Source organism: Salvelinus namaycush, chromosome 3 (assembly GCF_016432855.1).
Source record: "Salvelinus namaycush isolate Seneca chromosome 3, SaNama_1.0, whole genome shotgun sequence".
Classification (NCBI taxonomy): domain Eukaryota; kingdom Metazoa; phylum Chordata; class Actinopteri; order Salmoniformes; family Salmonidae; genus Salvelinus; species Salvelinus namaycush.
Genome location: NC_052309.1, coordinates 77432510 through 77501201, shown reverse-complemented (window position 1 = coordinate 77501201; position 68692 = coordinate 77432510). Strand labels below are relative to the sequence as shown.

Below are 68692 nucleotides of genomic sequence, written 5' to 3'. Positions count from 1 at the left end.
ATGTGGCAGGGCTTGTAAACTATCACAGATTACAAAGGGAAACCCAGCTGCGAGCTGTCCATTGACACGAGCCTACCGGACGAGCTAAATATCTTCTATGCTCGCTTTGAGGCAAGCAACACTGAAACATGCATGAGACCACCAGCTGTTCCGGATGACTGTGGGATCACGCTCTCCGTAGCCGATGTGAGTAAGACCTTTAAACAGGTTAAAATTCACAGGGCCAGACGGATTACAAGGATGCGTACTCAGAGCATGTGCTGACCAGGTGGCAAGTGTCTTCACTGACATTTTCAACCTCTCCCTAACCCAGTCTGTAATACCTACATGTTTCAAGCAGACCACCGTAGTCCCTGTGCCCAAGAACGCCAAGATAACCTGTTTAAATTACTATCGCCACGTAGCACTCACAACTGTAGCCATGAAATGCTTTGGAAGGCTGGTCATAGCTCACATCAACACTATCCTCCCAGAAACCGTGCACCCACTGCATTTCGCATACTGCCCCAACAGATCCATAGATGATGCAATTCTATTGCACTCCACACTGCCCTTTCCCACTTGGACAAAAGGAACACCAATGTGAGAATGCTGTTTATTGACTACAGCTCAGCGTTCAACACCATAGAGCCCTTGAAGCTCATCACTAAGCTAACGTCCCTGGGACTGAACACCTCCCTCTGCAACTGAATCCTGGACTTCCTGACAGGCCGTCCCCAGATGGTGAGGGTAGGCAACAACACATCCGCCACGCTGACCCTCAACACGGGGGCCCCTCAGGGGTGCATGCTTAGTCCCTTCCTGTACTCCCTGTTCATCCATGACTGCAGATGACACGACGGTGGTAGGCCTGATCACCGACGATGATGATAGGGAGCCTATAGGGAGGAGGTCAGGGACCTGGCAGGACAAGAACCTCTCCCTCAACGTCAGTAAGAAAAAGGAGATGATCGTGGACTACAAGAAACGGAGGGCCGAGCACGCCCCCATTCACATCGATGGGGCTGTAGTGGAGCGGATTGAGAGCTTCAAGTTCCTCGGTGTCCAGAACACTAAAGATCTATCATGGTCCAAATACACCAACACAGTCATGAAGAGGGCAAGACAACACCTCTTCCCTTTCAGGAGGCTGAAAATATTTTGCATGGGCCCTCAGATCTTTAAAAAGTTTGACAGCTGCACCATCGAGATCATCTTGACTGGCTGCATCAACGCTTGGTATGACAATTGCTTGGCATCCGACCGCAAGGCTTCACAGAAGGTAGTGCGTACAGCCTAGTACATCACTGGGGCTGAGAGCTTCCTGTCATATGAGGCCGTGTCAGATGAAGGCACCAAAAATGTTCAAACTCTCCAGCCACCCAAGCTGACAAGCAGTACCAATGCACCAAGTCTGGAACCAACAGGACCATGAACAGCTTCTACCCCAAGCCATAAGACTTCTAAGCAACTGCTAAATATCTAATCAAATGGTTACCTTGACTACCTGCATTGATCCTTTTTTGCACTAACTCTCTTGCACAGACTTTACACACACACTCACACTGACACCCCAACACACAGACACTACATACGCACACACACACACACAACATGCACACACATGCTGGAGGAAACAGGTACAAAAGTATCTATATCCACAGTAAAATGAGTCCTATATCGACATAACCTGAAAGGCTGCTAAGCAAGGAAGAAGCCACTGCTCCAAAACCGCTATAAAAAAGCCAGACTATGGTTTACAACTGCATATGGGGACAAAGATTGCACTTTTTGAAGAAATGTCCTCTGGTCTGATGAAACAAAAATAGAACTGTTTGGCCATAATGACCATCGTTATGTTTGGAGGAATAAGGGGGAGGCTTGCAAGCGGAAGAACACCATCCCAACCGTGAAGCACGGCGGTGGCAGCATCATGTTGTGGGGGTGCTTTGCTGCAGGAGGGCCTGGTGCACTTCACAAAATCGATGGCATCATGAGGTAGGAAAATTATGTGGATATATTGAAGCAACACCTCAAGACATTAGTCAGGAAGTTAAAGCTTGGTCGCAAATGGGTCTTCCAAATGGACATTGACCCCAAGCATACTTCCAAAGTTGTGGCAAAATGGCTTAAGGACAACAAAGTCAAGGTATTGGAGTCGCCATCACAAAGCCCTGACCTCAATCCCATAGAAAATGTGTGGGCAGAGCTGAAAAAGCTGCGTGAGCAAGGAGGCCTACAAACCTGACTCAGTTATACCAGCTCTGTCAGGAGGAATGGGCCAAAAATCGCCCAACTTATTGTGGAAAGCTTGTGGAAGGCTACCTGAAACATTTGTTTCAGGTAGCCAAATACTAATTGATGTATGCTAACTTCTGACCCACTGGGAATGTGATGAAAGAAATAAAAGCTGAAATAAATCCTTATCTCTACTATTATTCTGACATTTCACATTCTTAAAATAAAGTGGTGATCTTAACTGACCCAAGACAGGGAATTTTTACTAGGATTAAATGTCAGGAATTGTGAAAAAGTGAGTTTAAATGTATTTGGCTAACACGGAACCCAAACCGGCTGCGCGCGTGCACCATCGTACGCTATCGCGCAAAATGTATGTTGTCCCCCTACACCAAACTCGATCACTACACGCAGGTTAAAATATCAAAACAAACGCTGAACCAATGACATTAATTTGGGGACAGGTCGAAAAGCATTAAACATGTATGGCAGTTTAGCTAGTTAGCTTGCACTTGCTAGCTAATTTGTCCTATTTAGCTAGCTTGCTGTTGCTAGCTAATTTGTCCTGGGATATAAACATTGAGTTGTTATTTTGCCTGAAATGCATCAAGTTCCTCTACTCCGACAATTAATCCACACATAAAACGGCCAACCGAATCGTTTCTAGTCATCTCTCCTCCTTCCAGGCTTTTTAATCTTTTAACTTATCTGATGATTGGCATCTAAACTTTCATAGTATTACCACGACAACTGGCAGAACATTTCGTCTTTCAATCACCCACGTGGGTATAACCAATGAGGAGATGGCACGTGGGTACCTGCTTCTATAAACCAACGAGGAGATGGGAGAGGCAGAACTTGCAGCGAGATCTGTGTCAGAAATAGGAATGACTTCTATTTTAGCCCTTGGCAACGCAAACGCTCGTTGGCGTGCGCAAGCAGTGTGGGTGCAATAATTGAATAACATGGATTTCTAAATTTATTTTGCGACGCTCGCGCACGCGACGTGTCCGGTCTGGTCAGCATGTAAGGTGTATGTAAACATCCGACTTCAACTGTAGCTACCTCATACCCTGACACATCTACTAGGTACTGGTACTCCATTTCAGTGTTGCCAACTCCTTAGTAAGGAAAGTAGCTATTGGCTAAAAGTCGCTAAATTATGTTATCGCCTAATTTGCATATTTGGCCATGTGCATGTAATTGTGATGGATGCTGTAGGAGAGAGGAATAAAGTCGTGGGAGAGACAAAAAGTGAGTAAAAAACACTCTAAATATTGTAGCGACCCGCACAGACAGCTGTGTGTTATGTGTTAGGCTAGTAGGTGGTTGTGTTGTACTGACCAGTACCCAGTGTTCGCGGGGTCCGACATGCCAATCAACCTGCTATCTGCCAATCACGGGAATGCCTGGAATGTTCTGATGCCGGGCATCCTGGCGGTTGGCGGAGTGGCGTGGAGGGGGGTTGGGCAGGGGGATGGAGCATTGGAAGTTAAGACCAGGTTTAGCCTTTGTTCTCCCTTTTTACGTCTGGGCTTCACAAGAGAAGGTCACGATTGGCTTGTGGGTTATCTGTCATTTATTTGGCGTGTGCTACGGCCCAAACAGTAGCCTGTGTAAAGTTGGTTTAATAAACCGTCAACTCGCAAACTCAAGCCTCTGTCTGGACAATTGTTCATTTATGATCTTGTCAGGTCATTACATTGGTGTCAGAAGTAAAAACGTTGATAAAAGTTAGCCAGCTAGCTAGCTGACTTCTGTGGCTAGCTACCGTAGGTGAGAACCGGGGTTGAAAATGCTTCGAGGGAATCCGAAAGTGAAGGTGGAGGTAGGGGACGATTATGGCCAAGGAGGTGCGTGTGCATGGACGTCGGAGGTTCTGGCTGAGGAGATCGCCAGGGCGTCGGAGCGCAGAGGCCGCTTGAGGGAGGACGTTAGAGTGATGGCGGCTGAAGCGGGCATGAGCGCCTCGTCGACTGTGTTTCGCGCGGATTCTGGTGGGCGGACCGAAGTGGTGACGTCGATGCGGCGGGACGAGGACTCTGGGGCTCAGGATGTAAACAAACATGGCGACGCCCAGTTCCCGGCTGCGTCCGTATCTGTTAAGACCCTGAAGTATTCCGGTAAGGCGGATTGGGAAGCTTTTCATGCTCAGTTTGAACTGTTAGCTCATTTTAGGGGGTGGTCGGATGAAGAAAGGGCACTGCAGTTGGCATTATGCCTCACGGATGAAGCTCTGGCCTGTTTGATATTGATTAGCCCCGAGGACAGACATGATTATGGTGCTTTAGTGGGAGCACTGAGGAGGCGCTATGGACAGTGTGTACAGCCCGGGCTACTGCGCTCCGAACTGAGTAATAGACGCAGGCAGCCTGGAGAGCCTCTACGGGTGCTAGCTAATGACATTGAGAGCCTCTCTCGGCGGGCATATGCTCACATGCCCCCCTCCGTGCAGAGCGAGCTAGCACGGGACCAGTTCATACAGGGGCTCTCTCCTACGGAGCTGCGCATACAGACCCAGCTGGCTCATCCTGAGTCATTGCAGATAGCCTTGGAGAGGGAGCTGGTGTGGGCTGGGGCTTCAGCTGGGGCTTTGGTGGGGGTGCAGGGAGACACACCCTCTGTGCGAGCTGGGGGGCAGAGCAGCCCGGAGCCGGAAAAGCCTGCATGGGTGGCTGAAATGACAGAACTCATTCGTGCTGTGTCGCTACAGGCGGCACGAAACACACGCCCTGGTCCCAGGGTCTGCTGGGGTTGTGGCCAGCCAGGCCATCTGCGCCGAAATTGCCCCATGTCCCCCAGAGCTCAGGGAAACGGCTCGGGGTCCGCATAGACCGGGTAGTGCGGACCCCTGGCTTTCTATCCCAACCACCATCTTCTTCAGGAGGAGCCCACCGGCACAGACGGGGAAGCAAGGCTCCACTTCCCCCAGAAGCAGACGAGAGCAAGCGGATGGAGCCTGTTGTTGTGGTGGGCCGGACCTGTGTTGGGGACTTCTGTCATGTCCCTGTCACTGTGGAGGGGGTGCCCTGCTCCGCCCTGGTGGACACTGGGTCCACAGTAACCCTGGTGAGGCCAGATATTGTGCCAGGTTGGACTCAGTGTGAGCCTACAACTGTGCAGCTCCGCACAGTCACAGGTGAGCTGGCACCCATGAAAGGGAAGGGAATAATGACTCTGACAGTAGGGGGCAGGACTGTGCGTCATCCTGTGTGGGTGGCGGCTGTGCAGGACCCTTGTATCCTGGGGTTGGACTTTCTTAGGAGCACAGGCTGCCAGTTAGACCTAAATAGGGGCACACTGAGCTTCCAGGGAGGGCCGGAAGTCACCATGGCCCCCCCTAATGTCACATTCACTCAACCCAACAAACCCTTTACTCCAACAGTTAAAGCATCAGAGACTCATGGCTGCCCCCCCTCCCCCACAGCTGTGTGTGACTTTTCCCCAGCCCCCCTGTCACCTACGGCGGTGTGTTACATTCCCCCAGCTACCTCCATGACACAGCCCTCTGTGAGCCCGGGCCGCGCCCCCCCAGCCCAGCTACCCCAGATGGGAGAGGAGGGGACACTGTCTGCAGTGAGGGAGATATGGGGGAGGAACTGTGTTGGTCTTGACCCCGAGCAGCAGGAACGGTTGTGGCAGTTGCTGTTTGAATTCAGAGACAGCTTTGCGCTGAGTGAGGAAGAGGTGGGTCAGACTCATCTGGTGCAGCATGAGATCGACACAGGTGATGCTCGACCCATCAAGATGCGTCCCCGCCGTATCCCGCTGGCACGCCAGGAGGCGGCAGACAAGGCTGTGTTGGAGATGCAGCGGGCAGACTTCATTGAGCCCTCAGACAGCCCCTGGGCGGCGCCAGTCGTCATGGTTCCGAAGAAGGGGGGCAAGCTGAGGTTCTGTGCGGACTACAGGCGGCTGAATGAGGTAACTAGGAAGGACTCATACCCCATACCACGTATCGATGAGTCGCTGGACCTGGTTAGGGGGTCCTCCTGGTTCTCCTCACTAGACCTCCGCAGTGGCTACTGGCAGGTGCCCCTCTCCCCAGAGGCCAGAGCCAAAACTGCGTTCTCCACTAACAGAGGACACTGGCAGTTCAAGGTCCTGTGCTTTGGCCTGTGCAACGCTCCAGCTACTTTTGAGCGTTTGATGGACAGGGTGCTGGATGGCATCCCCCGACAGCAGTGTCTGGTATACCTCGATGACATCCTGGCCCATGGCAGCTCCTTCCAGTCAGCCCTGGGGGCGCTACGGCGTGTGCTGGAGAGGGTGGCTGCCGCAGGTCTGAAGCTCCACCCCGAGAAGTGCCACTTCATGAGGAGAGAGGTGTCCTTCTTGGGCCACCGAGTGGGGAAGGAGGGGATCAGCACCATGGAGGACAAGGTAGGGGCTGTCAGAGACTGGCCCACCCCTACCGACCAGCGTCAGCTGAAGAGCTTCCTGGGCCTGGCCTCGTACTACAGGAGGTTTGTACGGGGCTTCTCAAGCGTTGCTGCTCCACTGAACCGCCTGCTGCCGAAGGACAAGGCTTTCACTTGGACAGTGGAGTGTGAGGAGGCGTTCAACACCCTCAAACGTGCACTGATCGAGGCCCCCGTGCTCGCCCCCCCTGACCTCACCTTGCCCTTTATCCTGGACACAGACGCGAGCAATGTGGGCATGGGTGGGGTGCTGGCCCAGGTGGGGCCAGAGGGGGAGAGAGTGGTGGCGTACTTCAGCAAAACATTTGACAAACATGAGCGCCGCTACTGTGTCACCCGGCGGGAGCTCTTGGCTGTTGTGGCTTCCGTCAAACACTTCAAGTACTACCTGGGTGGTCTGCCCTTTACTGTAAGGACTGACCACTCTGCTCTCCAGTGGCTCATGTCTTTCAGAGAGCCAGAGGGGCAGGTGGCACGCTGGTTGGAGGAGCTTCAGCCGTATGACTTCACGGTGGTGCACAGGGCAGGGGCACGCCACTCCAACGCCGACGCCATGTCCCGTCGGCCCTGTACTGCAGACGGCTGCCGCCACTGTGAACGGAGAGAGGGACGGGAGAGAGAGCTGTGTGCAGAGGAGGGGGTCTGTGCCACAGTGTGTCGGGCGAGCGGGCCTGTCTGCTGTGAGCTGCAGACTGTCGACGTGGCTGAATGGCGGCAGCAGCAGGGACGGGACTCAGACCTACAGCCAGTGCTACAGTGGGTAGAGGCGCAGGTGAGGCCACCATTGGAAGAGGTGACAGCGCTCTCACTCGCGACCAAAGGGTTGTGGTCAAAGTTTGAGAGACTGCGGCTGGCTGATGGCGTGCTACAGCGGGCATGGAAGGAGTCAGCTACGGGAGAGGAGAGGTGACAGGTGGTGGTCCCAAAAGCATTGCGGGAGGCTGTGCTCCAGAGTACTCATGGGGGGGTGGGGACTGGACACTTTGGGGTCACAAAAACACTGCGCCGTCTCCGTCAGGGCTTCTACTGGGGGCAGCACAAGAGGGATGTGGAGGACTTTTGTCGCCGCTGTGACAACTGCACAGCGAGAAAGGGCCCCCCAGGCCGCTCTCATGCTCAGCTCCAACAGTTCCCAGTGGGGGCTCCCATGGAGAGGGTGGGAGTGGATGTAGTTGGGCCGTTCCCCACCACAGACAGTGGAAACCGCTGGGTGCTCACGGCCATGGACTATTTCACAAAATGGCCCGAGGCCTATGCTCTGCCTGACCAGGAGGCAGAGACCATCGTCGACGCCCTGACAGCGGGGATGTTCAGCAGGTTTGGAGCGGCAGAGTCCATCCACAGCGACCAGGGCAGAAACTTTGAGTCCCGTGTGTTCGCCACCATGTGTGAGAGGCTGGGTATGCACAAGACCCGCACTACTCCTCTCCATCCTCAAAGTGATGGCCTTGTGGAGCGCTTCAACAAAACGCTTGGACAGCAGCTGGCCATCGTCTCTTCCAAACACCAGCGTGACTGGGACAAGCACCTGCCTATGGTCCTCATGGCATGCCGCTCCGCTGTCCAAGACTCCACCTCCTGCACGCCTGCCCTCCTCATGCTGGGGAGAGAGATCCGCACCCCTGCGGAGATGGCGTTTGGTCGGCCCCTGGATAGCCCTCATGTTCCCCCGGGGCCGGAGTATGCCCGGAGACTCCAGGACCGCCTGGAGACAGCCCACACCTTCGCCAGAGAGCAGCTGGTGAATGCAGGTGTGAGGCAGAAGAGGAACTATGACGTGCACACCCGGGGAAGGCACTTTGTGGCTGGGGAGCTGGTCTGGGTCTACAGCCCGCAAAGGAAAAAAGGCAGATGCCCCAAGTTGGACAGTCACTGGGTGGGACCCTGCAGTGTCCTGGAGAGGGTAGGGGAGGTTGTTTACCGGGTGCAGCTTCCTCCCAGGGGGAGAAAGGTGGCACTGCACCGGGACAGGTTAGCCCCATACAGAGGGGCCTCTTCTCCCCAAACCCCAGGAACCCCCACAATTCCCCTCTCTGGCAATGACATTCTCCAGGCACCCACCCCCAGGTGCCGCAGACAAGGCTCCAGACAGCCCACTCCCCCTGTCTCCCCCCCTGTGTCACCGCGTGGTTCCCCAGAGCCACGGACTGTATTACCCGTTCCCGCTTCCTTGTCCCCCATATCCCTGCCTTCATCCCCTGGTTCCCAGAGGGGCACTCTGCGACCATCACGGCCACGCAGGCAAAGGAGACCTCCGGGTCGCTTCAGAGACTTTGTTTGTTCCCTCGGGGACGAGGGACTTTGTGGTGGGGGGGCTGTGTAGCGACCCGCACAGACAGCTGTGTGTTATGTGTTAGGCTAGTAGGTGGTTGTGTTGTACTGACCAGTACCCAGTGTTCGCGGGGTCCGACATGCCAATCAACCTGCTATCTGCCAATCACGGGAATGCCTGGAATGTTCTGATGCCGGGCATCCTGGCGGTTGGCGGAGTGGCGTGGAGGGGGGTTGGGCAGGGGGATGGAGCATTGGAAGTTAAGACCAGGTTTAGCCTTTGTTATTTTACGTCTGGGCTTCACAAGAGGTCACGATTGGCTTGTGGGTTATCTGTCATTTATTTGGCGTGTGCTACAGCCCAAACAGTAGCCTGTGTAAAGTTGGTTTAATAAACCGTCAACTCGCAAACTCAAGCCTCTGTCTGGACAATTGTTCATTTATGATCTTGTCAGGTCATTACAATATGTTTAGAACTACAAATGAACTTTATTCTGTCGGTTCTTGTTTTTTTTATGTCACAATTCCAACCCTCCTTCTTTATCTGGGCTTGGGACTCGCAAAAGTGAACCAAAAGAGACACTCTGGCGGATTTACTTCCTTTTTTATTTTTTATTTTATTTTGTTACATTTACATCCTGCCCTGAATGTAAGCCAGGGCGGGATCAGCCAGCGACGGCTTCCCGCATGCGCGATTCATTTGCAGTCTGGACGCAGAGGGGTGAACAGCTCCTGCTCTGACTGCAGCTGGGAGGGTCTGCTGCGCGAGGACTGGGCCGCCTGTGAGTGCATTGGGCCGCCTGTGAGTGCTTTGGGACGGGGTGGGACCCACGGCAGCACCCGCTGCTCGTTGAGCAGAGTAAGAACGATACGTGCTTTCACGTCAGAGTCTTCAATAACACCAGAAAAAGTATCTAGATTTGTCGCTAGTCGCTTTTTTGAAAATGTGTCGCTAGAGGGGTCTGAATACTCGCTACATATAGCAACACTGATTAGAAGCCCCACAGTGGAGGTGTCATAATACCCATAATACCTAGCGGTCAAACAGGGAAATGGTGTGGGGCTCTATATAGCCATGCTATTTTTTTTACCTGTTATCGTTAACTCTTCATTGTTGGAAAAGGACACATAAGTAAGCATTTCACTGTTAGTCAACGAAGCATGTGACAAATAATATTTGATTTGAGTAGTAGGCCACTACAGGGGTAATATAGGGTTACATGGCGGTTTCCTTTTATTGTCAACAAATGTGCAATGCACTTTCCAAACTGTGAAAGGCAGCAATACGCAACAAAGTGTCTTCTAGTCTGCCGGAAAACTACACGAAGAAGAAGAAAGCAACACCTTTCTCAATCAATTAGAATATATTTTAAACAGACAAGATGGTGGTGTACACACTGTTTGTATTTAATTTAATATTGGAGCAATTTCTAAATTCAAACGAACCCCCCCAGCAACTAGACATGGACATTTAGAAGAAATGCGTTCTTCCAAGTCGGGAACTGAGGAAGCATCGTCAAGTTGGTTGAAAATGATCTGTGCTACACTTAACATTACCTACCTAATAACGCCTATAAGCCAGCTGGAACAGTAATGGTCTGACTAGGGCTTGGTGATATTTTTAATAACTAGGGTGCATTATGATGATGATTTTTAATTCGCAGGGTGCATTTTGTTAGGGCCTATAAACTCAGGTAAAGGTATTTTTAGCCAATGCTTTTTCTAACTTCTTCGCAAGCTGGTCCATGGTCTGTTTTATTTAAACAAGTACCAAAAAGACCCGGGCAGAGAGGGTAAATGTTGGGGAGAGGGCATTCATAGAAGCATTCTTTTGGGATTTTAACATTATTTTCAACCAACAAACCTATTAAGTTTTGTTGACTTCCGTTTTAAATTACCTGCCCAGAAATGATTGGTTGGCATTGGCAACCGTTTTAGCCGACGGGAGGCCTACTCGCTAACGCTAGTTACATCTTGTTGGCTGACTAAAGAAAGCGAAAGGAAGCCGGATCTAAAGACAGGTTTGTAAACATAGTTTACATCTTGGTAATTTTCGGATTATTTCAAGATGGCTATAGCGTTATTAATTAATATGCCACTGCTGTTGGAAACATTTAATTTGTACTATTGTCTGGATATATTCAGCTAGATAAAGTTAAATGGCTTAACTAATAATATTAGATGTTGATATCGTGTAGCAAACATTCGCTAGATAGCTTATTCGGTACCATAACGTTCGCTAACGTTAGCTTGTTAGTTAGCTAACTTCAACCGCAAGTTAATTTCTAACCAACAAAAATGTCAATATAAAATATACGATATTGGGTAACGTTAGTTAGCAAGCTAGGTGCTTTATATTTTACGAGTCGCTGGTCAATATGAGTTGTCTAGTATAATTTCTTGTTAGCTGTCTTAGCTAACGTTAGCTAGCTCGCTTGTGTAACGTTAAGTGTCAGATACAAACATGTAAACATTGAAGCATAACTAACATCAATAAGCAAGCTAATGCCGATAGTGTTGCATCCAATGTAGCTTTCTGGCTGTATAGTTTTGTAACTGTATTTTGCAGTCTGTTTTAGCTAGCTAGCTTTCAAATGTCAACATTCCTCTATTGTTTGGGATTGGTGTCTTTATTTAGAATTAATCATGTCACGCCTTGTTTCCACCACTAGCTATCCAACAGAGGATAAAGAAGATTAATATTCTCTCAACCCCCGAACTATTCATTAGAAAGGAGCAAGAGACAGACTGCACACAGAATGAGGTTGGAAGAGATTTGTTTACCTGTTATGGTTGTTGTGTGCTAACTGTATATCAAGCTGTGTCTTGTAGAATCAGGTATACTGCATAATTGCCAGAAAAACGTATGTTCTGTTTTCCAGCCTGTCTGTTCTGTTTTCATTCTTTTTTGCTGTTTGTTTTTTATTTGTATCTTTGCTGCTTTATAGCTCATCTGCTCCCAGGATGGTGAACAACTACAAGCGGACTTCCAGTCCTCGGTCTCCTACGAACAGTGGGGAGCTCTTCACTCCAGCGCATGAGGAGAATGTGCGCTTCATCCATGACAGTGAGTCTGCCTCAGAAGACCGATATCTTACTAAGACTAGCCCTTACTGTCTCTCACCTGAGTAGGCTTATATGTTGGCAATCAACATCATCCACTGTAAAAAGCTCCTTACAGAGCCCCTGTACCACTGGGCTCAGATGAGCCATTTGGATGGAATGTGGTATGTAAGGAGATGGTTGAAAGCTGGCATGTGTATGCTTCTTTACAGCCTGGCAGTGTGTGCTCAGAGACATCCGGTCACCACAGAGCAGTGAACGCAAAGACCGTGGACCACAGGAGTATGTGGAAAAGAACCCAAATCCCAACTTAAATTGTAAGTGACTTGATGGATCTGAGTATGTTTGTCATTTAAACAGGCTATTTACTAGATTTGTCAAAGACAGTAACGTTATTTTTATCCTTTCTTGCAGCTTTCACACCAGTTGACCTGAGTGACCTCAAGAAACGCAACACACAGGACTCCAAGAAGTCCTAGTCTTTCTCTTTATAGTCAAAAGCTTTTTTTCTGCACCAATTATCCTTGAGAACTTTCTCCTCCTCTGTCAGCCAGCAAGTCAACCTTTTGGCCATTCCTGCCCAGAATGCCGGTCCTCTTTCTGCCCACCTGGACTAACAGCCTGCCCATTCAACAGCAGTGGGCTGATGTCCTAACAACCACAATATTTTTGGAGTTCCTTATCCACCCCAGTCCCCCCCTCTCTTTCTCTGTCCAGGCTGGATATTTTCTTACCCTACCTCTCATCTGGTTGATGTGGAATGCAAGAAAGCTGGCATTTGATTTCCAGGGATTCTCTCTTCCGGTTCTTGGTTTTACAGCCATGAATTTTTCATTTTCACTCTTTTTATGTGAATGGGACTGATGCAGAGTTTCAATGAAATATGCTGACATCCTAATGCCGAAGTACAGACTGTGTACAAATTCTTCATGGGACACTTTAAAGGACTGCAGTCTTAAATATAAACTGTTTTCTTTTCAATCTACAAAGGATAATGCTGAAGGGCTGGCATTCTTTTTTTGGAAGATAGTTGAATTGTAGATATATTGGAATGGAATCCGATTGTACGGGCGAGTTTTGGAAACCAAAAATTGTTTAGGATAAATGCCAACATTTTTCATATAAATTCATGCCCCTAAAATGGACTTCAAGTAGACATCTCCACATTGACTTCCCAGCCTTGGAAAAAAATATTGAATAAAATACTTTTACAATATTTCACTCTCAATGCATTGGTCATAGATGTTCTGACCTAAATTTTCTTTTTGGATGTGTTACCTATATACTCACCAATGATGTATGTATGGTAAATTGTTGTCTCATGCTCTTTGTTTTGTTTGTGCATTGTTACTGAAAACAGTGTAATGGGCTACTGAACAAAAATATAATTGCAACAATTTCAAAGATTTTACTGAATGCAGTTCATATAAGGAAATCAGTCAATTTAAATAAGTTAGGCCCTAATCTATGGATTTCACATGACTGGGCAGGAATGCAACCATGGGTGGGCCGAGTTTTTACCCACAAAAGGGCTATTATTACAGACAAATACTCCTCAGCAACCCCTCCACACCCCCCTCATACGATCCTGTGGGTGAAGAAGCCGGATGTTGAGGTCCTGGGCTGGCGTGGTTACACGTGGTCTGCGGTTGTGAGGCCGGTTGGACGTACTGCCGCATTCTCTAAAACAATGTTCGAGGCACCTTGTGGTAGAGAAATTAACATAAAATTATCTGGCAACAGCTCTGGTGGATATATCTGCAGTCAGCATGACTATTGCACGCTCCCTCAAAACGTGAGGCGTTGTGTAACAAATTAGTGGCCTTTTATTGTCCCTAGCACAAGGCGCACCTGTGTAATGACCATGCTGTTTAATGTGTATCTTGATATGCCACACCTGTCAGGTGGATAGATTATCTTGGCAAAGGAGAAATGCTCACTAACAGGGATGTAAACAAATGTGTGCACAAAATTTGAGAGAAATAAGCTTTTTGTGCATATGGAAAACATGGGACCAACACTTTCCATGTTGCGTTTATTTTCATTGTATGTATAGTCAGCCATATTTCTTTCTCTGATCTAGTTCCTTCATATCACAGAGGGAATCATGAAGTGCTCGGTAATGGTCTGAAAGTAGTTCTAACAACAGGGCTCAGCCAGTATTCACAAAAGTTAGCAAAGAGAGAATTACTCCATAATGGTAAACCTATTAGTAGTGCATGATATACACTGCTCCAAAAAATAAAGGGAACACTTAAACAACACAATGTAACTCCAAGTCAATCACACTTCTGTGAAATCAAACTGTCCACTTAGGAAGCAACACTGATTGACAATACATTTCACATGCTGTTGTGCAAATGGAATAGACAAAAGGTGGAAATTATAGGCTATTAGCAAGACACCCCCAATAAAGGAGTGGTTCTGCAGGTGGTGACCACAGACCACTTCTCAGTTCCTATGCTTCCTGGCTGATGTTTTGGTCACTTTTGAATGCTGGCGGTGCTTTCACTCTAGTGGTAGCATGAGACGGAGTCTACAACCCACACAAGTGGCTCAGGTAGTACAGCTCATCCAGGATGGCACATCAATGCGAGCTGTGGCAAGAAGGTTTGCTGTGTCTGTCAGCGTAGTGTCCAGAGCATGGAGGCGCTACCAGGAGACAGGCCAGTACATCAGGAGACGTGGAGGAGGCCGTAGGAGGGCAACAACCCAGTAGCAGGACCGCTACCTCTGCCTTTGTGCAAGGAGGAGCAGGTGGAGCACTGCCAGAGCCCTGCAAAATGACCTCCAGCAGGCCACAAATGTGCATGTGTCTGCTCAAATGGTCAGAAACAGACTCCATGAGGGTGGTATGAGGGCCCGACGTCCACAGGTGGGGGTTGTGCTTACAGCCCAACACGTGCAGGACGTTTGGCATTTGCCAGAGAACACCAAGATTGGCAAATTCGCCACTGGCGCCCTGTGCTCTTCACAGATGAAAGCAGGTTCACACTGAGCACATGTGACAGACGTGACAGAGTCTGGAGACACCGTGGAGAACGTTCTGCTGCCTGCAACATCCTCCAGCATGACCGGTTTGGCGGTGGGTCAGTCATGGTGTGGGGTGGCATTTCTTTGGGGGGCCGCACAGCCCTCCATGTGCTCACCAGAGGTAGCCTGACTGCCATTAGGTACCGAGATGAGATCCTCAGACCCCTTGTGAGACCATATGCTGGTGCGGTTGGCCCTGGGTTCCTCCTAATGCAAGACAATGCTAGACCTCATGTGGCTGGAGTGTGTCAGCAGTTCCTGCAAGAGGAAGGCATTGATGCTATGGACTGGCCCGCCCGTTCCCCAGACCTGAATCCAATTGAGCACATCTGGGACATCATGTCTCGCTCCATCCACCAACGCCACGTTGCACCACAGACTGTCCAGGAGTTGGCGGATGCTTTAGTCCAGGTCTGGGAGGAGATTCCTCAGGAGACCATCCGCCACCTCATCAGGAGCATGCCCAGACGTTGTAGGGAGGTCATACAGGCACGTGGAGGCCACACACACTACTGAGCCTCATTTTGACTTGTTTTAAGGACATTACATCAAAGTTGGATCAGCCTGTAGTGTGGTTTTCCACTTTAATTTTGAGTGTGACTCCAAATCCAGACCTCCATGGGTTGATAAATTTGATTTCCATTGATCATTTTTGTGTGATTTTGTTGTCAGCACATTCAACTATGTAAAGAAAAAAGTATTTAATAAGAATATTTCATTCATTCAGATCTAGGATGTGTTATTTTAGTGTTCCCTTTATTTTTTTGAGCAGTGTATTTTAACGATATTGTGGGCTATGTGAATCTGCACTCAAATATAGGTGTTGATGCATCTGTGTTGACAAAGTTCACATGTGGATACAGTTGGTGTAGGCCATGGTATTAACACAACACATTTATTTACACCTTTGTCTCAGGAATCTTATATCAAATAAAATGTTATTGGTCGCGTACACATTTTGCAGATGTTATCGCATGCTGGTAAAGTAAAGGTTAAATAAATAAAATAATAAGTGCAGCTAAATGCTTATGTTTCTAGTTTCAACATTGCAGTATACCTAACAATACACACCAATCCTAAAAATAATGAAATTAAGAAATATTACAACGAGCAATGTCAGAGTCTAGGATATATATATTTATATATACATATATTTATAAACTGGGATGTTCGAGCCCTGAATACTGATTGGCTGACAGCCGTGGTATATCAGACCTTATATACCACGGGTATGACAAAACATGTATTTTTACTGCTCTAATTATGTTGGTAATCAGTTTATAATGGCAATTATAAACTGGGTGGTTTGAGCCCTGAATGCCGATTGGCTGACAGCCATGGTATATCAGACCTTATATACCATAGGTATGACAAAACATTTACTTTTACTACTCCAATTAAGTTGGCAACCAGTTTATAATAGCAATAAGGTACCTCAGAGGTTTGTGGCACACCCCCGTGCCTTATTGTGTAATATAATGGTGTGTATAGACAGTATGGCTAGTATACTGTATGAACAGGAACAGTGTGTACAGCGGTAGTTATAGGATGATTCTGGACTAGAATACAGTATATACATATGAAGTGGGTAAACGTTATTAAAGTGGCCAGTGTTCAATGACAATGTACATAGGGCAGCAGTCTCTAAGGTAGCTGGCTAGTAAAAGTGCCCTAAGTTCAGGGCAGTGTACTGGGGGGAAGCCGGCTAGGGGTTGACTATTAAACAGTCTGATGGATTGGAGCTGTTTTAAAGTCTCTCGGTCCCGGCTTTGATGCACCTGTACTGTCTCGGCTTTCTAGATGGTAGAGGGGTGACCAGGCCGTGTCTCGGATGGCTGAGGGGCCAAGCCGAATTGCACCAACTATCAAGGAATATGTCAGATCTATCTATTTTTGTATAACCAGCACTACAGTAAATTCTAGACCATTGCGCTGCTGCACTGATAATAGCAGCACAGGTCTTTGTAGTGATATGACTCAAGGGATCAATTTCAAATGGTCCCTTCTTGATTTGACAGCATAACCTGAGTAAAACTGTGGAAGGGGCGGCGCACAACAAGCGGACACAGACAGCGTCATCCGTCCTCACGTAACGAGGGCTCGTGGCTATAAAGACAGCTTGCGCTCCATTTTAGCGTTTTTTTTTCTCACGCAGCTGAATAGTACCGCAGGGATATAACCAAGGTTTTTACTTAAGGCAGGGATCAGTCAGGCTAGTTTTTAGTTCGCTAACAGTTCTTCTTAGCGTAATTGAAACTTCATAATGGCCGATAAGATGGATATGTCTCTAGACGACATCATCAAGCAGAACAGGCAGCAGAGAGGGGGCGCAGGAGGCCGTGGTGGTGGAAGAGGCCGTGGCCGGGGAGGCTCTGGCGGGGGCCGAGGTGGTGGTGTTGGCCGTGGAGCAGTTGGTGGAGGCTTTGGGGGCCGAGGTGGAGGATCGGGCCCCATGAGGAACCGACCGAACCTGAGCCGTGGCAGAGCAAGACCTACGCCATACAGCAGGGTATGACAAATTTAAAGGAATGGGCTGAGAAAAAGGAAAACGTCTCGTAACCTGAAAATGCCTGCGCGACGTCCTCTAATCTTCAGGCTTGCTAGCTGCTCCCAATGCAATCAATGGCTAGCTTGCTAGTCGAGAGGCACTTAACTAGCTAATCGAATTTCTTTCGAATTAACGAAGGGAAACCCTTTAAATTGCGGTTGATATGGAAATAATGCACGTAACGTGTCCTTGTCCACCCAAACCCATGTCTGTTACCACTTTTTGAGAATAAGCTTTTGGAGCAGGTTAGCTAGTTGCTAACTCTGGAATAGCTGCTAACCTACAAGGCCCAGACGGCGCCATTTTGAATTCAGCATCTTCAATCAATGAAATATTTATTTCATGGTCCGTCGCAGTAGCTTTCGTCCCAGAAAGTCACTTGTTGGACCACCGAACGGCACTGCATCGAAGAATATCGTTGCATTTGGATGATTTTTGTAGCAGAGGCGACTTTTGGAGAGTTTCATCCTGCACTCCTATCCTTTTGTTTGGGAGTGGCTGGCGGGTTAACACAATCCCCTTTGAGCAGCACCATATCAACACAGAATGGTGTCATTTATGGATGGAGCAGTGGACTTTTCCCCTCTTATTACATACATATTTTTATCTCTACATTTCTAGTAATGTTACAACTCAATCAAAATGGCGTGGTTTCAAAATGGACGCTCAGATGGTTGCCATCCAGGTTCAGGCCAGGTAGTTGGCCTACTTTATTTTGCTAGTTGTCTCTTTCAGAAAATGGACACTTAACTCATCAAAGCTAACTCATGGCTTTTAAAGAACAATTTAAGCAAATAACCACACAACTGGAGTCGACACTGATGCAGCGCCATACGGATGGATGACTTTCTTCAGCATACTACTCTCGCTGGGGATGGCCGCCTGGAGAGCCTTTGGTGGAGGAGCAGATGGCAAGAGAACAGTGGGCGACATTGTTAGCCTAGTTAGCCAACAAGGGGGTGGGAGCGGAGTGCAGATGGTAGCGAGTAAATGTGTACTGTTATTAATGACTTGTTTACTGCTAAATGTTGATCAAAATAGCCTCAACACGTCAATGCATACATTTCTTCATTCTATTATGGGAAATGTTTAATTTTTTACTATTATGGCCCATCAGTTTTAGCTAAATGCTTTATGGCCAGTTAACTTGGTCTAGTGTCTAGAATGTATATGTTCCCATGTGTCCTGTTTTTGCACTGGTTTACTTGCTTGTAGTAATGGGTTGGGCACTGGGCGGGGAATGCTGGTAATCTCCATGGGGTAGCAGTGTGCCAACCACCTGGCCCTGTTGGCTGTGTAGTCCCTGGTCTCCCCAGCACCTACCCTGTGTGGACTGGACTCTGTGATTGGCAGAGACAGGGGAGCCTGAAGTCAGCAGGTTCGTTCTCTTTCATCTGTTGCAGCCCAAGCAGCTTCCTGATAAATGGCAACACGACATGTACGGCAATCATGGCTTCAATGCCAGTGTTGGGGGCGGCGGGGGTGGAGCTGGTGTGGAAACCGGAGGGAAGCTTCTTGTCTCCAATCTCGACTTTGGCGTTTCAGACGCAGATATTCAGGTACATCTTATTTTCTTTTTGACTTGGTTGACTCTTTAGAAATTGCGTATTTACCTTGGCTTAGCATTTCCAAAATGGCACTTGACATCACTTACAATCACAATACATGGTTTCTCTCACTGCAGGAGCTCTTTGCAGAGTTTGGTACACTGAAGAAGGCAGCTGTTCACTATGACCGGTCGGGCAGGAGCTTAGGCACTGCAGACGTCCACTTTGAGAGGAAGGCAGATGCTCTAAAAGCTATGAAACAGTACAACGGTGTACCACTTGATGGTAGGTTTCTCAAGTGGCTTTGACAGTTGCGACAAATATTATCATGTCAATTGTACCTTGCTGAAACATTTAATTGTTTAGTGCTGCTGAGGTGTCTTTCACCATGCTGACACTGTATATTCATCCAACTTTCAAGTTGCTGAATGTTGAAACTTTCAAAATGGGTGCTCAGGTGGTTGCCATCCATGTACAGGCCAGGTAGTTAGCCTGTTTTGCTAGTTCTCTTTCAGAAAATGGACGTTTAACTCATCAAAGCCAACTCATGGCTTTTAAAGAACAATTTAAACAAATAACCACACCGCTGGAGTCAACACTGATGCAAAGAACTACAGTGCCATACGGATGTTTTTCTTTCTTCAGCACGCTACTCTTGCTGGTGATAACCTGAATACTTTCTCTTGCAGGGCGTCCCATGAACATACAACTCGTCACATCACAGATCGACACACAAAGACGGCCACCCATGCAGGGGTAAGTGTTAAGATTGAACTGTTTTCCAAAACAACCTGAGCCAATGATAAGTATCATGAATGGAAAGTGCTAATGTTCAGATGTTCTACAGTATGAACCGAGGTGGTGGTGGCATGAACAGGGGTCGTGGCGGTGGGTTTAGAGGGATGCAGAGAGGACGTGGAGCAGGTCGTGGAGGAGGCAGGGGCCGAGGTGGCCGCGGGGGAAGCACTAAGCCACTTTCTGCTGAAGAGCTGGATGCCCAGCTAGATGCCTACAATGCCAGGGTGAGTCTCGGTTTGAAAATGAGAAAGGGGTTATGAAGTGTCATAGGGAGTAAAAAAATAAATAATAATAACATTTGTCTGCCTACATGTATATAGCGTTGGAAATTAATGATGGGACAGGCCTACTATGGTAGCATGCCTCTTATCTGATGCCTTTCTTCCACCCACCCCAGATGGAAACAAGCTAAGAGCCTAGGTGAATCCTCCAGGCTGCATTATTCTCCAGGCTGAACATGAGGACAGTCTGTTCTTACAGCGTTGAAGATGCAGGACATTTTACACTTGGATGTCTTCTGATGTGATTTCAATTTGTGTATCAATCCTTTTAAATGCTCCGATGTGTTTTTTACCAGTTTATGTTTTTTGGAAAAAAATATTGGTTTTGACTGTAGGTTTAAGGGGGTGGGTGGGGCTTTCCCTGTTGCTCTGATTCCTTTCCCGTTGCTCTGATTCCTTTCCCCGTAGACCATTGTAATAAACCCTGCAGTACATATGAACCATAATCTGACTGCTTTGTTTTTATTGTCAAGTGCACAAGTACAGAGAAATCCCTTGCATTGTTGGGAGGGCCTGCAAGTAAGGGTTTCACAGTCTACTCCTGTTTACAAAGCATGTGACAATTGGAATGTGATTTGATTGCTCATTCCCAACAATGCCGTGATCAATATCAGTACTATAAAGTACAACAAACACATAACACAAAGGTAAGCGTTCTACAGGGTTGGTGCCAATACCATATTTACAATGTGCAGGGAATGGGATATTAGTGGTAGGGGTAGATATGTAGAGTTAAGGTGATTAGGTGTCAGGGTATATGAAAAACAGCAGAAGTGTGTTGGGTCAGTGAGCAAGTAGTGTGCATGGAGCAAAAAATAAGTGGCAATGAAGATGGTCAGTGTCGTCATCTTAGCTATTTTGCGTTCTTATGGCTTTGAGGGCTCGAAGCCAAATAGTTTTGCAGTGCCAAATGTCTTCCTGGTTCCAAACATTGTAACACAGCCGGACACAAAGTACTGAGGTTGTCATGCACGTCTTAGCTGAAGTGCACTGCATCCAACGGTGCACTAAAACATGGGAAACTGTCTAAAGATTTGTCGTTTGGCGACGTAAAATATCCTGTCGTTTTACTAGAATTCGGCCAACTGACGCAACTGCGACCCATTTGATTTGCAAGCTGCTGCATGTCGCCCAGATCCAAATTATGTATAAATGACTGGATTACCTAGGCTAAACCACTAGATGGCCGCATAGTCCATTGAGTGTAAACATTGCTTTGAGGCTACTTTGTCAATTTTACAGTCTGTCCATTACTGATGTTTAAAAATATGGTCTGTTCTTACTCCGTGTACTTGATAAGGTAATTCCTGTCCCGTCTGGGCTCTCAGATGACGTGATTGGCTGCGAATTTTCATACTGTATTAGGGTAATTGCGCTAATTTACTATACGTGTATTCTAGTCTACAAATACATTTGCGAGTTTATAGTAACGAGCAGTTACCTGACTAGTGCACTTTACACCAGGCTTGTTGCTGAGCGCCCGCCTACGTTCGGACAGCCTTTGTGGTGTGAGTCAATATTCCCGGAAGCGTGTTGTGCGTTTGATTTGAGCTGCTCCCTCCTCGCCATTCAGTGACGCGTACTCCAGCGCAGCAGCAGTATAACGGTAAAGTCCGAGAAAATATTTAATCAACTTTTCAAACATTTGTCTATACATTTAAGTTAGAACGCGGTTAGCTCATTTGTACGTCCATTTTTGGTAGTACAAAGTCGCAAGTTCTGGTTATTCGTGCAACTTGTTACATGCTAACTAGCAACTTCATGATGTCTAGCTTAATTCGACTAGTGTAGATTACTAATTTTAATTGTGACGGAGAACAGGAACTGTTGTCACTGATGTTTGCTCTGTGGTTGCTGCCAGTTTAATTAATTATAGTGATAAGTAATATCTTTCCATGGAGGTACGCTATCCTTGTGAATATCCACTAAATTGATCTGTGATTAGATCCTGTTGACTAAGCAAGTCTTTAAATTAATTTCAGAACAACACTATTCAAGAGAAAAAAAGTTACTTGTTTGATCAGACCCAATGAATGGGTATGTATAGGCTAACTTTTCATCTCATGAAAGTTGCTCACGTTCTGTCAGCAGTCGACACTTCCTGGAATGCAAGTTAATTTCCCGCGGTGATTCATCATTGAACATGTTTTTCTGAAACTTGATTGAAGGGAATGAGCGAATCCTGTAAATTGCTACAAATATTATTTATATACCCTCTCTGAAAGTGAGTTTGATACAGATGTGTATTTAAAATAGGCCTAGTGAAGTTCGGATTTGACTGACGGATTCAGGAGGACTCACCAACTGACTGGCACACTTAAAATAATGCGACTTTTAAACCCAGTCAGCCTATCTGTTAGGACGTGTTTTTATGGCATACAAACGTGTGCATCTTTTCTGAGAATCATTAGGCCCAGTAACCCGATAAACTGGCGGTGACATGCTTGCAAAACTACGAGGGCTGCTTTTCCCGAACGTGAAGCCTCCCTTTCCTTCCTGTTTCAGACGAATGGCGCGGTAGAGTTCTAGTTTCTTCTGTTGGAGAGTAGGCCAGGGCGAGTCTTAGGTCTTCACCAAACTTAACCCTTTCCTCTTAGTATTATCCATTTACGGGTAGTTCACTCACTGTAAGTAAAACGATTTATAGTATCTGTAAGGTAAAGCAAACATACTAAAATTTCAACAGCCAGGCTGCTCCAATTGTTGCTCTTCTCGACCTACATAAGAACACTATAGCATCTGCTGGATGTTCAGCAGCTCAAAAGTCCCCTAGCCTTGTTATTGTTAACTCATCAAGCTTACAATGTTCTATGCAACAGGAATAAAAACATTAACTCTACATATTAATATTTCTTTCCAGAGGTCCAGGGACATGTAATGTTGACTTAATTGATGTACACTTCAAGCCAAATAGCATCTTCATATTTTCAGCCTTAGGGCTTCACTAGTCTGTTATTCAGTTCATGTGACATCTTGTATTTCCCTGTCAGTTTGTGGCAATGGAGAGAGGGGAGGGGAGGGGAGGGGGGGGGGGTATTGATCCATAGGGATACTTTGGGCATCTGTCCCCTTTACCACTATCCAATCAATGGCAGCTCACCACTGCAACTACCATTGCTTTCTCATCCGGAATGCTGTTTTTCTACAGACTTTTTTTGTTTTGAGTAGGACTAGAGATTTGAAATCTCTGATGTGATGTTTTTCAGTACACGCCTTTCAACAATAATTGGTTTCATGTTTTCTATGCTGTTATTTAATAGGACTTTTTAGAGAATTTTCCAGCCTCTGGATTGATGTAAGTTAACTTCTCATTCGACAACCACATGCCTTGGACTATACTCCACATGATTCCAGGAACCAATCTTAACCTTATTTTTGATAAAGATACACAGCTATTTTTCTTCTTAAAAGTGAGCAAGCTTCCATCTCTCTCCTAGCTGATTTCTAACCTCCATTACAGGATAGGCTACATGGCTGTGGGTAATCACTACGCTTCTCTCTCCTTGTCTCTACTTCCCTGTCACTCTGCATTAAGGGAGGGGATCTGGCTGGGGAAATTGTAGCAAACCAAAGGAGATTAAATTCAGGGCTGAGCACAGCACCATCTGATGGCCTACAATATGTAGCACACAGTGTACATAAAGACAACTCGCCACTATGGAGGCATTTAATGACGCCTCCCACACATTCCACCCCCTCCTATAGCCTGTCATGACAAGAACCAGGCCTGATGGTGACCCCTTTTCTCTCAGAGCCAGTTGGCTATCTGTCCTCTTTCTGCCTTTAAGTGGCACGTCAGTCCCTTCCGTTTTTGCTGTAACTCGCAAGGGACTAGAAACGAGGACACTGGCCAGCATCTCCACACATACAGCAGTGTATGTGCATACAGCAGATTAGCTCTTCTCTTCTGCTGTTCCTCCTCATTGTACTGTGGCTTAGACTGAACAACAGACCACACAACCCCCAAATGTCCCCCAGGGGATATCAGCCTTCACATACACCTCATTCAAAAGGAAATGGCTTCCCTTCATGCTGGATATGTGCTTATTTAGTCATTGCTATCATCCACCAGAGGGCAAACATTACACTGTGCATACTATTTCGTTTCTTGTTGCAGATGTTGAGATGTTCCTCAAACCACATGAATAGTGCCATCAAGTTTACCACCCATCATCAGGTCATTGCTCTGTCAATGACACCACATTAAAAAGCCCAACTGAATGGAGCCACCATACAACAGTAGGCTTACTACTGTCCATAGTGGATGCTGTTGCCTTGTTGTTACCAAGGGAGGCAGGCATAATCTGGGCATGTGTCGCTACTCGCTAAGCCCCCCCCCCCCCCCCCCCCACTGTGCAGGGAGAGAGCCCTGACCTTTCAGCTGGCACCTTGGCACTCCCGTTCACGCTCAGCTTCCTGCTGTGTCTATACAGAGTGATTTCTCAGACAGGCTATTTTTAATGCTCAGACCGGATTTGTTCTAGTTTTCCCCCTTGAGGTAGAATATATTTTTCTCTTTTTGTCTGACACTTCCTCAATTTTGACTCCTCTCTGCTCTGTTTATTCATGTCTCACTCTGTGGAAATGAGTGCCTCCTGCATTGCATCAGCTCTGCCAGGCACAATCCTCCTTCCTGAAGGCACTGTTCTGCATTTAGTGCTGCATCCTCTGCTTTGTGCAGCAGCCCAGCGTGTGTCTGTTGACATTACATCAAGCCAACGTTGCTTACCTGAATACCTGCTAACAAATCAAGACTGCAATGGGGTTTACGTCAGGTGGAGAAAGGCAAGGAAGTCAAGGGGATCATTTAGAAGCCTTTTGCATTACTATGTGTGTTTAAGTGCAGTCCAACATGATGTGGTTAAACACAGTTCTCTTCTCTAACTGGCGGATGTGAGTCATGTTGTCGGCAGAACATGAAGGAAACATACAATCACAGTTGACAAAAGTGCTGCAGAGCACAAGGAAGTCAAGCACTCTGGTGAATGGCACATAAGTCTAGAAGGGCGTCACAAAGCTACATCACAAGGACACATGAAACGGGGCGTCCTGTGGGGAGGAAAGGGAGAAATGCTGAAGTTCACTCTCAAAGCTAGGTCTATGACAGGGAGGGAGACAGAACAGAGAGGATCAAACTAGCCATAGATGTTTTGTGTGTGACATTAGGAGTCAGAGTAAAAAGAGTATCCGGGCTGCTTGCCAAATCTGAAGTTGGTACTAGAGGTCGACCGACTAATCGGAATGGCCGATTTAATTAGGGCCGATTTCAAGTTTTCATAACAATCGGAAATCGGTATTTTTGGACACCGATTTGTAAAAATTATTATATATTTTTTTTACACCTTTTTATTTAATCTTTATTTAACTAGGCAAGTCAGTTAAGAACACATTCTTATTTTCAATGATGGCCTAGGAACGGTGGGTTAACTGCCTCATTCAGGGGCAGAACGACAGATTTTTACCTTGTCAGCTTGGGGGATTCAATCTTGCAACCTTAGTTAACTAGTCCAACGCTCTAACCACCTGATTTACATTGCACTCCACAAGGAGCCTGCCTGTTACGCGAATGCAGTAAGCCAAGGTAAGTTGCTAGCTAGCATTAAACTTATAAAAAACAATCAATCAATCATAATCACTAGTTAACTACACATGGTTGATGATATTACTCGTTTATCTAGCGTGTCCTGCGTTGCAAATAATTGATGCGGTGCGTATCGTTGCTCCAATGTGTACCTAAGCATAAACATCAATGCCTTTCTTAAAATCAATACACAGAAGTATATATTTTTAAACCTGCATATTTAGCTAAAAGAAAACCAGGTTAGCAGGCAATATTAACCAGGTGAAATTGTGTCACTTCTCTTGCGTTCATTGCACGCAGAGTCAGTGTATATGCAACATTTTGGGCCGCCTAATTTGCCAGAATTTTACATAATTATGAAATAACATTGAAGGTTGTGCAATGTAACAGGAATATTTAGACTTATGGATGCCACCCGTTAGATAAAATACGGAACGATTCCGTATTTCACTGAAAGAATAAACGTCTTGTTTTCGAGATGATAGTTTCCGGATTCGACCATATTAATGACCTAAGGCTCGTATTTCTGTGTGTTATTATGTTATAACTAAGTCTATGATTTGATAGAGCAGTCTGACTGAGCGGTAGTAGGCAGTAGCAGGCTCGTAAGCATTCATTCAAACAGCACTTTTGTGCGTTTTGCCAGCAGCTCTTCGTTGTGCTTCAAGCATTGCGCTGTTTATGACTTCGAGCCTATCAACTCCCGAGATTAGGCTGGTGTAACCGATGTGAAATGGCTAGCTAGTTAGCGGGGTGCGCTCTAATAGCGTTTCAAACGTCACTCGCTCTGAGACTTGGAGTGGTTGTTCCCCTTGCTCTGCATGGGTAACGCTGCTTCGAGGGTGGCTGTTGTCGATGTGTTCCTGGTTCGAGCCCAGGTAGGAGCGAGGAGAGGGACGGAAGCTATACTGTTACACTGGCAATACTAAAGTGCCTATAAGATCATCCAATAGTCAAAGGTTAATGAAATACAAATGGTATAGAGAGAAATAGTCCTATAATTCCTATAATAACTACAACCTAAAACTTCTTACCTGGGAATATTGAAGACTCATGTTAAAAGGAACCACCAGCTTTCATATGTTCATGTTCTGAGCAAGGAACTTAAACGTCAGGTTTCTTACATGGCACATATTGCACTTTTACTTTCTTCTCCAACACTTTGTTTTTGCATTATTTAAACCAAATTGAACATGTTTCATTATTTATTTGAGGCTAAATAGATTTTATTGATGTATTATATTAAGTTAAAATAAGTGTTCATTCAGTATTGTTGTAATTGTCATTATTATTTAAAAAAATAGTCAGATTAATCGGTATCGGCTTTTTTGGGTCCTCCAATAATCGGTATCGGGGTTGAAAAATCATAATCGGTCGACCTCTAGTTGGTACAGCACAACGTTCCTGGAGGCGGTTGACAGTGATTAGGTAGGTTTATCAGAGACCTGCCTGGAGCTGGAGTTCAGCCCAATGAATGATTACGTAATCCCTGATTTCTCAATCTCTTCTTCTCTTGTCCTGACTGCCATTTCTCCTCCCCCTCTGTGGTTTAAAGCTAATTGTAGCTTTTGGGCAATGCCAGCTGTTCTCTATTGCAGAATACACTTGGGCGATCACTTTTTTTATTTTATTTTTTACCCTGCCTTAGAACTGGGACATGGCTGAGACTAGATTGCAGTAAATGCTTCTATTTTAGCATTTGTAATGTATCGTGTCATCTATTAAAATTCCATTCAATTTGCTGTCAGCCTTGTGCTGTCCTTTTCCTGTACTCTTCCCTGTGAAATGTCAAAGGTGAAGTCCTATGAGAGTACACAGTGAATGGGTTAGTTGAACAAATAAAAAGACCGCTATGTGACCTTTACTACAGAAGAATGATTTATGAGCTGGACATTTCTTGATGAACCCTTTCTTGTTTGCCTATTTTTGGGGATTAAGATCTGGTTTCTGACCAAGAAATCTTCTGACTTTAAGATTAAACTGAACTAACTTTGAAGGAAAAGAGGAACTTAAGGCTTTGTCTTTGAGTTCCTGTCACTTTCGCCTCCAACTCTGACCTGTGCTGAAATTCTTTATGTTTGTGTCCTGCTTACAGAAAGCCTTCTCCATCAACCACAATGTCTTTAGCCATTTTCATCAACTCAGGAGGCGTGTCTCACCCTTGGTCTTCATTACCAAATTGAACCTTGAATCTCTATAGGAAACCAAAAAGGTTTGTCAGTGGAATCCTCTTGATGTGTCACCACTGACACCCCCAAACATTTCCCCAATGCCTTATTAGCAGTAATCTCTGTCCCAGTAATCTCACTGCTCTAATTGTTGCTAAGGAACAGCCCTAATCTGGGTGTCAGCTACTCTAGAAACCAGAGTGCTTGGATGACTATTCCTGAACCTGATCAAATGGGGATAATCCTCCAATTAAAGCTATTGGTATTTATTTAGCTGCCAATGGTAAGAACCAGTGTGAGGGGTTCAATGTTGACACATAAACCGATCACTACCTGTATTTATACCTCAGTTACACCAAAACATGTCACTTAGCAGTGACGAGTGAACAAGGCCTATTTATTTCCGTAGTCAGTCACTATGTGTGCCATGTCAGCTGGTGGAAAAATGTGTATTGGGACTTATGTTATTGTTGAAACTAGGCCTAATCTATTTCATTGAGCTCAGTGGACATATAATTGACCCAATCATCCATTTCGTGCTTAGTGAAGATCGCATATGAATCATTATCTTGACATGGTAGGTCAAGCCAGAATCTGAATGTGCTCCAATAACTTATTCTATGCAAGCCAAACTGTGTTGGGAATTAGATGGCTGCCAACTATTGAACAGTGTTTATAGTCTACTTGTTTGCCTATGGGCATTAGTCAGTCATGCCAAGCAATGGCCACACAGATAAACGTGTGAGACTGAAGTGGGTCACTGCTCGGATGGTGCCTCACATCCGTTGTAACTTTCTACTAAAATATGTATTTCTTTAAGGTTGTCATGATAATTGTTGCATTGTACAATTTTTTTAAAACTCTAGCCACCCTGACTCCCATCCTAGTACTCTCAACATTATGCTTTTTGTTTTTCACCCTCTTGTTTGTCACTATTTCCTGATGTCCCCCACCCCACCCCCTCTTTTTATTGATCCACTTATTCTGAAGCACACATCCCCTCCAGCTGTAGCCGCTTGACCCAACAGCAGGCCAGTCATGAGAGGCTGTGTTGTGGTGTGCGTTAGCAGCAGAGAAATATAGCACTCCTAAAGTATGTCCCTCTCATTTATCACCACACCAATCCTGGGGGACAGCTCGGTATGTAGCGGCAGTCCACCAAGGCTCAGGTCTGGATCTAGGCTAGCACATGAGGAGGAGCGACTGCCAAATGAATAGAGATGACGTGAGAAAGATGACACAATATCCCTGAATCTGGTCCCGTCCTCCCACTCCTAGCAACAAGTCCTTCTCACTATTTCGCCAACTTCACACACATTTGCACAGCTGAGCTACCAAAACACACTACTGCTAACAGAACAGGAATTTCTGCTTTAATGTGGAGAGGCCCTGTTTGGGGAAAAATGGTGCAATGTGCTCCCTGTTCCTGCTTGGCGCAGGTCCATCTGTGTGTCAGGCGCTATGCAAAACAGAGAGGGGCAGAGGGAGGGAGGATTACAGAGCGAGGAGGGGGGTGGAACTGGTTAGTGTGGTGAGGTTTGAGAGCCAGACAGGAGCCCTTGTTTGCGGTGGTGTGATTTTAATGTACTATTGCTGGGATTGCGTGTTGAGCTGTGATTTTATGGTGCGTTATGTCACCAAGGTAATACCGGCGTCTGTTCATCTGGAGCCTTGCTCATGGCACAGCATCAATGTTGTGTGTAGCCCAATAATAACATCTTTCACACATCCCCCGAGGCGTTCTACGTGGCTTTTTAGAGCACAAGCCTGTTTTGTTATTTTTTTCTACTATTGTTATGGGCCTAAGGTTTCTCTCGTTATATTGGAATGTGTGAGCTACTACGGTCCTTGAACAAGTGTGTTTCAAACTCGACTGCTGCATGAGCATGACAGTGTGTGATATATAGCATAGCCTAGGCTTCCTGTCTCATTGTTGGTTAGGTGGTTTCCTGTGAACTGACTGACATCCACAAACATACTGGCATTGTTCTGTGTTGTGTCAGTGGAGGTCTGCCAGTGCCCTTTGTCAAAGTAGTATTCTTGCTCTTGCCATTTTCTGTTTTACAATTCGTCAGAGATACTCAATGTTGCTCAGTTAATTGATTGTATTGGTCTGTGGTAAAGTGAACCTTTTAAAGTATTAGATGCAGTAAATCACTAATGCATCAGTAGAAAATGCAGCATGGCATTGGCGCCATCACGCTGAACTGCTACCACTGAAGACTACGCTGCTGACTGTCTGTGGTGTGTACACGGATACAGAGAGGCGCTCTGTGCCAATCACTCACAATACCACAAGGAGGCCAGTCTTCATGAAGGAAGACAGAAAGCACAGAGCAGCAGTGTTATGAAATCACCTCGGTGTAGCAGAGGTATTACACCAGCTAGACGAAGGCTAGATGTAGGCCTCTATATTACTACAGTACTTAATCGGCAGGTTTTTCTCTGAATTTTTCACCCTGACAAACTATTCAGGGAGTACGCTCAGGTGTGCTGTCTTTAATCTTGTCCTCCTGCGATGTAACTTAATAAAGGCTTTTACATTTTTTGGTAAGACAGTGCCTTGGAGGGGTTTTTCAAGTGTTTTGTGCTCACTATGCAACAACAGTGTTTTACAGTGTTTTCCCTTACAGTTTGTTGATCTATTTTCAACGTATTGGACCAAACCTCCTGACCTGTGTCTCTCTCACTCTCAGTAGACTATGGCAGAGCAGGATCCCACCCCGGAACAGCTGGCGGCCATCGCAGCGGCCAACGAGGAAGCGGAGGGCGGGGTCAACTACAAGCCCCCCGCTCAGAAGAGTCTGCAGGAGATCCAGGAGCTGGACAAGGACGACGAGAGCCTGCGCAAGTACAAGGAGGCCCTGCTGGGGAACGCCGCCGCGGCTGCAGGTTTGTGTTGCTGCGCCAACTACACATGTTGTAGAGACACACACACACTCTGCAGACGCACTCATGCAATTTGGACACACCAGCCCTGCAGACTGTTTCTCTTTCTCCCTCTTGACCTGATTAGAAAACAAACCCACATCCACAATGCACATCTCATGCAATCATCTCTTTGTTTATTTTCTTTTAATTCCCTCCTACTTTCAAGTCCTTCAGCAGGCTTTCTTTTTAGGGATTTAATTGAATGAGTTTGCAAATACCATAAGAGAGGGTGGGAGAGGGCAACAGGTTAGCAGTCTTGGTGCTCAGTGGGTACAGCAGTGACAGAGTTACCCCCCCCCCAGACAGGTCAGTAGTCTGTGAACTGGATACAGGCTGGCAAGATACAGGCTGCTGACTGGAAAGGAGGTCAAGCCGCCTGGGCTTTAGTTAGAGCTGCGGTATCAAAGACTGCGATGAACCACTGATCGCTGATAGAAATATTTTCACATTGTTTTATGTCTGATACTCACTTTCATCTGTTGCAAATGTCATTATTCACAGTTGAACTGTTCTTCATGAACTGTTGTAGTTTGACTTAACCCCCTTGAGTTGATTGACGCACCGGTGCATAACAAAAAATCCCCATCAAAATCATTCAATTTAAGCTAGAGAAGTTTTTTTGCATTTGGATGCATCTCAATCCACCACATCCTCCGATGTCGTACTTCCGCATCTGAAAGTTGGCACAGCTAGAACAGTGTTTGTCAGACCATTAGACATCCTGAAAAGTGGTCTTCTCACGTTAAATGTCTGTAGCGTCGGAACAGTTTGACCTAGAAATTATTATGACCACTCTTTTTTTTTAACGAGGCAAGTCAGTTAAGAACAAATTCTTATTTACAATGACTGCCTACCCCGGCCAAACCCTAACCCAGATGACGCTGGGCCAATTGTGTACCGCCCTATGGGACTCCCAATCACGGCCAGTTATAATACAGCCTGGAATCGAACCAAGGTCTGTAGTGACGTCTCTAGCACTGAGATGCAGTGCCTTAGACCACTGCGCCACTCGGGAGCCATTGAAAGGGGAGATTCTCCATTTTGTGTCACAAGTGTCACCGGTTTTAAAAACAAATGGAAGTATGAAGGTAGTTTTGTGCCTACCCATAAAAATTGTTGAATATATAAATATATATATATATATATATATATTTCCATAGTTTAAAAATATATATATATCTCCTAGATCTAGGACTGATACTTTAAAACCTTATTTCTTATGATTTTGTTTTTGACTGACCTTTTTCCATTCATGAATGTGTTATTCAATGCGTTTCTATGGGCTTTAGTATTAAAGGCCGAAATCAAATTTTTATTTAAAAAAAAATATTAAACATGCACTGCTTATAATAGTCAATGTTTTTTGTGTTTACCATGAATTATTTTTAAATTTTTGTACTTTGCTTTGTTTTTTTCCCTTTCTCCCAGTAGACCCCAACGCTCCCAATGTCCAGGTGACACGCTTGACCCTGATGTGTGAGACGGCGCCGCTGCCCCTGACCCTTGACCTACAGGGTGAGTAGAGCAGCACAGTGGTTGTACTGGTATTTAGAGGGCGCGTGAGAGAGGTGCACTTTTTGAGAAAAGGCTCCATATTGAAAGACTTGTAATGTGTTTTAGTGTGAAAAGAAGCCTTTGTAGTGAGCACATGTAATATTTTCCATATGAATGTGTGAGGGTGGAACTAAAGACATCATAGCAGCCACAATTGTGCATAGTAGCCGCAACACCTGGCCACCCATGGTTTAGAAACATACGTTTTCCAGTAGACATATCAGGCATATTCCATGGGCCATTCCTAATGTATTGGTTTTATTATTTGAGTTAATGAGGCATTTCTTCTGCTGGTTTGAGACTCTTCTACCCTCATATGGCCTGTAGAGCCACCTACAGGGAAGAAACCAGGGCCATAGAGCTGAACTCACATACAGGGAAACGCCATCTAGTGGACACTATAATAGCAGGCTACAACCCTGTTGGAACACTTAGAAAATCCTGCCTTTGTGCTCACATTTTTAAAGATGCTGAATCACTGATCTGACACCTTTCACCTATCCAGTCTAACACGATTACTTCCAGGGGAGAACTTTGTGCATTGCGTATATTGGAACAAAATGATAGACTCCTCCTGCATTCACTCTGCCTGAGGGTCTCTGACGTTCTCTTTCTGTGGTCTGGCCGCCTCAGGAGACCTGGAGTCCTTTAAGAAACAGTCCTTTGTCCTGAAGGAAGGCGTGGAGTACAAGATAAAGATCAGCTTTAAGGTGAATGAGTCTGGCCTTTTTCAACAACGTGTTATGTCTGTTTATCCAATCCAACTAGCATGACCAGTGTCAGCTTGGCCACTATCAAGCTATTTTGGACATTGAAATTCAATTGTAAGCTGAATGTCCTATCATGTCCTATCATGAAAGGGCTGCTGTCTTATCCGAAGGGTGGATGTGGAAAGAGGATGTGACCTCATCACTGACTGTTGTCTCTGTCTGCAGGTCAACAAGGAGATTGTGTCGGGACTGAAGTATGCCCAGCAGACCTACAGGAAAGGAGTCAAGGGTACGTTCTGCTGTTTCGTTTCCTTGCTCTGTCTACTGTGAGGATTTGAGAAGGCCGGATAAGGTTAAGCAATATAGTGTACCTTCTGTCTAGAGGACAACATGGGGATATGACCATATTGCTTATACTTATCCAATTATCTCAGATATCCACAAGTGCATCGGAGACAGGGGTTAGGGATGTATCTGGGATTGGATGTTGGGAGTGGCTTGGTCAACTCAGGTGACTGTATTCGCCTGTGCACAGTAATTCGGTCAAGTTAGTAGATGAGGTATTTACATTGGCATTCCTAGACGGTCATTAAATGACTTGTTAATAGTTCCGGAGTGGCCATAGTATTTGTATTTGGTGACGCAGAGAAGTTTTTGTCAAGAGGAAACTTTGGAAAATAAATCTAAGCCCCTCTCTGTGTAGTTGACAAGTCAGACTACATGGTGGGGAGCTACGGGCCGCGGCCGGCAGAGTACGAGTTCCTGACCCCTCTGGAGGAGGCCCCTAAAGGCATGCTGGCCCGCGGCACCTACAACATCAAGTCCAAGTTCACTGATGACGATAAGCACGACCACCTCTCCTGGGAGTGGAACCTTAACATCAAGAAAGAGTGGAAAGACTGAGTCCCCGTCAACTTAATTCTTCCCCATTCCCCTCTTCTTATTCCCCCTCCATTATTTTGAATTCATAATTATGTGATAAGTAATTTAGGCAAATTGCTCTCTCGTCCACCCCAATCCCTGCAGTAGTTTCATTGCAATCACGTTGTCATGCCATTCACTCCCCCACACACTCCTTGTGATGCTGAGTATTGAATATGTGGAGAAAGCAAATCATGTGCACAATCATGAATTTATTTTGGTTAGTTTGTATATAAACTTTTTTTTAAATGAAAGATTGATTTGTTAATGCTCTTGATATGGATGTTATAATCAACTGTGTGAATTCCATCCTTTCCCCTTCATCCCCTCTTGTCTTTCTGTCATTCCTTTTCACCCCCCTTCCTGCTGATTGTTTTATACAACCAGGATCTGCCTTGTAAAGGTGTTGCTGTGTGTTAAAGGCTGTGGTAGATCCACACTCTGTACTCTTTGTTGGGGATGTTGCCCTCTGTCAGTGGAAAGCCTTTGAGCAGATTATATGTACCAGAGTCCACACAATTAGTTTATTCTGGAACTAGTGTGAATTCCTAACCGTTAAGAGGCGGCATGATCAGCACTTACCAGCAGTCCACCAGAGGCACTGTGACCACCTGCTGAAGGTGCAAGTGTGCCTCTTCCTGATCAGGGTTTTCACCTCCCTACCTAGTTCATTCAGCAGCCAAGTGGCCTTAAAGAGGATTCCTGTAGAACTAACGATGAAGGAAATGATTACAAAGAGCCATTTGCCTTTAGAACAGAACTGTCAGATTGTCACGAGAGCCTCCTACAGGGTTTTAGGCACGAACAGATGATCAGACAGACCATTGAGATGCTTGTACCTTCTTTCCAGATTAGCCAGTAGAAGTAGACCATGAAAGTGAACAGCAGCCATCTCTGCTCCCTCGTCACCACATCAGGCGGTCTCAATGTGGACCACCTTTAGTGCAGTTTGCTGATATAAAGAACCTGGTTTTGTTGACAATTAAGAAATGAGCTCCTTGTCAAATGCCCTCTAAGCAGACCGTGGCCTTCTTCCAGTCACTAACTCCATTACTGTAGCGTCTCATATGGGGCCTTGCTGGTGGCCCTTGTGAACAGAGAGGAATGTCACAAGGGTTGTTAATCTGCTCACCTCGAGTATGAATCAACTCCAGGATTACCAAAACTGGCTGTGCCTCTAGCCTTTACAACCACCAGCTGCTCTCGTCGGTTTACTTCCAGAATGGGAGCTCAACATCAAATAGTTATTTTAGGTCAGGTCTAACTTGTGCACAGACCGAGTTTCAAGTAGAACGAGAACAGCCAAGACCTCTTACTACTACATAACCGTGTTATATTTTTCTACACTCCATTTTTCACCGTCATAACTTGTGATGTAGGGCTCGGGCTTTGTTTGGTTTCATTGGATGATTGTTTCAGTATGGTTTTGATTCTGTGTAACTCTTGTGCCACCTGGAGAATACTGTTCACCTGTCACATTAAAGTCTTCAGACTGGAGGTCACGCTGTCTTTTTAATCAATAAAGTCATGTTACTTTTTACACTTCTGTTATTGATCCAGCTCTAAAGTACAACGTTCTGTAAACCATCTTTACCCGTCTATCATGCATGCTCCATCTAACACACCAGCAACCTCTCTCATTGACCAGAACACAATGTTTGACATTTAGATGGTCGTCTACAAATGCATGGAAGACCATATCACATGAAGTTTGTACACAATGAAGAGCAGAAGAGAACAAGGAAAATATTAAAATGAAAAACCAAAGTACTGATAAGAGGGCAGCTAGAGCCCCTTGTGTACTTGAAATAAGCAGTCCAGAAAACAAGGAGTCGGTGCTTAGAGCACAGTTACAGTAGCTTAGTCAAGTGTGGTTGAGAGTTCCAGTTCTACGCAGTGCATCATCAGGAGCTCCTCAGTTCTCTAGCTTGGACAATCTAACTCCATTTTGGCAACATTATCATATCCATCTTGAGAATCCTTTTACAAAAGGTAAATTCACCACTACACTGAGTTTTACAGTTTACATACAGTATTTAATTTAGAACAAGTTACTACATCCTTGAGTACCATGGACTCCCTCAATTGAAGTCTACTGGCTTCACCTACTGATTTCAAAACCAATGTATATGTTGGATTGATGCATACGTGAAGCCTAATATGTTAAGGCAACAGTGTTATTAATTGAGATTAGGAATATTTAACTAGATTGTTTATGAACAGCTCTGCACATGTTATTCATTGTCAGTCATCAAAAACATTAAATAGCAATTATTTATACATTTTAAATAGAATTAATGCAGTCTCAGTATACACGCTCAGTCATTTAAACATTGTACTGGATTGTCTTGACCAAAGACAGGGTGCACGACTACGTTGTCAAGAATCAAGGCATTTCATCTACCCAGATGATGAATGTCATCAGATGTACAATTCATTCATATTGGGATGGGTGAAATGTGGCTGTATCCAGAGAGATGGATAAAACGTGGCAGTATCTAGAGAGGGATAAAACAGCAGAGGGGATCATCCACAGTAGATTGTATAATTTCCCCAGTGCAGAAGTACAGGTAACCTGTCATTAAGACATCAAGTGACCACTTTGAACAAACACGGTCAAACAAAGAGAAACAAATTCTGGAAAAAAAATGTGGCTTTTGTACCCATTGTTTTCAGTGCATGTTTAGTAGTATCAGGAGAGGTCATGTTCAGTAGTATCACGAAAGCAGCTCATTTGTCTTTGGACTTTCTCCCCTTAGGACTTCCTACCCTTGGGGACTTTCTACCCTTTGGGACTCCCTTGGTGGAGTTCACTTCACTCTTGGTCTTCTGCAGGCGGGAGAAGATCTCTTTGAACAGGGCCTTGTACTCTGGGGTGTTCTGGCCCAGCCTCTTGTCCACCTGGTCTACCTGCCGGCTGATGCCCTCCAGGGCCTCTGGGGTGGAGGGGGTCTGGGGCGGGGTGGGGGGTGCAGCAGCCATGGCTGAGGGGCCGGGGGTGGCCATGCCGTAGTCCTTCATGGAGGGGTCTCTGGAGACAGGGCGTGACGTCTGCACCCCCGCGTGGCATATGCTCTCCTCGTGGCGCCGGCACTTCCCCAGCAGCTCCTCGTATTTCTCCAGCAGGGCGTGGTACTGCTCGTCCACTTCCCTCAGGATGGACATACCCCGCTTGCGCACGCCGTTGGCGTGGATTGCGTAGCTGCCCTGTCGCCTGCCAGAGGCGTCGCAGGCCGAGATGGCGTTGAGCGCCGTGTCGCTGCAGCTCTTCCTCACGGGGCCTCCCTGCTGCCCCCCTCCTGTCCCCTCCCCTCCCTCCTTTTGCCCCGGTCCCTCCTCGGGTGTGTCGGTCTCGGGGGCATTGTTGAGCAGGGTCTGCTCCAGACCCTCATCCAACAGACAGACCCGGGACCTCCTCAGCTGCTGCATCTCCTGTAGCTCCGCCTCCAGCTCCTGCACTCGCAGCTGGCAGCCCTCAGCCCCCAGGAGGCGTTGTTCCATAAGCTCAAACTCCTGCAGCACAGCTGTGCACTCCCTCTCTGCCCCCTCCCTCCGGCCCCGTTCTGCCACCATGGCGGACCTCAGGGAGGAGACCACACCCTTTAGACGCTCGTTCTCCTCGTCCAGCGGCCGGCGCTCACGCTCAGACACCAGGTCCACACTGCCGGGGTTGGCCACCAGAAAGCCATCCTCATACCTGTAGAGTGATACACCACACAGAGGAGCACAAGGATACAGCAGGGAGATTGCATTCTTATGTAATCTGAACACCATACATTCAGGTCATTTGGCAAATGTACTCAGCATATTAGCATATTTTCACATAGAGTACTTTGGACTTTTGAGAGAGACTACATAGAGCATTGCTCTTTACTGTACTTTGGTGCAGCGCAGAGTTCTTTAAGGCAGGGGAAGGAGTGGACAGTCTTGCGTCGCTCCCGCTTCTCTCTGTGGACCCTCAGCTCCTCTAGTGTACGTAGTTCCTCCACACGAGCTGTCATGGTATCCACCTGAGCCTGCAGTGTCTCCATGGTACCCGTCAACCTGTAAGCACGCACACATACACGAAAGTGGATTAAATCTTATTTACATCACAACATAATGTACAATACTGTACCGTGACTATACTGAGCCTGTGTTACAAAAACAACAGTGAGACTTATTTATTTACTATGAACAGTAGGAACCATTCAAGAACTAAGCTTGTTAACGCTTAAACCAAATATTTCTTAGAAATAAACACCATGAAGAAAGAGGTCATGGTACAGTCTTACATAGAGTGAATGCTCATAATAGCAGCTAGAACAACTCAGGAGAGTATTAACCCTCACCTGTCTATCTTCTGCTGCGAGGCCTTGCTCTCTATAACCAGTTTCTCATTGGTGATCTCCAGCTCTCTGGCTGTCACGTCTAGCTGCTCGTAGACCTTGGCATGCTGCTCGTTCATCTCCCTCAGCATCTCCAGCTGCTTGGACAGGTACTGCAGGGGGAATAGACATGTGAATGAAGACATGGACCTTACAGGGAGACAATCTAAAGAGTCTAAAATGGATATAAAATAACTGGACATCTATACGTTACATCAGTGCAGATGGAGAGGAGGAGAGGAAGCCGTTTTAGACTATTGAGAAACACTCAATGCCAGACACTGCTGTAAATGTGTATTTAAAAAAATCACAGATATGACAGTATTCCATGATGGTTAAGCAAAATATCATCAGTTTCCTAATTCCTGTCTACACAAACAAGTGTGGATCAACTTTATTCTTCTTCTCCAGCAGATTAAAGTGTGTGATTGGTTGAGTCGGCCATCAGCAGGCAGCTTTGTTGTTGCCTAATAAGGAGGCCAGTCTTTGTTGTCTAATGAGGTGACTCTGGCTCAGAGTCAGAGGGTTCCCCTCTCCCACACAGCCACACACTAAGTAAACACACACTATCTCGCTCTCCCTCTCTCATGCAGCTGCACTCTACTCCTCTCCTATCAGAGCTCTGCAGGGTTTAATTGGCTTGATGGCGCATCAAGGTGAATGTAATTGTGCCAGCCTAGAGAGAAGAGCCACTTTGCAGCATCATCAAGTGCACCGTCAGTAGTTTAAAACCCACACACTCCAGCTAACACACCAGTCCGGTGCCATGCTTGACAATATGGCCTCTCAGCAATTCAACATTTAATTGTATTTTTACATTTTAGTCATTTAGCAGACACTCTTATCCAGAGCAACTTACAGTTAGTACATTCATCTTCAGATAGCTAGGTGGGACAACCACATAAAGGCATAGAAAGTACATTTTACTCAATAAAGTAGCTATAGGTAGAGTCAGAGCTAGAAAGGGGGGAGGGGTCAAGTGCTGGTTCAGTTTTTTTTTGGGGGGGGGGGGGGGTCAAGGTGATGAGGAGGATTATTTAAGATACGGTTTGAAGAGGTAGGGTTTGAGATGTTTTCGGAAGATGGGCAGGGCACTTTGCAGGATCAGCATCAATCATGACATGTACACACACACATAGCTAGTGAAAGTGGTATGATTCTATACCTCGATCTCCTGCACCTGTTCCTCATTGTTGATGTACATCTGTTGTAGGGAGTCCTCCAGCTCCTTGTTGCGCTCCAAAAGAGTCTTCCCCAGCTCAGCTGCCAGGTGCAGATCTGTGAGAGGGGACAGAGAGGAGGACGAGAGAGACAGTGGTGAGAGTACTGGTCTGGATACAGAAAAACAACTATTTTAACTCTTTCATTCACATTTCATCCACCAGTAATATTGGTAGTTGCTGCATTAGCCCAGCTCAGTTAAAGTGTTGCATTGGATCATTATGGAATGTTTTACCTCCATTAATGCAATGCTTTCTGGCTTTCCTTAAAGTGATGAATTTAAGACTTCGCCCCCTCATTTCAAATTCCATCAGAATGAGCAATAGAGAGAAAATCCCCTCATTCAATTCCCCCTGCTGGAGTAAAGCAAAAAATAATCCTCCATCTTCTCTGATTAAGACCAGCTTCTGTGATCTCTGCCAAGATGAGCTCAAGAAAATGGAGTCTGACTACAGGGGAAAGGAGGAGGATAAGGGAGAAAACCTAGTTAGCACAGGCTCTGTCTGGATTACACAGGGCAAAACACCAATACAGGTCATCTCAGAACTCATTTACCATTACTCCTGGTCAGAATGACAGAAATATCCCTCTTAGTTCTTATTACCCCACTCCAAAAAGAAGAGCTGTACATACAAGCGTAAAGGTTTTAGCTGCACTGGTTGCTACACATACATCTTTATTGTCACAACAAGATTGTTTAACATTTTCCCCAGAAACCAATCAACTCCAGCACATCTCTGCTCGTTGCTCTCAATCTGCTTTGACAGACATTTCCACAAATAAAACACGCATACAAACATGATCCCATTTTAGACCTGGGAGGGCTAAGGGCAGCGAGCCACTTGGTTTCCACCAGCAGCTTGATGGATCCATTATTCATCGGGTGCTGCAGTGACGAGGCCTACTTGGACTGAGAGTAAGGATGAGGAGGGGAGCTGTGCTGGCTCCTGGCTCCAACATGCCTGCCCCACTACTCAGAGCCCATGACAGTACAGTGGGAGGAGGAGAGGGGGTGTTAAACTGAGAACAATTGACCTCCATTACAGAACATGAATGCAGCATTTTAAAAATCAGCACAGTGCATGGTGTCAGCACTAACAGGAACACAACAGTGGGGAACACCATGCTGCTGCACAGTACACATCTAAGTAACATGAGTTGAATTATAGTATGGCTGTCTGGAGCAGTAGCTGTGTGTGTGCGTATCAGAGATAATGCAATGAATGGCAACAGGAGTTAACAATTCAAAAAGGACAGAGGCAGAGGACAAGAGGCCCGTCTTCAACACGTACAGTACCAGTTGGACGCCTACTCATTCAAGGGTATTTCTTTATTTTTACTATTTTCTACATTGTAGAATAATAGTGAAGACATCAACACTATGAAATAACACATTTGGAATCATGTAGTAACCCCCCAAAAAGTGTTAAATCAAAATATATTAATTCTTTATTGTAACCACCCTTGATGACAGCTTTGCACACTCTTGGCATTCCCTCAACCAGCTTCATGAGGTACTCACCTGGAATGCATTTCAATTAACAGGTGTGCCTTGTTAAAAGTTCATTTGTGGAATTCCTTTCCTTCTTAATGTGTTTGAGCCAATCAGTTGTGTTGTGACAAGGTAGGGGTGGTATACAGAAGATAGCCCTATTTGGTAAAAGACCAAGTCCATATTATGGCAAGAACAGCTCAAATAAGCAAAGAGAAACAACAGTCCATCATTACATCAGTTTCTTCAAGTGGTCACAAAAACCATCAATATGATGAAACTAGCTCTCATGAGGACTGCCACAGTAAAGGAAGACCCAGAGTTACCTCTGCTGCAAAGGATAAGTTAATTAGAGTTAACTGCGCACCAGATTGCAACCCAAATAAATGCTTCACAGAGTTCAAGTAACAGACACATCTCAACATCAACTATTCAGAGGAGACTGCGTGAATCAGGCCTTCATGGTCGAATTGCTGCAAAGAAACCAGTATTAAAGGACACCAATAATAAGAAGAGACTTGCTTGGGACAAGAAACACGAGCAATGGACAGTAGGCCGGTGGAAATCTGTCCTTTGGTCTGATGAGTCCAAATTTGAGATTTTTGTTTCCAACCGCTGCGTCTTTGTGTGACGCAGAGTAGGTGAACGGATGATCTCCGCATGTGTGGTTCCCACCATGAAGCATGGAGGTGGTGTGATGGTGCTTTGCTGGTGACACGGTCAGTGATTTATTTAGAATTCAAGGCAGACTTAACCAGCATGACTACAGCGATACGCCATCCCATCTGGTTTGCGCTTAGTGGGACTATCATTTGTTTTTCAACAGGACAATGATCCAAAACACACCTCCAGGCTGTGTAAGGACTATTTGACCAAGAAGGAGAGTGATGGAGTTCTGCATCATATGACCTGGCCTCAACAATTACCCGACCTCAACCCAATTGAGATGGTTTGGGATGAGTTGGACCGCAGAGTGAAGGAAAAGCAGCCAACAAGTGCTCAGCATATGTGGGAACTCCTTCAAGACGGTTGGAAAAGCATTCCAGGTGAAGCTGGTTGAGAGAATGCCAAGTGTGCGAAGCTGTAATCAAGGCAAAGGGTGGCTACTTTGAAGAATCTCAAATATATTTAGATTTGTTTAACACTTTTTTGGTTACTACATGATATTTCATAGTTTTGATGTCTTCGCTATTATTCTATAATGTAGAAAATAGTAAAAATAAAGAAAAACCCTTGAATGAGTAGGTGTGTCCAAACTTTTGACTGGTACTGTAGCTAAAAATGTAATTAGCTCATCTGTAGGCTACCATATCTTCCTGTTTTAACACAATGGACAGACCATTAGAGAGAGAGAACTAGAAGAGGGATAAGGGTCTGTATTATAAACAGTACCAGCTCTTCTGTGTGTGTGTGTGACAATAGAGCAAGCATTCCAAATAAATCACTACAACACAGACGCTACGTGACCAACACAAAAGTGCCTGGTACACATTGTCTAAAGCTTAAAAGTTATGTAATCTTATGGTTGTGCCTTTATCAAAATGCTGCCGCACAACGGTTGTTTGTGCTGGCAAACGGATAAGAATCTGAGTTTGCTGAGAGGGCAAGAGATATCCTGGTAAATAGGAGAAATCGTGTACCCACTTCATTGAATACAAGTGAATAACATAAGAATTGTAACAGGACAAAGCAATGACACTGTCAAACTGACATCCCCCCCATGGAAACCTTGGCACACACACAGCTCATGTGCACTGCAGCCTTCTGCACGTGTGGCTATGCATCATCCTTATGCCCTCGGATGTGTATAACTCATATAGCATCTAGTGAAGCACGTCACAACCACACTGCACCAGCTGCTACAACTATGACGTCATACCCTACCACCTGGACAGACAGGATACACATGTTGAGCTGATGATTATGACCACTGAGTGCAATAGGTGAGCAGCCCTGAATACAGATCACTTACATAATAATCACATATTCACACTGTGTGAAAGTGAGTGGAAATAGACCATAGCAAATACAATATGACCCCTTGGTTGGAACAGCATGCTAAAACTGTACTATTATAACTTTACATGCAGGGTCGCCTCAAATCTCTCTAACCCCCAGGCTGAAATCTCTGATCCCAGCCTGAGAGGCCATGTCTGAGGCCCTCCTAAACAGATCATCCAGCTGGGATTAATGCTCCGACTCTCCATTTTGGATAACGCTGTGAGATGATATCGAGCCTGCTGCTGGCTGCAGAACAGCAGGACCCACCTGGTTCCCAAATCCTGACCAGGGAAACACTGATGAGACGCAAAGCTACTTTTATTCTCTGGGTCATCGGTCAATGGGGTGACGTGGAGGACGAGGCCTGGGCTAGGGAAGGACATATACTGTACATACCGCATCACACCATCTGGAACTCACACCGCCTACCATCGTAATATACCAACCTTACCCTTTAGAATGAATGATTGCTAGGAAAATACAGCTTTGACCTATATCATCATTTGTGGAGACATTTAAAATGCTAAAACAATAGCTTCTGTCCCGTTCTGTATCGACATATGGGGATAAGACCAGAGGTGGGAGACACTGCTCTGCCAGATCAATACACAGGGAGTGAGAGCAGAGACTACACAGGCCCTCATCTATGTCTATCTAGCCATTAGTGGAGAAAGAGACAGACGATGGGGTTCAATTGAGTTAACTAAATCAAACAGTTGAGGAAGAGATACAAAGGGGTGTGTCACTCTATAGGAGGAATGTATTATCAGACTAAGCTCTGGGTGAATGGAAAAGTTTGTGTGTATTATGTGCCTTTTCAACAAGCATCTCGAAACATAGATTATTTGGGAGCGTCTCCATTGTTGATCCCTATGATTTATCAGAGCACAGACATTAGGTGAGTAAATGTCCTGTGTCTTCAGTCTAACCAGTAATAAAAAACAATTAAAAAAACAGAACTCTGACATTTTCTTCACTCAGAGATTGCAACTGCATAGGATCTTTGTTCAAAATTCCACAGAATCCTGCGAATGTCAACCAGTTGTCTCCCTGAATATCCCACTTGTTTTAGATCATCTCTCAGTCTGTCAGCCTGATGTCAGGCTCCATCACCTAATACCTCACCAGCACATCCCCATGCAAGAGAGAACCACGAAAATAACCGAGGGCAGAGGGTTGGCACGTGACCATTCATATATGATGTGAGAGATGGAGGGTGAAGTCAGACAGTAGGGATATTCTGAGAACACGCACGTCACTGACAAGATCAGAATAATTGGCAAAGAGCTCGATAATGGATAAAGGGGAAGTCTAGAGCAGTGCCTATACACAGAGGTGGAAAGGAGAGAAATAACAGAGTGTAACATGGTCTGACAGGTGAAACCTGCAGCAGAATTTCGATAGTTCCCACGCCTCATTCTCAAATGTATGGGACTTGGGGTGTGCGGTACGTCTTTAAAGTGCATGAGCGCCATCACAAAATCTCAGTTTGATCATATCAAGCATAATATCGACAATTGACAGTAGTCCATTCCAGACACGCACGCTTGTATATCGAGCCAAAATTGCAGAATATGTCATATATTCTTGAAATGAATAATGTCAATAATATCGTCTTATTTTCTTGAAGGGTCAATTAGCATCTTCAGGTTGTTGCATTAAATGACAGTGATGAGGTCGGTAGCCAGCATCAGCTTCTTTTTTGCTGGGAATGTTTTTATTGTATCGGGAATGATTCGCATACAAGGCTAAACAAAACCTGCAACAAATATAACCACAACGGCCACAAAGTAACAACAATAGTGTGTCAGTCTACTCACCCTGCTCCAAATCCCGTTGGTCGTACCATGGCTCATCTTCCTCGGTAACAAACTCCTCCATCCTGCCTGCACGAAGCATCGATGCTCGGTCTATCGTTGTGGATGTTCACCGTGCGCTCTGTAACATCTCTGACCGCTCGCCCGGAAGCGAAAGCATGCCTCGTATGACCACGAAATCTCGAACAGCGCAGCCTCCCAAACCGTAACCCTTTCAGCGACCTTTATCATTCACTAGGAAAGCCGCGGGCGCACCTGCCCCCAACATTCTGCAATGAACCATTCGAATGAGACAGATGCATCACTTTACCGTACATGACACTAAATGAATATCTCAAGGCCGACAAATGCTCGCACAAACTGGACACTGTAAGCAAGTCCCTATACGCAACGACAGCACTGTCGGCCTACAATAAAAAGAGAATAACGTACGAAATAATTGTACAATATTGAGACGTGTACGTTCACTGAACAAATGTGTGACACTGGCACACTTCATAATTCCCCCCCGCCATTGTGATTTACGTAGGACTCCAGCTGTTGTTACAAGCCCCCACTCACTCGTGCTTTGCACCGATATCTCTCCAGATCCATTCTGCAACGATCCCCAACCCCCTTCCCTATACAGGGGAAGATGCTGCTCCGTAAAACAGTCTCTCCACTTAATCTAATTGTATATAGCCCATGAGCCACTTAGTACCAGCCACTAGACATTCAGTGTTAGAGATTTTATTGTAAACAGGTCTCACATGGAGCAATAGTGTGTGATGGCTGGGTTTTGTGGATACATTTCTGTGATGGCTGGGAGTTTTTTTCCCCCATTGGTGCATCAAGTGCTCTTTGGATTCCATCATGTTTGAAATTACTGACTGTTTGAAAAGGCACCCACCCAGTCACCAACCTGCACAGGCAGACGTGGCCAGCTCTGATCTTTTTAGACAAGATAACTTTGTACCATATGGACAAGAGAAAAAACTAATATTTTTGGGGATTCCTCAGCATAAACAAAAGTTCTCATTGAGAATCTCATGAAAACAACTAATAACAAACAAACTAACAACAAAAAATACATTAAATTACAGCTCTAAAATCAATCAAGGATAGAGTGTGGCTGTTACACATCCAGCTGGGTGTCCTCTTTAGTCAGGCAGAATGACAGACCAGGTAGCAGCAGGGTTTGGCCTGGTGTAACCATAGCATCCATGTCCTAGTCACATGGTGCTAACATCAAACAAATAGCCACCTCTGTTCGGCATTGAGCAGGGATGACTAATTGTTCCATAGCAGCACCAGCAGACGTGCTGTATACAGTACATGTTTAATGGCCGCCATTACAGCGGCTCTCCACGCCACGACAGCATGAGCCTGGAGTTGACACAGCATAGCAGCATATCATCTCTGTAACGGCTCAGTATCTTGGCCTGGGAGAGATGTGAGGGAGGGAATCAGTTGGAGAGCGAGAGAGAGAGGATGAAGGGATCAGACCCCCAGTTTGTTATCCTCCTCCACCTTTCTGTTCATAGTCCCGCCTCCTCCCATCCCTCTGTGTTCACATCCCTCTGTCTCTCAGTGCTGTGTGGTCCCTTCAGGTGCTTCCAGTCTGCTTCACTCTCACAGCGCTTCACACCGCTGAAGAACTTCTTTATCAGATTCTTGGCCTGCATTTTCACTGTGGACACAAATATAGTTCATTATTAGAAAAGGCAGCTTGTGCTAGTGCGCACACACAATGTTTGTCTTCCTCACCTCGACCTCTTCCCCTACTCCTCCCCTCTGCTAGTAGATGAGACAAGTAGCGGGCAAATGACTTGAATAGCTCCTATAACAAGGAAGATTTCACATTTGGAATACTACAATTTGAAAAAGTGACAAATGAAGAACTAAATATCTTCATCACAGCTTATGCCCCTTCCCTCTCTCCCTCACCTTGGTGGCAAACTTGCCCTGTGTATAGAAGGGGTCTAGACAGCGCACCACGATGTCAGCCACCTCCTTCAAAGACACAGGCTTGGGGGCTTTGCTTGGGCTCCCTGGCTCCAGTACAGTCTCCTGGACGTTTGGGTTAAAGGTCACCTTCTTCCTGCTGTCCTGTAGGGGGCAGCTGCGCTTGGTTGGGGGGAGGGCCTTCCTCTCTTCACTGTCCTCACATAGCTGACACACACACAGAGAACATGTGGTAGTAGATGTTAACAATGATGTCATCATTACATTACTGTTAAAAAACATGAACAACACAATAAGACTGTTGTGGCAATATAATATTGATCTCCATACCCTTAGTTTTAGCAACGATTTAGCCTTGCTTTCATGTGCATTTTGCCTGTGAAGAAGAGAAAGGAGTTTAGAGAGAGAGGCGCATAACGGAATAAACCAGTCAAAGACCAATCAACTTCCGAGGGACATCTTACACTGTGATAGAGTCCAGTTTAGCTTCCTCTTTAACCTCCTCATCATCATTATCCAAGTTGTTGGTTTCTGTGGGGATAGTGTCAATAGGGATAGTTTCAATGGGGATGGTTTCCGTGGGGATGATTTCCATGGGACTAGTGTCCATAGGGATGGTATCCATGGAGACAGTAGCAGGTGTGATTTCCTGAGTGGGGAGTGACTGGGGTGGTATTGAAAAGGCCTGAGACGACACATCATTGGTTCTTATCTCCACCTCTTGACTCTTTTCAATCGGTTTCTTCCCAAAGTACTGGGTAATGTTGCGGGAGTTCTTAGCAGCCTCTGCTAGCTTCTGCTTCTTGCTCAGGGCCTTGCCTCCTGTCTTGGTGGGACTGTTCAGGAAGGCAGAGACTGCACTGGCTTTAGCTCTGATGGAGGAGCTGATGGTTGGTGCTGTATCTCCAGTCTTTGTCTCCTTCCTCTTCCCCCTCTCCTCCTCACCGGCTGACTCTCCAGACCCAGCCAGGTAGTCAGGGCCCCCGCTCCCTGTCCCCCTGTTGGCCCCTGGACCTGTAGTGGAGCCCTCACAGTTAGAGGCCCTCAGCAGCTCACTGGCAGTCTGGAAGGGGTTGGAGGAGCCCCTCAGACCTGCTCCTATTCTCTTCCGCTTTAGCTGGTGGAGAGAAGGAGACACAGAAGGAAGGATGCTTAGTTACTAATAGAACCCAGTATGAGGCTGACTCACAATACCACTGACTGCATCCTGTTACTAAATGGGCTGAGACAGTCTCAATGCATTAGCCAGTAGATACATATTTAGTCATTACTGCTGCTTATAAAAGGAGCCTACAGTATTTTCTAAAGCAAAGTAAAAGCAGAGTTCTCTGTGTGCTGTGGTGTTGGGCCTTACTGAGTAGATCTGTGAGGCGGGCGTGAAGCCCTGCTGCTCCTCAGTCAAGGAGGAAGAGGAGGAGGCTGCTTCGTCTTTGGATTCAGTCTTTATCTCTGTGGATTCCCCAGAGCCGCTGGTCCCTTCTCCTCTTCCTCCTCCTGCAGAGGCAGCCCCTCCCTTCTTCATCTCTGATACCTTTAGAGATAAGTTAGTTGAGTGAAAGAATAACTTAATAAGAATAGCTTCCATAGGACTCGATACATAAAGTGACTTTAGAGTTGTACAATAAACTAGACAGTAGTCAGGAGCTACTTACTCTCTTCAGGACAGCTGCTTTGTACAGGTTGGAAGACTTTGTGATCTTGAAGACCTCATGTTCAATATCCACTGCCAAGGAGAGTGTGTCAGAGCTGGGTGAGGGGCGGGGGGAAAAAGGCAAAGAAAGAAATCCAAGTGTCACTTCAGCTGTCCCAGTGGTATCAGTGACTTGGCATTTTAGGTGCATGTGGTTAGTAGTGACTGGTACCTGTGTGTGTCTGCTGCTGCCACCTGGTGGTTGTTCAGAGCCTCCTGTAACAGGGCCACACAGTGCTCCCGGGCCTAGAATTGATGCACACATTTGGCACACACTCTCGTCAAAACTATTTTTTTTAAAGGCAAGTGAAGAAGTATTCATTTGATTTCATCCTCTATTTAAAGGGAAAGTGTCACTGAGATTTAAAGCATGTCTTTACAAGGGAGAACTGGTCAGTAGCAGCTCCAGAATAAAATCAACACTATACATACATTTATTTAAACGTTTTTAAATCATGACATACAATCAGTCAGACATTGCTAAAAAAAATACAAATGGGGCTAAATATTTTCCTTGAAAATGGGTATTCTTGTAATACATGTATGAACCACACAGTGGTAGTACAATCCCCTCTCTGTTCCCTCAATCTCCAAACATAGATGTTCAGTGCTCTGTGCATTTGATCACATATTGAGAGTGGGACCCTGGATAAGCCAGCATCTTGTTGGGTAAAGGATTTAAAGCAGAATTTAATTATGGATGAATAAAGTTTCTAACGAGCTCATGATGGTGGAGACGCTGAATACACAAGGACATGTGCATTAAACATCAAAAACATGTGAATGTGCATATTGCTTTGTACGTACGTGAGCATGCATGTGAGCATGCGCGTGTGTGAGACGTTTCCATACTAGAGCTGTACCTTGACAGTGAGCCTGGGGATTTTCTGGCTGCTGGCCTCCCTGAGTGGGCAGTTATCATCTGCAGACACAGTTGAACACAATATCCAAACCCATTCAGTCACATAACAGTATTATTAGTCAGTCACTTTGCTTGTCTACACTGATATTACAACAAGAGAACCCACCTGGGGGGATAAATGAATCTGTGTGTCCCTCAGACACCTAGAGGAAAGAGAGAGAAGAAAACAAAGGGAAATAAGACACCCCCCCTCACACTTCGATTGTCAGTTAGAGCAGAGAACCTACAGAGGGCCCCTCAAATTCCTCACTCCAGCACTAGACCGCTGCCTCTCTCACCTAGTTGCTAGTGTTTCAGTGTTCCAAGCCCCATGCTGTTGCTGGCAGCATCTCAAACCAACAGTCTCAAAATAATGGCTCAACTCAACACATCTTTTGTTTGTCAGGATTAATAGTATGGATTTGAATAGCCCTGTTGTGCTGATTTGACTCCACATATGGGAGGGATTTACCACATGGTGCCTTACAGGGGCCCCTAGCCCCATAGCCTCCTTGCCTGGCTGACTGGCTGGCCACAGCTGGAACACAGATGTGGAGAGAGAGGGAGCTGCTACAGTGTATGAAGGTTTGTTTACTGAAGCAATGGAATGCTTATGAGTCAGATGTTGTGTATAACAGTATGACAGCAGGGCTGTCCATGTACAACATGTACACAGTACATGAATGTGAGGTTTCACCTTGCGCAGCTTAATTTGTTTCTTGAAGAGATCTCCAAACTCTTTCCTCCGATGTTCGGAGCCATCATCATCACCTCCGCTCTCCCAGCCCTCCTCATCATGCCTGAGGAGATGACATCACCACAGACCTCAGCATTCCTACTGTACTGTCTATGAGTGACAGCTAGAAAGCACATTTTAAAATCAACAATACATTTTAAAATAATTCTAACCCAACCAAATAATGCAACCAAAACATGAATAGCAAGTCAGAAGGAAAGACCCCCCCATCTTGCCCTGTTAGCAACTAAAAACTACAACAAATGTTAGCCTGGATGCCAGTCTGTTTCTACTTTAACCAACAGAGTTAGACTGGCCTCCAGGCTACTAGACCGTTGCATTTCTGACCTCTCAAAGCCGTAGCCCTTCCTCCCCCCGGCATAGAGGTCACGGTCAAACCCAAACGGGCCCCTGGGCTGTGTGCTCCGAGCTGCTCCAGTCTTGGTGCACAAAGTAGCCCCCTTCTCCAGCTGGGCCCGCACAGCCTTGGGGTCACGACAGTAGTCACAGGCTCCCGCACAGTCCGGCTTCTGGTCCCCAAAGAACTTGGAGATGGTGGCATGGCGGCAGCTGAGAGAGCCCAGAAATACAGGTGTGAGAGAGAAAAAATATTGCACAGACATGCTAGACGTCAAACCCCTAGGAGGCCTTGCATTTACAGAGTGGCTCAGTAGAGCCCACAGCGTCTCAAAATGCTCAGAGCCAAGATATTGTGCATTCCTCATTAAGACTCAGAATACAGAAAAGTACACATGACACAGTATGATATCAGAAAAGTAGCTAATGCTGCTGATAGGAGGAATTATACAATGATTGTGTCATGGAGAAATGACAAAAGAGGATCGTCATTGATTAATAGCTACCAATAGCTACCATTTATTAGTGAAAGTCACCCAGTAAAATACTACTTGAGTAAAAGTATTTGGTTTTAAATATACTTAAGTATCAAAAGGAAATGCAATTGCTAAAATACACTTAAATATCAAAGTAAAAATAATTTAAAATTCCTTATATTAAGCAAACCAGACGGCACAATTCTCTTTTTTTAATTTTTTAAAGATTTACGGATAGCCAGGGACATGCTCCAACACTCAGACATAATTTACAAACTAAGCATTTGTGTTTCGTGAGTCCACCAGATAAGAGGCAATAGGGATGACCAGGGATGTTTTCTTGATTAGTGCGTGAATTGGACAATTTTCCTGACCTGTCCTGCTAAGCAGTCAAAATGTAAGGAGTACTTTTGGGTATCAGGGAAAATGTAAAGATTAAAAAGTACATAATTTTCTTTAGGAATGTAGTGAAGTAAGAGTAAAAGTTTAAAAAATATATAAAATAGTAAAGTAAAGTACAGATACCAAAAAAAAAACGACTTAAGTAGTACTTTAAAGTATTTTTACTTAAGTACTTTAGACCACTGCTTTTTGAAACCTGAATGCCAAAACATTTAGGCGATATAGGTGCTCAAGGTGACTTATTTTGCATACCCCACCATAATGATTGACATCAAAGGTAAAACATGTTTTGGGAAGAAATAATAAAATATTTTGACAACCCTTTTTGTAAGCTTTTAAATGATTTAAAACTCAACTGTTTATCTTTTCCAGTGATGAAGACATGGATGTCTCATGGAATTGTGGGGGACGCAAAACGGGTCCACTTTGAGCAATGGGTAACTTTGAGCTAGAATGTTTTGGTCAACAACAAAAAAAAGACACTTTCTGACCACTTCTACCATGGGAAAATATGTATGGAAAGATTCATTCAAATCAAAATGGGTCAAACAGTTATTGAAATCAGATGCAGTGACTCTGCAGGAGTGTGAAGTGTATTCTCCAGTAAAACACCAGTTTAACGATACGTCTGTGAACTGGATGTGGTTTCTGCTCACTCAGACACACCACTCCCTTCTATTCTGACAAACGTGATTGATGAGGAGAAAAAGGGGTTGTGGGTGTGGAATGACTCCTGTGTGAATAATGTGAAACAGAGACGAGGTTCTATAAAATAACTGCTTCCCTAGAGTCTAGTCTGAATAGCAAACCAACATTTAGGAAACTTGTAGGTGAGTGAGATTGGCCATGGGTGGTGGTTGGTGAGGATGTTACTGTTCTAAATGACTTTTAAATAGATTTAAACATCTGAATGTCTATTCACTCTTTAGAGTATGGCTGTTCCGCTTCTTTGTATAACAGCTTGCTCTTTCACTCAATACACAGTATTATGTCATGTATACACACAGAGATCCACTCAGTCGTACACACATTCATACAGGCTAGTGTCTCTTGGAGGAATACTAATCAAGCCACCTCCATAACACACAAAGCAAGACTACCTCGGATGGAAACCCAGTCTCCACAGTTTTCAAAGAGGGGGGAAAGAGGCAGTCTCACCAAGGGAGGAGGGGAGAGTAAGAGAGAGAGAGAGAGAGAGAGAGAGAGACAGAGGATTGAGAGAGACAGAGAGCAAGAGAGAGACAAAGACAGAGAGAGAGAGAGAGAGAGAAAGCTCATGAAGCAACAGAGTCTTTCCAGAGGAGGAGTGAAGGAAGAAGATAACGACCCACAGCAGAAGGAGGTGATGATGAACTAGCATATATACATGATGAACTAGCATTAATACAACAGGCAGAGAGCACAAAAACACAGCAGGAGTCCTTTGAAAGTGGAGATAAACAGTGTTGCTATTGCACAACTGCTGCCTTTTCCACTGGCACCAAGAGATGACAACAGCTACTACTAACTGGGAGAGAAGCAAGAATAAAAGGAGAGAGTAAGAGTGGAGCGAGAGACAGTGGAAAGCAAACCAATGACAGCTGGAGAAAGCTCACTTCGAGCCCGATTTGTTTCCTTTCTGAAACCCAGAACAGACTGTACAGAGGACAGCGGATGGGGTTTTGGTCATCTCTTGGCTTCGATGCTAATCGCTACTTGAGGACTTATCTCTGCTAACCCTAATCCTGAAAAGACCGCTGGGTCGAGGAGGTGAGGTCACCACCTCTGTCTCACTGCTGGCTCCAGCTCACCCAGCAACACACAGGGAACTCGCTCTCCACACTCACTCAGGTAGGTGTTGGTTCTTGTGTTACATCACTAACTGATTTGCTTTGTTCGACAAGCACAGTTTAGCACCTTTATTTACTCTGTTGCATATCTGCAAACTACCCATACAGCAAATACAGGCCAGAATAACAGTGTTAGCATACTTTATAGCCTAACCAAAAGAATGTGAAGAGAGTAATTTAGCGGTCATCAGTGTATTCCAGCTGTGTATTAATAGGGAGGCTATTTACATGTGAACACAGTGTGGACCAGAGTTGGAACAGCTCTAGAAGGAGAGCTCTCTTCCTGTTTGTCATTACCATAATGACATTTCTAACAGCTGAATATTTAGCTAGACTTTACTACTGTGGGAAGACTTGCTCCCATACCCCCCAGCCTAGCCATGAAACCTGAGACTGGTGAAAGCCCAGTCTGACTGGGATCTATCACTACACCAGCTGGTGGGAGTCTACCTGGGAGAGAGAGACAGAGCAGCTGTGGGAAACAGAACTAAAGTAAAAACTATTGTCAGCGAAATTCATACAAAATACATCGGACAGAACACATTCCACCACGATGGACTCGGTCTGGTCCAGCAACACAACAGGAACAGAAACTCTTTAAAGGGACACAGACAGCAGGACAAAGAGACTGAGCCAACAGTCTGGTATCTGTTTTACATGCCACACCTATAGTCAATAAAGCATTTTACTATCAAATGAATTGAAGCACTATTCTATTTTTCTAAAGACTTCCCCTTTAATAGAATCAATACATTCAAGTCTATCCCAATCCAAGTCAATCTAGTGTTGTGATGAAGAGAACAGACATGTAATGTAATCAAGTAGCCTACAGTGTGATCAGGGTTGGGAGAGAAGTAACACTGGTGTAACTGCATAGCTAGAGAGAAGAAGATAAAGAGAGTGTGATGAGGAGGAGAACTGTGGAGGGATGATCATGAGATAATTCATATGAGCAAGATCCTGTCTTGGCATCAATTGTCACACCCAACTGCTATTTACAGTTTATAGGGAACATACTTTCCCATAGCAACAGCAACATATGGCCTACTCATATGTACATAAAGAATTGACAGAAACCTATAATATATTTTAACACACAACAAGGCAAACATCGATGTCTGCCCTTGAAATAACAGTTAAAAGCCAGTGGGACCCTCCTCTCGGTCTCATGACTGTTGTGATAACTCTGGTGTGTCAGTTCACAGCTATGCTGCTGGGAGAGCCCTATAATTACTATAGTAAGCCTGGAACAGACACAATCCCACTGGCCCAGAAAAACTAAATCCTTTACACACCAACATATTACCAGATTATAACACACTTTCTAGATACTCCTCTTTCTTATAGGAGGAGCTTGAATCAGTTGATTTCACTCTGTCCTACCTACTCATCAGAAACACATGCACTAGCAGCTAGCCTATATATTCAAGGATGAACACAATGGTTTGTCAACATTCCATTGGTGTCAGGTCATCTACATAGTTAGACAGTAACATACAGCATCTCTGACTTCTAGACTCACAGTCTATTATGGGTGAAGAATAAGGAATGAAACAAATGCCTAGATTCTAATAATTCTAACAATATATTGTAATAATAATCCATTATTAATAATCAATAATCCATCTTTCATCCACTTGTATCCCTTTATTTCAGCAAAGTGGTCACATCACACAACCTGCACCCAGATACTACAGAGTTGCACCCAGTGTGAGTAACATGATGGATGCCAGGGAGGAGATGCTGACCCTGCTACAGAAGCTCTGGGCCAAACTGCAGGGTCTCCCCACCGCCAGCCCTCTGGAGATGGGGGCCTTCGCTGTCCTCGTCCTCTTTATCGGTAAGCTACACCTTGTGTATATATATATATATATATATATATATATATATATACACACACATACACACACACACACACACACCTCTCAGTGGAGATATACTCCATACACCTAACCATGTGCTTCAGAACATGTCTTGCAAAGGATGAAACTCCAACATCTTTAATATCACTTTAGATAGTGTGAAATTAATCATCCTGTCTGGACATAGCCTAGACATAATTCAAATATGTAGGCCAGCTACATAAAAGGTGTTATCAATGGTGTGTTCTTTCCTAGTGGTCTTCCTGCTCATGCTGCTGATGACCTGTTTGACGTGCTGCTGCTGTCACAGAACCAGAACCAAGGGGCCACATAGTCAGCTAACCTGAGACAATCCCCACTTCCCCCAATAATGAGGAGAGACATTATCAACAGGCACTCTATGGACCTCTAAACCCCAGAAGAATGAGGACCCATGCAGAGTGGTGTGAACTGAAAACCCTCTGTCACCACTGTATCACCAGGAGAAACATTCTGGAGAAGCACTCTATGGGCCTATTAACCCCAGAGGAATGAGGAGGACCCATGGGGAGGGTGTGGAGCCCATCTATAAAGGAGCCCGGCCCTTGAACAACACACCTCCATACAAAACACACACAGAGCCTCCCTGAGAAGCAGCCAAACAGGCCCGGCTTCCAGGCTTTCAGGAGTATCAACATTCCATGGGGCATCCCTGGGCTCTGCTGGCTAATAAAGCAGTCTTTGACGTGAGAGATGGACAAGACTAGACCTCTAGGACGGCTTCAACTGATCCACACAACACAAGGAACACAGGAGCATGGAATCACACACACACACACAAAGGCATCAAGTAACACAAACTGGACATGTAGCTAAAAGATCCTAATAGCAGCATAGGAGATTGCTTGGGGAGATGAATGTCTGTCAGTTCTAGGCTGTATGGGTGTCAACTCAACCTCTGCCACAGGCTCAGAGACTCTAAGAAAGAGCCCTCTGCAGTTCGCATCAACAACTCACTTAAATGGAGGCATCTTGCCAAACACCTTGTGAGAGTGTTGCCATATGTCTTCTATGTAAAGGTCTTCCTTTGCTTTATTGCCTTGTTCAAGTGCTAGATGGAACTAGGAAACTCAGAAATGTCCGACTTGCTAACTGGTTGAACGCGGCATGTGTATAACTACAACCAGTTAGCAAGTCGAAAAAGTCTGTTTCCTAGTTCCGACTAGCACGTGAACACAGCATTAGTTCAGCAAAAACAAGCCATTATCTCATTCCTCAGGGGATTCAGAGGACCATGCCTGCCCCCTGCTGTACAAACATGGAACTGAGGCAGTGAGGAAGCCTCAATATGCTTCACAGTTATACACAAAAACAGAAAAAGAGTAATGCTGTCATATCCATATAGTTGTTGCATAGGTTAAAAAGGGCATCTCGTCCTTCTGAAAAAGCATTTTCTTAGCCTGCCTAAAATAGTGCAATATGCTTTTGTATCTCTCTTGCATGAGATACAAAATATATTATAAATAAAATAAAATATAAAATATATAAAAAAGATATTGCATTCTTGTGCCCACAGAAATAGACGTGGCGCGCGAGCGCAGAGGGAGCGAGAGATGTTCCCCAATGCTGGAAGGGGGGGGTCTGAGTGAAAATGTTTGGGAACCCCTGTGTTACATAACACTCACCCCTCTTGCTCACAGAATGACACCATGGCCTCGAAGTCTGTGATGGAAGCCTTGTCCTGATCTTTCTCAGAGCCACGCTTTGCCTGCAGAGAAGTCACACAATCATTCGCTCAAAGTTAAATAAACAAACATAAAAAGATTTGAACACTGTACACACCAATTGCAATCCCCATGCATTTACAGCACCATCATATTGCTATGTTAATAACAAGCCTGTGAGGCAGGTTGACAGTGTAGTTAGACGTAACCTGTTTGCAGGCCACCTCCTTGCGGATGAGGAAGTTCAACTGCTCCCTGTCCTTGGGGGAGTAGTACGTCCTGCAGGAAGAGGGCAGCCCATCTCGCCCCGCACGCCCAGATTCCTGGTAGTAACTGGCAAGTGACTTGGCAAGGTTCCAGTGGGCCACAAACCTGACATTAGATTTGTCCACCCCCATGCCAAAGCTGATCGTTGCCACAATGACAAGCACCTTACCCTGCATCCAATCAGTCTGAGCCTCTGTGCGATCTCCTGCCTTCAACCCTAGACAAGCAGGAGTTAAAGGTCAAGAGTTATGCCGCCCACTTTGTTATGTCTCATCTCTCCATCAATAAAATAATCTGCTTGATTCTTGTCTTTATTAAACTTTAACATTTACTATCCTACCCCACAATGTTTGTAAGCCCTTGAGGAATGTCTCACCTGCATGGTAAGGCTTGGCCAGGACTCCCAGCTTAGTCAGTTGGTAAGCCACCGTCTCACAGCCTTCTCTGGTCCGACAGTACACAATTCCACAACCCTGAAGAAAGACATACAGATAAATATCCCAAGCTAAGTACCATGCACTGATTACAAGGCTGGATGACATATTGAATTCATTTGAATTTATGTTTTCGTGCAATTTTCCAAATGCCTGTATCGCAACAATCACTTTTTTGTATTTTATGACCGTTTATGTCTGCTTTTTCTCATGTATTTTTGGTCTTGTCTCCTTTGCTCCCTCTATGCACCTTCCCATTCTCTCACACACACACACACAAAGATGACAGATCACTTCCTCCCTGATAAGTGGTTTCAACTCGCTATTTGCATTTAAGGTTTGTTCCAACAGAATCGGTCATAGGGTCACCGAAACACATTACTCTGATTACACCATCCATGATTTTACTGTAATAGAGGAGAAGTTAACCTTTCAACTCCTCAAATTGCATGCAGAGCAGACACTACTAAAACCAGAGAATCAATGAACAATTCTGCTAAATTTATGTTCAGTTTGTTGCAAAACGGGCATTTTCAGCCAGATCAGTGAATATTGCAAAAAAGCAGGTTAAACTATTTTGATCAAATAATTACATTATTAGTGGGTTTTATGGTTGTGGAAGGCTTATATTTACCCTAGGTATAATATCACAAGCCCTGAATTCATTAGATTATTGCTGACTGTTTGAAATGCAGTGTATTTGACCTTTAAATCTAGATATATATTGTGAATCGCCCATAATAAAAAAATGGACTTATGATTTTTAGGCCATATCGCCCAGCCCTAACTGATTACACCATCCATTAGATATAGGGTACAGTAGGAAGAGATACTGCATATAAGAGAGAGTCAGAGGGGAATCTAGTCCACCAACCTGTCCTTTGGGGCCTTCCCCCAGGGTCAGGGTCTCCCTGATGAAGGCATGCAGGTGCTTGTAGGGGTCCTCCAGTAGCTCCCTGTACACCACCTCATAATGCAGGTTACTGCGAAACACAGGTGTGGCAAAGGACAGCGGTGATCGCAGCCTCAGGGACTTTGCTATGTCCTCCTGCACCTTCTGGGGTGCCGTGGCCGTCAGCGCCACGCAGGGTACCCCGGGCAGACGGGCACGCAGACTGCCCAGTTTGAGGTAGTCTGGTCTGAAGTCATGCCCCCACTGGGAGACACAGTGAGCCTCGTCCACAGCCAGGTAGGAGAGGAGGCTCCGGGAGAGCAGGCCTGTAAGGCAGGGCTGGAAGGCAGGGGAGGCCACCATCTCTGGGGTGATGTAAAGCAGCTTCAACCTGGGGCTCTCACTCTCCAGATCAGCCAGGATCAGACGGCGCTCCCCTGCAGGGAGCTTGGAGTTGATGGAGCATGCAGGAATGTTCAGGTCCCTTAGGTGGTCCACTTGGTCCTGTTATGGTGGATACAGAGAAAGGGATCATAATTGAAGAAACCTAAATACACAGCTAGCTATGCAGTTAAGGATAGCTCAGTCTATATCAGAATCAATCATGTAAATCAGGACAAATTACACAACAGAAGAAAATACTAAAGAAGAGACTGACCTGGATGAGAGCGATAAGAGGGGATATGACCAAGGTAATACCCTTAGCCAACACTGCAGGAAGCTGGTAGCAGAGGGACTTCCCTGCCCCGGTGGGCATGCACACAAAAACATCCCTGTCACCTGCACACAACAGGGGCAGTAATTTACAATATTCCATCGACAGTCCGATTTGGGCAATGGCATTACTCAGATATGTTTAATGACAATAACTGATCATGCTAGCTAGTAGTAGGTAACAGTCAATGAACTGGTTGAAGAATTGGCTAATTAGCTACCTAGCTAGTTAGATAGCCCGCGGCTGGCTAAGATTAGCTAAAACTAGAAGAGCCGTTCATAGGTAAGTTAAGTTATTGTAAGTCCAACATGTCTATTATGGTCCTCACCTTTAACAACTGCTTTAACAACGTCCTCCTGCTTCTGGGATCGGAACTTATCGAACCCAAAATTGTTTTTTAACGCCTTTTTAATGGAAGTCATCTCTTATTTAGAAAAACGTCCAACTTGACAACAAACTTCATTCTCTCGTCGTCGCGTATCGATGACATCATGCCAGTCGGCACATAATAAAGGAAGCCATATTTTTTACCAGTGAATCTCTTTAAACATATTTTATCTACGGTTCTCTTTTAAATATACATTTTTATTTAATGTCAAATGACCGAAACAGATCTGTTTATGTTTTGTGCAAAAAACATTAAACACACACAACTCTGATTGGATTCATCATCCATGGGTACACGCCTTTGTTTTCCTTGCAAATGAGAGTCGAATGCGCTGTGATTAGCACCTGATTAGCACGACCCAGGCCAGGACAGATTTTAATGCTAGAATTGTTTTGTTGTCTCGATCGGTGAGGTGAGTCTCAGTTTACGTTTGATTTCTGGTTGAATTTGGTGACCTCCATAGACCACTTTATCAACACCCTAACCAAAAACACTGACACAATCAAAAACCCAGATTTATTTATCAATAAAGCAGGGAGAGAAGAGGCATAGGATTGCAGAATATTAAAAGGAGGATAACTCCACTCCACTTCATCTACACGGATCTCTCCCTTTCACCCTCTGTTTCTGACACTGTCTGTGTGCTCTGGGGGTATGTACTGAGGTTAATGCCACTTTGAGATGGTTTGAAATTGGTGACCTAGATGCACAACGATGTATTGTAAACCCAGGGTCTCCTCTCTCCTCTGACTAGGCTGTGAGCTGAATGACACCCAGAGAAAGGCAGTGTTTGAAATAGAGGAGGATTTGTTGGAGCATCAGTTCTTTATCCGAATGGTCAGTCTGTTCAAGTCTTTAGTCCATCTTCAGCCCTCTCCACACACCCCATTAGCAGAGGTCACTTTGACTTAGTCTGTGACACAAAACTAAACATAGTCCAATGACAGCCCAACCCCTAATCTCTGCTCCCCTTGTGTATAGATGTGTCTGAGTGCAGAGGCCAGTAAGGAGATGCATGTAGTGGAGGTACAGGACAGAATTGGGGAATACTGCAAGCCAGTGCCCATTGCCACTCTTCACCCTATGTGCCAACCTATGGTCAGTTTCAGTGGGTTTGAGCTCATGCCACCTGTCATCTTCAACCTTCGCTCTGGGCAGGGCCCCCTCTTCATTTCTGGACAGCATTTGACATGTAAGTAATTGAGATATGAGAAAATGATGTTATTGTCGAGAGAATGGCATGAAAATAAATATTCATCAGAAACTATTTGTATGTCAATTCTGGGACTCGGTTCTTTATTTGGCTTTAAGTTCAATTCAAATGATACCTGGTATTTTTGTGCTGTCATAGTGGTCTATGGAGGAGGAGGAGGAGAAGGAGGAGGTCTTCTCATCAACACCCCCACTTGGTAAGTAAACAAATCTAGAACTGCTAAGCTTTTTAACAGGATTACCTATTTTGATCCCTTATGACATTGTACAGTTCAGTATGAAATAGTTATTGTGTTTTTATTTCAGATCACAGTGGTCTTCAATAACATGATCAAATTTGAAGGACTTCAATTTAAACACAGCACAAAAAGTAGAACCTTTGAGTTTTGTATATTTATTCATCACAGAAAGTACATTGTTATTGCAGGATTAATATTTCACAATAGATTACAATAATACTACGGTATTCTTTCAAATGTACGAAAATACAGAGCATGTGAGTGCATAGCATAACTCGAGTAAGGAAGAGGCAAAAATAATCACATAGAAGCAGCAGCATCAGTGGTCCCATAGCTATCCAATATCATGATGGTCTAGTTCTTTACAGTAACGAAGGTTCTGATTACTCTATAGGAGTGATGAGAGGGTAACCATAGGGTGGAGGGATGGTGTTAAGAGGGAAAGTTCAGCCCCACAGGCACAGGGTGGGACAGAGGCAATAGGCCTTGCTCCCAGGGGACTTGATCACCAAGTCCTTAATGAACTCCGTCGTGCCGAACAGAGGGAACAGCTTCTCGTTGAAGCTCTCATTGTAGGTGTAGATGTGGGAGCGGCTGTCTACGTCGTAAAAGGACAGCTGGCCCTGGTCGTAGTCCAGGTAGACGGCCACCTTGCAGGGGATGAGACCAGGCGGCAGGGCAGTGAAGGGCACAGTCAGGGCCTTGAGCTCCGTGCCCCTCTCCAGGCGCAGGGTCAGGTAGCCCGTGTCTGTGTTCAGGGACTTGAAGCCCTTCCTCAGGGCTGACTCCTTGGCCACACCCAGCCGAAAGTCCCGCTCCCCCACCTCCACCTCCCAGTAGTGGCGGCCAGAGTTGAAACCCTCCACCCCTGTGGCGCACCACCAGCCATCGAAGCGCTGGTGGTAGTTTGGCACATTCTTTCTCTCGAAGCCGCAGCGCATCTTCTTCTCGTCGTTGGAGATCAGCAGGTCAGGGTTGGCCGTGTCCAGGTCAAGGGAAATCTCCACTGCTGCATTAGAGATCCAGTCCCATACTGGAATATACATAACAGATTAGTAACAAATATTAGTCAAATTAACAATACGTTCTGTGAACATTACATCTGGCTCTGTCAATGCCTGTCCAAGGCATCACATACCTGAGTGAGGAATGTAGCGGGCAGCACCTATCTTCTGAGTCCTCTGCTTCCATATGAGCCACTGTTGAGGGATGGCTTCCTGTAAGCACAAAGATGGGGAGGGAGAATAGCGGCTTTGGTAAATATCAGCACTGTTAACATGAATATACATTAATTTATTTTAAAGGGGGACAATTGATATTTAAGGAGGCCCACACCTTATCCAGGCCCTGTGTCAGTAAGACCCACATGAGCAGTTCCATGGCTGTCAGGAGGTTGGGCATGTGGCGACTCCTCCATGCAGCCTGGAGGTCCTCCAGAACTTGAGCCACAGCCTCCCCAGGCCACACACTTTGCTCAGGTTGGGCTCTCAGGTCCTTGGTCCAGTTGATGATGGTCCTCTTAGCGTTCTCCATCTCATTCTCACTGAACAGGTCCTGCTCCCTCCACTCGCTCTCCTCTGGCCAGCCATCCGACTGCATGGGCCTCTTCTGCTGACAACAGGTGAAGACTCATTTAACACGTGTTTGGAGAAAGTCACCTGCAAGCTATACAGTATATATTAATAGCTGTTACAGAATATTGGCTCCTGCTCTCCATACCTTGCTCTCCAGCAGAGACGCCCACTCCAGGATGAAGGCCCTGCAAAGAGGAGTGGGCCAGATGTCCTCTAGTTTCCAGATGTTCCCCAGCACCTCAGACCTCTGCAGAGAGGGCATAGACAAGTGTGGGATTTAGTAGACTTGTTTATCCTCCAAACTAGACCTGACAATGGATACTGGTATAATGGATGTTACAAAAGGTGTGTATATATTTCAGGGTACCTGGCACACTCGATTGAGGTCTCTAGCCAGCTCCACTATAAACAGCTGATTCTCTTCCAGTGGCTCTCTCTCCTCATTTTTCGCCCTCTTGCGAGATTCCTGACAGACAAAAAAAAGAGTGAAAAGAGTTAGCCATAGAACACACAGAATGTAGCAATGAAATATAAATATTAGGAAAAGAGGAAAGGAAACAGATTTTGGGACAGAAATTGGTGTTTTACTAGTGCTTTAGAAAGTAATAAGGTCAACCCAGAAAAGGACCCACTTGGCCTTATCAAAATGCACACCATGCTCTTCTCCTGTCAGCAGGAAAGAAAGATATCTCCTCTCTCCCATAACCCCCCTGACAGCATCTATTATCTACCCAACAACACCCTCATATACTTGTTCAGACAATCAAATGAAACTAAATCAAATCAACAGTCCGTGCAGGTTACTTGACCCTGCATGCTCACTGCTGCTGTCTCATCTGCCAGCAGTAATCTGTTTTCCCTGGGGTTTTCCATACCACACACACACGTCAACTTTGATTTGATTTGTTTTAAATATAAATCAATAGGTAATTAAATCAAACTACAGAAACAATTAAAACCTATCTACTTGAGTAAGCATGTGACTGGTGACGCTACCATGACAACCCCTCCACAGCCGTTTCAAGGTCACTTTCCTTTATGATAAAATCTCTGACCGTAGCAAAAAAGATTTTAACAAAAAAACATGTAAATGGTGTTTTTGTTGTTTGGAGGATTTGTAATGCATGACAGGAGTTTGACCTACTGTACCTTAAGCTTGGCTGTGATGTTCTTGACCGGCTCGACTATAAAGTGGAAACACTGCATCATCTTGGAAACTGTGCTGAGACTCTACAAAGAAAAAGACAGATAAAATAGCATTATAAATGTACCTTGACAGACAGGAAACCTCTACTTGACAGAATATACACTACCCGTGTAAGGATTTCAGATTTACAGGTGCTACTGCTGAACTAAAACCACACCACTGATCTGATTCAGTGGTAGCAGGACCACCTAAATTCTCTAAGGGGACTCAAATGGTTTGAAATCTAAAACTACCCCTGCCCTACTTTCATTAGAAATGTGTCAGCTGTTCCACCCTACTGCCCTATATTCTGTCCGGAGTTAAGTTAAAAGACATTGGCATTATGGCCAAAGGAGTAACGCAGCTCCACTGTTAAGAAGATTGCTTTAAATCGTTAATCATAGGGTGGAGGACAGGCAACACATGGCTAATCATACTGGACCAAATCATAACAGCAACACCTCTGTGGTCATCATAACATGAAGAATGCCTCCCCTTTGGAATCTTTAATGATACTCTGACCTAGTTATTGTGTGGATGTTATTCAAGTCATATCATTGTGAGGTAAGCACGGGGTCCTACCCACTTTTAGAGCCTGGGGCATCAACTGATCAGTAACTTGGTTAGGATCAGTGATGAGTCAGAGCAGAGGTTACTTGGCCCTCTGTAACGTGACTGGCCCTGCATGCTCTTTGCTGCTGTCTTATCTGCCAGCAGTAATGTGTTTGGCCTTTGTTTTTCCATAACACAGACACACACAAACACACACCTTGTGGGCTAAGCCAGTAAATCTGCTGTCAGCAGTAGGGTAAATGTGGCACGTGAGTTGGGTCAGTGTGCCACTGAAGCCCTTAGCAGATTACCTAGGAGGACTTCCAAACAAGGTCCTGATACAGCCAAGCACAAACAGATAGAGGATGGCAAGCACAATATAGACCAAATAATAATGACTGGCGCAAAATAATAATATTACTAAATGAAATGAATATTCATCAGCACACATTGTGGAGAGCAAAACCAGGTGGCATTTGTTATAAAATCCATGGTAAACTCATGTCAACCTTTAGTAATAGAATACAAATAAATACAATGGAAGGAAATGGAATACAATGCAACAAAAATGTGAGTAGGCAAATGAAATCATGAAAACAAAAACAGGAAACATTGTTCAGGTATTCAGAGTAGGCCTATGTGTATTGCATCTTTTGTTTGAGTGACAGTGACCCAGTTACAGACCAGTCTAGACACACGCAGTCTGCGCACAAAGTAATGAGCAGGGTCGTGTGACTTTGCGGCACTGCCAGAGAGTTTGATCCTATATATCCTTGGTTGACATTACAACATGTCGAATTTTGCACTATGCATGATAGTTAAGTTATTTTTGCGACACTAAACAATGCCATGCTGTTATGTGACGTCTGTGGATTTTCATGCAATCGAAATTAATGTATCATATTTTATGGAAAATTTGACACAATCATGCAGTTAGACATACCTGTCACAATGTTGTAATGTAAGCCGATTGGTGTCTTCTATACACAGGAGTAATTCTACTGGAGAACAAGTTGACTGTATGCTGCAGTATGACTGACCTTGTTTACATACAAGATTTTCCTAGGAACGAAGATGGTTCGGCTCTCTCCGTTTTCTGAATCCGAAGGCAGACAAACAGCGTCGCCATGATTGTTGTGGTACATCAGTTGTCCACGAAGTGGAACGCCTGGCTGTCTAGCTCCCGCCTATATCCTTTCTTTGGATTGGTGGATACATAGCATTATTGTAATCCCGTTTTGAATATTCGATGAGGTTTGTTGACGTCAACCGCCTGTATTCAATGGAAAGAGATACTATGCTACTAGCCTAATTTCATGAATATGCATAGCCATCTCGAGACAACTCTGATATAAAGTGTTTTTTTCTCAAAGTTGGCGGGATGTCACCATGTCCTACTTATATCAGTAGAGGAGAATGAAGGTGTCTGTAATAAACGTGATAAAAACAAATATATACGTTTAATAAATGCATTTCTATAGCTTCCAAAATATTTTTACTCCGTTGGGGGAGTGCCAAGATGGAGGCACGGTGGCATCAAAACAGCCCTGACATCATCTTGTGTGTTTATATAAATTGTTGACCCTGCCCTGTTTCCCAAAAGCATCTTCAGGTTAAGTTCATCTAACCATTTTAATGATTAACTTAGCCTTAAGATGCTTTCGGGAAACCGGGCCCTGTTCAATACATTGTAAAGGCATCCTCTCTGTAGTATGAACCAGTGTTCACTACTTGACATGAGAATCTGAGTTTCAGAAGCTGAGTAGTTAACTGTGATATATTTCAGGTTACTTCAAAAGCAAGTTCCATTACAACATGGCTAAAGAGAGAATCCATTTATCCATTAGTTTCAAGTTTTAATGTCACATGCAATTAAATGCCTTTCTTGCAAGCTCCAAACCCAACAATGCAGTAATCAATATCAAAGTATCACTAAAGAATAACATAAGGTAGAAAAAAACGTTGATATTTCTGTTCAGTATATGTATAGGGTAGGTGACTAAACATCAGGATACCAATGCCCCCTGTATATAGCCTCGTTATTGTTATTCTTATTGTGTTACTTTTTATTTTAGCCTACTTTGTAAATCTTTTTTTCTTCTTGAACTGCACTGTTGGTTAAGGGCTTGTAAGTAAGCATGTCACAGTAAAGTCTACACTTGTATTTGGCGCATGTGGCAAATAAAGTTTGATTTGATTTGATATTTGATAAACAGCGTAGCGGCAACGTAAATGATGATTCTATGTGAGTATGTGTGCGTGTCTGTAGTCAGTATAAATGTGTGTGCATGTTATGTGTGTGTTGGAGTGTCAGTGTGCGTGAGTGTGTAGAGTCCTGTGAGTGTGCATAGAGACAGAGCAACAAAAAAATATATGTAGTCTGTGTAGCCATTCTGTTAGCTATTTATTCATTCTTATGGCTTGGAGATACAAGCTGTTCAGGAGTCTGTTGTTGTCTTGATGCACCAATACTGCTTGCCATGTGGAAGCAGAGAGAATAGTCCATGGCTTGGGTGGCTGGAGTCTTTAACACTTTTCTTGGCTTTCCTATCACACCACCTGATATACAGTGGGGAGAACAAGTATTTGATACACTGCCGATTTTGCAGGTTTTCCTACTTACAAAGCATGTAGAGGTCTGTAATTTTTATCATAGCTACACTTCCACTGTGAGAGATGGAATCTAAAACAAAAATCCAGAAAATCACATTGTATGATTTTTAAGTAATTAATTTGCATTTTATTGCATGACATAAGTATTTGATACATCAGAAAAGCAGAACTTAATATTTGGTACAGAAACCTTTGTTTGCAATTACAGAGATCATACGTTTCCTGTAGTTCTTGACCAGGTTTGCACACACTGCAGCAGGGATTTTGGCCCACTCCTCCATACAGACCTTCTCCAGATCCTTCAGGTTTCGGGGCTGTCGCTGGGCAATACGGACTTTCAGCTCCCTCCAAAGATTTTCTATTGGGTTCAGGTCTGGAGACTGGCTAGGCCACTCCAGGACCTTGAGATGCTTCTTACGGAGCCACTCCTTAGTTGCCCTGGCTGTGTGTTTCGGGTCGTTGTCATGCTGGAAGACCCAGCCACGACCCATCTTCAATGCTCTTACTGAGGGAAGGAGGTTGTTGGCCAAGATCTCACGATACATGGCCCCATCCATCCTCCCCTCAATACGGTGCAGTCGTCCTGTCCCCTTTGCAGAAAAGCTTCCCCAAAGAATGATGTTTCCACCTCCATGCTTCACGGTTGGGATGGTGTTCTTGGGGTTGTACTCATCCTTCTTCTTCCTCCAAACACGGCGAGTGGAGTTTAGACCAAAAAGCTCTATTTTTGTCTCATCAGACCACATGACCTTCTCCCATTCCTCATCTGGATCATCCAGATGGTCAATTGCAAACTTCAGACGGGGCTGGACATGCGCTGGCTTGAGCAGGGGGACCTTGCTTGCGCTGCAGGATTTTAATCCATGACGGCGTAGTGTGTTACTAATGGTTTTCTTTGAGACTGTGGTCCCAGCTCTCTTCAGGTCATTGACCAGGTCCTGCCGTGTAGTTCTGGGCTGATTCCCTCACCTTCCTCATGATCATTGATGCCCCACGAGGTGAAATCTTGCATGGAGCCCCAGACCGAGAGTGATTGACCGTCATCTTGAACTTCTTCCATTTTCTAATAATTGCGCCAACAGTTGTTGCCTTCTCACCAAGCTGCTTGCCTATTGTCCTGTAGCCCATCCCAGCCTTGTGCAGGTCTACAATTTTATCCCTGATGTCCTTACACAGCTCTCTGGTCTTGGCCATTGTGGAGAGGTTGGAGTCTGTTTGATTGAGTGTGTGGACAGGTGTCTTTTATACAGGTAACGAGTTCAAACAGGTGCAGCACCTAAAGACTCTCAGACCATGAGAAACAAGATTCTCTGGTCTGATGAAACCAAGATTGAACTCTTTGGCCTGAATGTCAAGCATCACATCTGGAGGAAAACTGGCACCATCCCTACGGTGAAGCATGGTGGTGACATCATTATGATGTGAGGATGTTTTTCAGCGGCAGGGACTGGGAGACTAGACAGGATCGAGGCAAAGATGAACAGAGCAAAGTACAGAGAGATCCTTGATGAAAACCTACTCCAGAGAGCTCAGGACCTCAGACTGTGGGCAAAGGTTCACCTTCCAACGGGACAACGACCCTAAGCACACAGCCAAGACAACACGAGTGGCTTCGGGACAAGTCTTTCAATGTCCTTGAGTGGCCCAGCCAGAGCCCGGACTTGAACCTGATTGAACATCTCTGGAGAGACCTGAAAATAGCTGTGCAGCAACACTCCCCATCCAACCTGACAGAGCTTGAGAGGATCTGCAGAGAAGAATGGGAGAAACTCCCCAAA

At 45.2% G+C, this 68692-nt stretch overlaps 6 protein-coding genes and 2 long non-coding RNA genes across 13 annotated transcripts; 5 read left to right on the top strand and 3 right to left on the bottom strand.

Annotated features, from left to right (window-relative positions):
• The first annotated feature begins 9639 nt into the window (after positions 1-9639).
• Positions 9640-13378, top strand: LOC120039454 (mapk-regulated corepressor-interacting protein 1-like). 2 transcript variants are annotated; one of them, XM_038984857.1, is made up of 5 exons: positions 9640-9768; positions 11582-11673; positions 11858-11976; positions 12185-12289; positions 12387-13378. In XM_038984857.1, exons 2-5 carry the CDS (start codon positions 11669-11671, stop codon positions 12449-12451), a joined length of 294 nt encoding a protein of 97 aa, XP_038840785.1. In that variant the 5' UTR covers positions 9640-9768; positions 11582-11668; the 3' UTR covers positions 12452-13378. The 2 variants fall into 2 exon arrangements, with proteins under 2 accessions (XP_038840785.1, XP_038840777.1); XM_038984849.1 differs by lacking the exon at positions 9640-9768 and adding an exon at positions 10803-10930.
• A 3750-nt stretch (positions 13379-17128) lies between these two features.
• Positions 17129-20625, top strand: alyref (Aly/REF export factor). The gene is made up of 6 exons (XM_038984841.1): positions 17129-17514; positions 18957-19112; positions 19238-19385; positions 19790-19856; positions 19948-20122; positions 20296-20625. Exons 1-6 carry the CDS (start codon positions 17269-17271, stop codon positions 20308-20310), a joined length of 807 nt encoding a protein of 268 aa, XP_038840769.1. The 5' UTR covers positions 17129-17268; the 3' UTR covers positions 20311-20625.
• A 1032-nt stretch (positions 20626-21657) lies between these two features.
• On the top strand, positions 21658-35584 carry LOC120039411 (rho GDP-dissociation inhibitor 1-like). Of its 3 annotated transcripts, none has more exons than XM_038984834.1 (6): positions 21658-21785; positions 30625-30820; positions 32291-32374; positions 33047-33123; positions 33349-33412; positions 33827-35584. In XM_038984834.1, the coding sequence occupies exons 2-6, from the start codon at positions 30631-30633 to the stop codon at positions 34024-34026; spliced, it is 615 nt and encodes a 204-aa protein (XP_038840762.1). In that variant the 5' UTR covers positions 21658-21785; positions 30625-30630; the 3' UTR covers positions 34027-35584. The 3 variants fall into 3 exon arrangements, with proteins under 3 accessions (XP_038840762.1, XP_038840758.1, XP_038840759.1); XM_038984830.1 differs by having other exon boundaries at positions 32288-32374; XM_038984831.1 differs by having other exon boundaries at positions 21670-21785; positions 30628-30820; positions 32288-32374.
• Positions 35548-45140, bottom strand: LOC120039397 (cerebellar degeneration-related protein 2-like). Its single transcript, XM_038984828.1, has 5 exons — positions 44946-45140; positions 39577-39689; positions 38376-38524; positions 37924-38088; positions 35548-37741 (listed from the first exon to the last, which is right to left on the bottom strand). The coding sequence occupies exons 1-5, from the start codon at positions 45022-45024 to the stop codon at positions 36775-36777; spliced, it is 1473 nt and encodes a 490-aa protein (XP_038840756.1). The 5' UTR covers positions 45025-45140; the 3' UTR covers positions 35548-36774.
• Positions 45141-45669: 529 nt separating this feature from the next.
• On the bottom strand, positions 45670-59614 carry LOC120039349 (ATP-dependent DNA helicase Q5-like). Its single transcript, XM_038984784.1, has 18 exons — positions 59479-59614; positions 59094-59215; positions 58418-58939; positions 57486-57582; positions 57052-57326; positions 56804-56886; positions 50562-50783; positions 50175-50277; positions 49605-49641; positions 49440-49498; positions 48749-48822; positions 48539-48632; positions 48241-48417; positions 47351-48003; positions 47217-47262; positions 46869-47093; positions 46689-46761; positions 45670-46611 (listed from the first exon to the last, which is right to left on the bottom strand). Exons 1-18 carry the CDS (start codon positions 59570-59572, stop codon positions 46460-46462), a joined length of 3108 nt encoding a protein of 1035 aa, XP_038840712.1. The 5' UTR covers positions 59573-59614; the 3' UTR covers positions 45670-46459.
• On the top strand, positions 59175-60545 carry LOC120039389. The gene is made up of 3 exons (XR_005475399.1): positions 59175-59432; positions 60293-60375; positions 60520-60545. It is a non-coding gene; the product is annotated as an uncharacterized LOC120039389 (long non-coding RNA).
• A 67-nt stretch (positions 60546-60612) lies between these two features.
• LOC120039382 lies at positions 60613-66401 on the top strand. Its single transcript, XR_005475394.1, has 4 exons — positions 60613-60730; positions 60890-60947; positions 62541-62908; positions 65292-66401. It is a non-coding gene; the product is annotated as an uncharacterized LOC120039382 (long non-coding RNA).
• On the bottom strand, positions 61134-65380 carry LOC120039363 (butyrophilin subfamily 1 member A1-like). 3 transcript variants are annotated; one of them, XM_038984800.1, is made up of 7 exons: positions 65245-65380; positions 63713-63808; positions 62931-63029; positions 62709-62810; positions 62325-62600; positions 62128-62206; positions 61134-62022 (listed from the first exon to the last, which is right to left on the bottom strand). In XM_038984800.1, the coding sequence occupies exons 2-7, from the start codon at positions 63770-63772 to the stop codon at positions 61436-61438; spliced, it is 1203 nt and encodes a 400-aa protein (XP_038840728.1). In that variant the 5' UTR covers positions 63773-63808; positions 65245-65380; the 3' UTR covers positions 61134-61435. The 3 variants fall into 3 exon arrangements, with proteins under 3 accessions (XP_038840728.1, XP_038840721.1, XP_038840734.1); XM_038984793.1 differs by having other exon boundaries at positions 63713-63793; positions 65245-65379; XM_038984806.1 differs by having other exon boundaries at positions 62325-62597; positions 63713-63793; positions 65245-65378.
• Positions 66402-68692: the final 2291 nt, after the last annotated feature.

Excerpts from the sequence above, each read along its gene's own strand:
- alyref (XM_038984841.1), top strand. The coding sequence starts at position 17,269 with ATGGCCGATAAGATGGATATGTCTCTAGACGACATCATCAAGCAGAAC. Across the intron at positions 17,515-18,956 it reads GACCTACGCCATACAGCAGG|CCCAAGCAGCTTCCTGATAA; the intron begins GTATGACAAATT and ends CATCTGTTGCAG. Across the intron at positions 19,113-19,237 it reads TTTCAGACGCAGATATTCAG|GAGCTCTTTGCAGAGTTTGG; the intron begins GTACATCTTATT and ends CTCTCACTGCAG.
- LOC120039454 (XM_038984857.1), top strand. Across the intron at positions 11,977-12,184 it reads TGTGCGCTTCATCCATGACA|CCTGGCAGTGTGTGCTCAGA; the intron begins GTGAGTCTGCCT and ends GCTTCTTTACAG. Across the intron at positions 12,290-12,386 it reads CCCAAATCCCAACTTAAATT|CTTTCACACCAGTTGACCTG; the intron begins GTAAGTGACTTG and ends CCTTTCTTGCAG.
- LOC120039363 (XM_038984800.1), bottom strand. The coding sequence starts at position 63,772 with ATGATGCAGTGTTTCCACTTTATAGTCGAGCCGGTCAAGAACATCACA. Across the intron at positions 63,030-63,712 it reads ACATCACAGCCAAGCTTAAG|GAATCTCGCAAGAGGGCGAA; the intron begins GTACAGTAGGTC and ends TTTGTCTGTCAG. Across the intron at positions 62,601-62,708 it reads CGTCTCTGCTGGAGAGCAAG|CAGAAGAGGCCCATGCAGTC; the intron begins GTATGGAGAGCA and ends ACCTGTTGTCAG.
- LOC120039411 (XM_038984830.1), top strand. The coding sequence starts at position 30,631 with ATGGCAGAGCAGGATCCCACCCCGGAACAGCTGGCGGCCATCGCAGCG. Across the intron at positions 33,124-33,348 it reads AGATAAAGATCAGCTTTAAG|GTCAACAAGGAGATTGTGTC; the intron begins GTGAATGAGTCT and ends CTCTGTCTGCAG. Across the intron at positions 33,413-33,826 it reads CTACAGGAAAGGAGTCAAGG|TTGACAAGTCAGACTACATG; the intron begins GTACGTTCTGCT and ends CTCTCTGTGTAG.
- LOC120039397 (XM_038984828.1), bottom strand. The coding sequence starts at position 45,024 with ATGCTTCGTGCAGGCAGGATGGAGGAGTTTGTTACCGAGGAAGATGAG. Across the intron at positions 38,089-38,375 it reads TCGCAGCAGAAGATAGACAG|GTTGACGGGTACCATGGAGA; the intron begins GTGAGGGTTAAT and ends GCGTGCTTACAG. Across the intron at positions 37,742-37,923 it reads GAACTCTGCGCTGCACCAAA|GTATGAGGATGGCTTTCTGG; the intron begins GTACAGTAAAGA and ends ATCACTCTACAG.
- LOC120039349 (XM_038984784.1), bottom strand. The coding sequence starts at position 59,572 with ATGACTTCCATTAAAAAGGCGTTAAAAAACAATTTTGGGTTCGATAAG. Across the intron at positions 48,418-48,538 it reads AAGCAGCTGTCCTGAAGAGA|GTATCAGAGATGAAGAAGGG; the intron begins GTAAGTAGCTCC and ends TTATCTCTAAAG. Across the intron at positions 48,004-48,240 it reads CCGCCTCACAGATCTACTCA|CTAAAGCGGAAGAGAATAGG; the intron begins GTAAGGCCCAAC and ends TCTCTCCACCAG.